This window comes from Pleurodeles waltl, chromosome 2_2 (assembly GCF_031143425.1).
Source record: "Pleurodeles waltl isolate 20211129_DDA chromosome 2_2, aPleWal1.hap1.20221129, whole genome shotgun sequence".
Lineage (NCBI taxonomy): Eukaryota > Metazoa > Chordata > Amphibia > Caudata > Salamandridae > Pleurodeles > Pleurodeles waltl.
In genome coordinates, this window is record NC_090439.1 from 118,737,482 (window position 1) to 118,809,570 (window position 72,089).

Consider the following 72,089-nt stretch of genomic DNA (forward strand, 5'->3'; position numbering starts at 1 on the left):
CTGGAGGGTTCCCAGGACATCTTAAAGTGTTTCCTGGCTAATGGTTGTCAGCTTGTCATCCATGTCATCAGGGTAGTCCAGGACAGGCATATCCACAGGAGGGCCTTCATTCTCTGCAATGAGATATTGTACAATTAGTGTGTCTGTGTTGTGGCAGTTGTAATGTGACATCACTGACTTCCTATTAGTGGAACATTGTAATCTGGGTTCCTGTTCATTGTTCCTGTCATTGATATTAGCATTCTCACAGGCCTATGCCCCACCTGCATGTCACATGTTGTGTGGGCAGTTTGGGGAATTGTCTGTGTCACATCCTCTAGGTATAGGTTCTGTCCAAATTGTGTCTTGCCACCTTCTTGTCCTACTCAACCCTCCCTCTACTTCCATTAGCATGGTGAGGTCTTACAATGCTTGTTGGTGTTCTGATGCCACTTGCACCACACATAACAAAATGGGACTGACCAGTCTATGATATTTCACATAAACCTATACGTTGCTGAGACCTAGCACATACCATGTATTGCATTGGCATGACACAATACAGGTGTCAGCATTGGTAGTGTGACATGTTGATGTTTGCCAATGTGTGCTACATTGGATTGCACTGATGGACCTGGAAATGTTCTATTTCCTCTTATGACTGTGCGGGTGTGTTTCACTAGCTAGACATGGGTATGACATTACTGCTGCATACTTCATAATATAAGTAACAATACCTGATGTTTATTGCGCCTATAGACATGAGCATTTGACAGGATTTACACTTGGTTAGGAGTTGAAGGGGATTGATCACATTGTCATTCTGTACCCTCATTTTGGGTGTGTTTGTTCCATGGGCACCTAACTGCCATTTCCTAATTGACCAGCACACACAGCACAGGTGGTAGTGGCAACTATTGTCAATGGTAAATGCCACTTGAGGAAATGGCCTGAGAGTGGGCATTGCCCCTAGTTCACGTTCTGACAATATCAGCTGCCCTGTGAAAGCAGCCCAGTTTCACATTCTACCCTACCCTCCTGGTCTGCTACAGAATTTCCAGCAGCCTTGGCATGGCAGAGCACCCCCATGCAAAGGGTGTTGGTGTTGTGCTGTGCCCCTGGATGCCCCTGAACAGCCCATACACCCGTGCCTCTTTCCCCTTTCCACTGCCTGATTTAAATTGGCTTACATGCATTGTGTAGTAGGTATTTACCCCTCCTCTGCTTGCAATTAACATTTAGGCATTTTTGTCCCCCATGCAACTTACCCTGCATCTGTGTTGTTTCCTGGTAATCTGCGCTGTCCTGCAATTCCTGCGACGATCTCCTCTGGGATGACGGCTGCAACCATCTCCTCCATCTCGTCCAGGGCCTCCTGCGATGCTGAACTCCCACCTCCAGTCTGCAGTGCTGCCTTCCTGTTCCTTGCCATTTTTTCCTTTGTCCTGCACTTGCAGTCATGCCAGTGTTTCTTGCACTCCATGACAGTTCTCCGGACCTCTGCCACACTGTTTATCTTGTCGACAATTAGTTGCCAAATTGCCTCTCTCCTGCCAATTGACATTTTTGAGGTAATGAAAAATTGATGCAGGTGCTTGGTGACCTCTCTGGCCAGTATTTCCTGCTCCTCTGCACTGAAACAACACTTCCTTTTCTTCTCATCTCTCCCCTGGGTCTTGTCTGTGTTCTCCTGGCTGGTTCCTGATAGACTGAGGTCACCCTGGGGTCTCTCTTGGCTTCTGGGATCCATTTTGGGGCTCCTTAGCACTGTTTGCTGCATTTGCGCCGCTTTTTTGACGCTATCATGGTGGAAAATGGTGCATATCCTGTTTGCGATGTCGCAAACAGGATTCTAACCAATTTCCCAGCGTTAAAGTCATTTTGCTTTACGACACGGCGCAATGGTTAGCGTAATTTTTTTTTACTCTTAATCCATGCTTAGCGTCACAGTGCATCAAAGTATAAATTTGACGCACAGATGGCGCAAAGAAATGGAGTTAGCCCGCGTAAACATTTTTGACGCAAAACTGCGTTAGCGCAATTTTGCGTCAAAAAGTATAAATATGCCCCTACATGCTAAAACGCATGAGGGAATGTGTCAGCCAGTAAACAATGGTAACACACTGCTGTCTGGCACAACATGAAATGTAGCCCCATTGTAAATGTCCTATTCCACACATAGGTTGCCATGCACATGTATGTCAGAGAATACAGACCATCCCATTAACATAGGGAGACCTTGCATGAAACAGCAGCTTAAAAATCTTTCTCAAAAGAGAAAGGGACACAGGCTGACATGTAGGCACAAAGAATGTTTGAAACAGTGATGGCTCATAAGTCAGGTCAATGGACATACCCCACTTACCATGGTAAAGTATTGACATATAAATACACTCAAAGTACAATGTAGGCTCCGTCACATGGGTGATGGCCATCTTCACATCACAGACTGCAGTGCAGTACCAGCACCCATTATTCGCTGAAGACAACTAGCCTCTGGGTAGAAGATGCCAATATACTCATGTACTCAGACACATGGGTGAAGACAGTAATCCATCACCTCCTTACATTTGTCCTGTAACAGTGAGGAGTAGTGGTATGTTTCAAAGAATTTACATACACTACAGCAACAAACACTACTAGATTGATCAATGTACACAGCCAAGTGTCGTCCCTCGAGAACAAGCGGTTTGTGGATTGTACACAGTTGTGTCCTAAGTACCCTGGGCCAATAGCCAAGGCACATCAGTATACAACACATGGCATGTCTACACAAACAATCACTCATCTACTGTGTGACACATGGCTCAGCCCTAATTGTCAGGAGGAGCTGTCAGAACCTAACACATTCACTTGGCAATGGGATAGGCAGGAAAATGCCCTGTACTCACTCCCAAGTGGCTGTTGTGCTGCCCTCAAATGCCCATCAAGCTCTGGATAGGCCAACGCCAGAATGTGGGCCCTTAGGGTGGGTCGTGGTCTAACAGGCACCCCGTCCACATTCGGAGGACATCCCTAGATGGACCTCAGTGGTTTTCCTGGCCCAGCATCTTAGGTACTCCCTTTTCCTGCAGTGGGCAATCCGCTGTGGTGAGCCATAGAGCTGTCCTTACAGGAGTAGGACCTCAGTTACTAGCCTCTCCAGGTCCTCTGGATAGAAAGTAGGGGCCCTATCACATGCCTGACGTGGCTTGATTGCTCCCAGAGGTGGCACACAGCAGTCCAGGTAATGGAGGTGTTGCTGGTGGCAGTGTCAGGTGAGTGAATCTGCAGAACATGGTAGTCATGTTCCCCAAGTACACAGTCGTCACGGCCAGCAGACACAGCCATTGGCCCGCAACCGCCACTGGCAGCAATGTTAGCCTATGGCTGTGTCAGCCGCAATTGCAACTGCTTACCGCCATGACGATTTCTCCCGGTGATCGCAGGTGGTTCCAAGTGTCCAGTGAAAAATTCAGGCATCAGTCATTTTGGTGGCCTGAAATGCTGTATTGGGCTGTGGAAACTGCATCACACCTGCAAAAATGTATTTTTGAGGTCACAAACATGCTTATCCTTTCTTGTCATGTAGGTCCTACTACTCAAACTCCATTATAGTATGTTGCAGGGCATAGATGGCATTTAACACTGTGGCACAGTCCACCACTGCAGATGGTCATTTTGGTGGTAGGGATATCCAGTAACATTTGGAGGGGCAATCATGTTGCCCATCTCTGAGTTTGGTCCTTATACATGTTGTGACCACATGTGTGTCTGTATAAAACCATGCTGGCCAGATGTGACCCTTGTGTAATATACAGCTGTGATGTGTACTGCTTGCTATATCTATCCATACCTATTCCATTCCTCCAATTCCTTTTCTACCTTTATGTTGTTCCTCAGTGACTTGTGTTGTCTGCCTACTGTTGTGTTTGTTTCCACCTGCTTGCTGCTCCATTTGCTTTTGTTTGCAGTATCTCACTTTCTGGGCAGTGTTGGTGTCCCTCAAGACAAGGTCATATGTTGAGTGTAAAAGCAATGGTGGTTTCATGGCATTGTGTATTTGTTATGTTAAGTATTTAATCTTGTGTTGTCCAATGTGAGCATGGATGAGGTTAGACTTGTCTCCGTGATATGGATTCATCTGATGTATGGGAGCAACAGTTTTGATTGTGCAGACATGGAGTGTGTTCCATTGTGCTACATCTCTTTGCATTTGCCTGTGCATGTTTCTATTTAGCTGTGTGTACCTTGCAGCTTCTGCATGTATAGGTATGCCCAATGCAGTTGGAGTTGCATGTGGTTTGTTGACTTGCACTTCCACTTGCAGATAGGCATGTCATATGGGCAGTTGCAAAGTGATATGTGTCCCAGAGCGGCCTCCTTCCCTGCATGTTCCTGCTGGTCCCATTCAAATTGTGCAAGAATGTTTGCTTAGTGTGCTTTGTAGATTTGCCTCTCTATTGTTCGTCTCATTGCCCTTCCGTTGTGTTGCAATGTGTGCAGTGTGTGTGTCCATTTCAGGGCTGCTAATTGGGAATGTTGTTTTTGTTCCATGAAACATCTAAACATATGTGTGTTACATGTGACAACAGCCTCTAGCATGTGTGCAATGTGAGTGTGTGAGTTGTATTAGTACATGTGATCTTGGTGTGTTGTTGGTGTTGTAGGAGACAATGTTGAGTATACTTCACTGTCCCTGTGTGCCAGATAATCAGACTTGTGATTTTGTGGAATTTTGTGGAGTAGTGTGAGTGCCCTGCCCAAAGGGGTAGTTTTGTGACTGTGCATGTGTCCTTTGGTATGATTCCGGCCTGGGACACAATGAGACGTCTACTTGGTACCTGTAGAGTGACCCCCATATCAAGTGGATGAGGGTGCAACGAACTGTTGGTACGATTAATAACACAGGTAGTTGTGTGTGCTTATGGTCAGTTGCATCCACAACAGTGTGGATTTTGTGCTCCATCGATGATCATCAGCAGCTGCAGGACATGTGTGATGGGCTCCATGAGGCACTGGACATGTTATGCTGCCTGCAGGAGAGTGTCTGTTTCTGCCTGCTGTGACGTGGTGGTTGAACCATTACAGTTAATTAGGGACGTGCAACCTCATAATGTGTCTGGAGGAAACACAGACTCCGTTGGCCTCTTTGTGCAGCCTCGTGCCCATGGCGGTCTGTGCTGCCTGACAGTGCCAGCGGGACCGCAGCGGGCTTTGCTAGTATGCCCGCATGATTTGTAATCTGGTGGGCTGTTCTTCACCCCGACTGTGGTTGGACCGCTGCCACCGCCATGGCAGTCCACAGACCGCCAAACTCAGAATGAGGCACTTTGTCTGCATTGTGGATGTTCATGGCAAATATAACGTAGTACAGAGGTTTTGTTTTAGTACATTCCCTTCACCATACTTCCCCTTAAAAGCCAGAATGCAGAATAAGGGCCTAATTATAATCTTGGTGGATGGGATACCCCATCACAAATGTGATGGATATCCTGTCTGCCAAATTACAAGTTCCATTATATCCTATGGAACTTGTAAAACAGTGAGCGGGATATCTGTTACGTTTGTGACAGAGTATCTCATCCGCCAAGGTCCAAGTGTGATGTAAACAATATTTCACTCTTCTGAAATGGAAAGTGTGATATATAGTTTAGGCCTTGTTTAGTGTCCATTATGGATTGAAAGTGGAAATATAGTGTAGTACAGTGTTTTTAACATTTTTTACATATTTAATTTTCAAATTTTTTTTTAATACTGTACAACAGTGTCATTGCATTAAATACCCGAAGGCAAACTAAGTATAAAATAAAAATATATAAATATGTAAAAATTTAAAAACAACACTGTAATACACTATGGCCCTCATTATGATATTGGCAGTAAATCCTGCTCACTGCCACGCTGACAGCCGCCAATTTACTGCTGTAGTGGTGAATATCAGACTCACACACCACTTACACCCATACAACCCTCATGCACTCCACATCACACACCCGACCACATTACCCAACACACCCTCACCAACACACATCACACAAACTTAATGGCACCACAAAGGCACCCACGTTTCACTGAGGAGGAGTTAAGGGTCATGGTGGAGTAAATTGTCAGGGTAGAGCCACAGCTCTTTGGAGCACAGGTAAAGCAGATTTCCATTGCAAGGAAGATGGAACTATGGTGGAGAATTTTGGACAGGGTGAATGCTGTGGGACAGAATCCAAGAAAAAGGGATGACATCAGGAAGAGGTGGAACGACCTACGGGGGAAGGTACGTTCCATAGCAGCAAGACACCAGCTCGCCATCCAGAGGACTGGCGGTGGATCCCCACCTCCTCCCCCACACTTCACAGCATGGGAGGAGCAGGCACTGGCAACACTGCATCCTGAGGGACTCGCTGGAGTAGCCGGAGGACTGGACACTGGTAAGTCAACATTTCACACTTATCACCCCAATACCTGCATGCCATCTCACACCCTCACCCTCACTCCCATCACTCCACTCCATCCCACACACTGTACCCACACATCTCACTAATCCCAATGCCAAGCCCTGCATGCCATACCAATGCATGGACACCCATCACTAAAGCATGCACAGCATAGGGAAACTAACAATCCCACAATACATCACCATACACAAGCAAAAGCTGGCAGGATAACACCAACCATAGAGGGGAAGCTACGGAAGTTCAAATGTCATACACTTAAAGCATAATTCATCATTTACATCCCCACAGGTACCCCAGCCAATGCCAGTGGAGAGGAGGTGCCACCACTATCCAGTCCCCCATTAGAAGAGGCCCCCAGTGATGACAGTAACTCTGGACTTCAGGATCTGGAGGACCTACCTGGCCATCAGGGACCACTGGACAGTCGGTGACCCAAAGCCACTCACAGACCACCACAGAGCCTCCCCCACACCTCTGTACCCGGGGCACATCAATCAGCAATATGAGTACCTGTACATGGACCCAGGCCACATCTCACAGCCAAGGCAATCAGGGACCTGGGGTCAGTTTGCACACTGTTCAGGGGACAGAGGCACAGGCCAACAGGGACACTGGGAGGACTGCTGTGCACCAGCGGAAGGACAGGACCAGGAAACCAACTCTCCAGGAGGCACTCTCTGAGATACTGAGAGCCTACCAACATTCCCAGGACACGATGAACATACAAGAGAACAGGCGGCTGCAGGAGGGACAGTATCAGGCGATCAGGTAGGACTTGCAGGCCATCAACACCACACTGATCTCCAAAGCAGGGGTACTGGCAGACATGGTCAAGATCATGAGGGAGGCTACAGCACAGCAGCGGGCCCCTACCACTAGCCAGTCCATCGACCAGCCCTACACTTCCGCTGCCGCTAGTGGGAAGGAGGCCCTACCACAGGACCCACAGGCCACCAGCATCCCTCCCCCTGCAGAAGGTGAACCACTCCACAAACATTCCCTGTGAACCAGACAGAAGCCAGAGACAATTGCCAAGACCACCGCCAGGAAATTAGACTCTCCTGATTGTCCCCCTTGTGTCCCACTCTGTCACCTTGTCCACCTTGAACTGCCATTGCTCCCCTTCCTATGCCCCCCTTGGACACTGCACCTGTGCTGCAAACAGACCGGAACAAAACCCTGGACTTTCCTCCATCATCACCCCATTCCATTGCACTTCCCATCTATTTTTTAGCACTACAATAAACATCCTTGAATAAAACTCGACTACTAGTATTTCATGTATTGCAAATTTGTATTGATTGAAACAGCTACAACCACTGCAAATGAACTGCACATAGTGAGAGTATAGAATGAATGACCTGTTGCTGGCTGTTGTGATCACATCAGGACATTGTTGTCATATCACCAAAATCTGTAAAATGACAATCCATAGGTAACAGTAAGTAGGGGAAACAAGTGGGTAAGGCCAATGCCACACAGAATACAATAGTCATAGAAATGTGAAGTTGCACTGCCTCACCTGCGTGTCATTGGAAGTACTGACGGATCACTAATGTTCTGTTGTCCACATCCTCATCCTCTGCATCCTCATCCTCACTGTCCTCAGGGTCCACTGCTGCCACAGGGGCATCTCCAGTCTACTGCAGAAAAGGTACATGGTGTCTGAGGGCCAGGTTGTGCAACATGTCGCATGCCACGACTATCTGGCAGACCTTCTTGGGTGAGTAGCACAGGGATCCACCTGTCAGATGGGGGCACCTGAACCTGGCCTTCAGGAGGCCGAAGGTTCTCTCAATTATCCTTCTGGTTCGCCCATGTGCCTCATTATAACATTCTTCTGCCCTTGTCCTGACATTCCTCACAGGGGTCAGCAGCCACAATAGGTTTGGGTAACCAGAGTCACCTGAAAATATTGAGGGACAACATTTAGATACACACTATCCTATGTGTCCAACAGCATAGGCATACACCGACATACACTGGGTGGGGACCAAGGCTCACCTATAGGCCACACCCTGTGCCTTTGTAGTTGGGCCATCACATTTGGGTTGCTGCTATTCCTCAGGACAAAGGGATTATGCACCGACCTAGGGTACTTAGCATTGACGTGGGAGATGTACTGGTCTGCCAGGCAGAACATCTGCACATTCATGGAGTGGAAACTCTTACGATTCCTGTACACGTGTTCATTTTGCCAGGGGGACAAACACTATGGGGGTCATTACGACCCCGGTAGTCGGCGATAATGTGGCGGAAAGTACCGCCAACAGGCTAGCGGTACTTACCACCACATTATGATATTGGGGGTTTGCTGAAGCCAACCTGCCAATGTTCCACTCTGACCGCCACAGAGGTAACAGCCGCCAGGCTGGAGATATGGCTGGAGATGGTGCCATTGTGCCACCTGCATGATTATGACTCCGCCTACCACCATGGTTTTCGTGGCGTTCGTAATGCCATGAAAACCATGGGGGTAGGTCATATCAGTAACAGGGAATTCCTTCCATGTCACTGTTAGGGGTCTCCCCCCACCTCTCCAGGAATCCCCCAGCCCCTCACCTCTCCCGATACCCCCCACCCCACCTAGATCCACACCCATTCACACACACATACACGCATACACACACTCATTCACACATACATACACGCATGCATACATGCAATCACAGATACATCCGCACACACATCCAAACATACACACAGAAACGCATTCACATTTCACAACATACATGCACTCACAGGTCCGTACATGCACACATGCATTGAACACTCAACACACACCCGCATTCACGCACACACATACATTCATACAACCTCACACACACACAACACCCCCCATCCCCTCCCCTGTTGGAGACCCGACTTACCTCGATCCAGTGGGTCCTCCGACAGGAGACTGGACGGGGTGCTGCTTCCGCCAGCAGCGCCCCTCAGCAGAACACCGCCAGGCCGTGTTTTTTTAGATAATATGGCTGGCGGCGGTCTACAGGTGTGGCACTGCTGGTGGTAACAGCGCCACCTTACCGCCATCTGCCGGTATGGCCACAGCCAGATTTCTGCCATTGTTGTGGCTGAAATCTGGCTGTGGTCATAATATGGCAGACAACAGGTAGCTGTGGTGACGGTCTTTTGGCGGACGTCGCCGCGGTGGTAGATGGTTTTTGCCACCAATGTTATAATGAAGGCCTTCATGTGTTCTGTCAATCACTCCAATTATATTGGGGATATGCCCCATTGCATAAAACCAAGCCGTCACAGTGGCCAAATCTTTCACCTGGGGGAAAGCACTTTAGCTGCACATGTGTTTTATTAGGGCAGACAAGACTCTTGCCAGCACTATTGAGAACATTGGTCGTGACATTCCTGCTGCCAAGCCCCCTGTCACTTGGAAAGAACAAGTTGCCAGGAAATGGAGCACTGATAGAACTTGCACAAGAGGGGGGATCTCAGTCAGATGACGGATAACTGATATCAGGTCAGGATCCAACTGGGCACACTGCTCTGTGATTGTTGCCCTGTCCAGTCTATAGGTGAGTATTATGTGCCTTTCCTCAAGTGTAGCTAAGTCCACCAGGGGTCTGTACAAAAATGGTATGTCTCCATCTCCTACTCATCTGCAGAGGTAGGGATCTAGGGGACACAAGAGTGAGTAGGCTGCCACAATTGGTACAACTATACCACAACAGCAGTCCACATCGTGAAATCATGTTTTGGGACAGGGGAATTTAAAAGTATGTGCTTTTTAGCCTGTGACGCAGCAATTATCGATAGGCCTGTTCATCCCCCCTGAAAATGGTGGCCGCATGTCCTGTGTGGAGGGACAGGTGGAAGTGAGGTAATGACGCTCACGCTGTGTGCCATGGCGGTAGGCGGTTGTGAACCGCCGTGCAATTCCTCTTTGTATAATATTGGGCCCTGTGGGGTACAGTGGCCAATGGGGATCTATGCCGGCGGTGACGGTATGCACCACCGTGGACGTGACTGCCATTTTCTATCTCAATCCTCCCTTGTTTCCTGACCTTCCACAGGAGAGGACATACACTGCATGTGCTGCTGTGACCTGTGTCTGTAACCTACCATAGCCCGTGTGACTGGGGAAAGGGCCCCAGCCTTCACTTCGGAGGAGCTGGAGCGACTGGTGGATGGGGTCCTACCCCAACACGGACAGCTGTATTGGACTCCAGGCCAACAGGTGAGTACACTGCGGGCACGATGCATGTGGCATCAATGCTTGGAGTTGTGTGTGAAGGCATCGTGTAATGGTGGGTGGGGGTGGGTGGATTTCCTCTTGGCGGTGTACATGTTGTGAGCTGGCCTATGTGTTTTGCAATGTTAATGGGATCGGGTATGGTCGGCCATGTGTGTGACAGGCTAGACTGTTTGTTTAATAGAGTTCTTCTGTATGTATTACCTCTGCAGGTCAGCGCCCATCAAAAGAAGGCATTGTGGTATGCCATCGCCAAGGAAGTGTGGACCCTGAGGGTCTATGGCAAGCGGAGCACCCACTGTCGCAAACGGTGGGAGGACCTGAGACGCTGGGCACGGAAAACCATGGAGGCCCAGCTGGGGATGGCCTCCCAACGAGGAAGGGGTACCTGTCGGACCCTGACCCCCCTGATGGCCCGCATACTGGCGGTGGCCTACCCTGAGATGGACGGACGCTTGAGGGCATCACAGCAGCCACAAGGGGATGAGTACAGTGGATATCATTACAACTTATGGCTGGTGGGGTGGTATACGGCTGGTGGTTGTGTGTTAGTGGGTGCCCCTAAGGCCAGGCCAGATATAGCAGCGTAGGTCCTCTGAAGGGTAAGGGTTGCATGGCAAATACAGGTATCCTAGCTTGTTAGTGTTCACTTCTAGGTAGGGCTGCGTGGGACCCAGGTGTGCTGCAGTTGGCGGTGTGTGCTCCTCCTCATGCCTTGGTGACTAGCCATATCACTGGTAGTGCACTGCATAGTGCGTAGGCCTGTTCCCTGTGTGTGAGGGTGCTGTATACGCCAACAGTGGTGTTGGTGGAGTCATTGATTCAGTGTTCCCTTTGTCTCTCTCCTACCTTTCTTGTTTTGTCATCCTCTCCTTATGTGCATTAGCACCATCTGGCAGAGGAGCAGAGGCACCAGCGACAGAGGGAGCTACATCCCACAGACCCTGCAGGCAGAGTCCATTGATGCAGAGGGAACCAGTGGGACAGAGGGCAAGGGGAGCACCACGGCGGAGACTGGAGGGGACAACACAGACTCTGATACCTCCTCCGAAGGGAGCTCTCTGGTTGTGGCGGACACCTCTGTGACCACCCCAGCTGCAGGTACAGCCGCCACCCCGTAACAGCACTGCCCTCACAGTAGCCCCTCAGCGAGTTGCCCGTGCCCCCTCACACAGGAGGGTGGGCATCTCCTTCACCTCAGGCACCTCAAGCCCTGCCCCAGTCAGCCCTGCTGCCCTGAGTGAGGAGGCTATCGAACTCCATCTCTGTAGGGCAGTCAATCATTGTGAATGCCATCCAGGGGCTAGCATCCGAGATGCAGCAATGCAATGGATTCCTGGATGGCCTTCATGGTGGATTGGCGGCCCAACAGAGATCGATTCAGGCTCTGGCCTCCTCTCTGATGGCAGCCATTGTCCCTTTTTTAACCGTCCCCCCTCCAACTTCCACTTCTCAGTCCCATTCTTCTCAACCCCAACCCATCCCAAGCACACAAACAGACGAGCATGCACACAAGGCAACACCCAAGAGTGTCACAGGTAAACACAAGCACCACACTTCATCCCACAGGCACTCACACAAACACCATACCGTTGTAGACATGACAACATCCACTGTCTCCCCCTTCTTCTCCTCCTCCACCTCCCTACCAGTTACGTCCACACTCACACCTGCAAGCACTACATCAATATCGACTACCAGCATCACCACACCAAACAGAACACACACCTCTCTGGCATTCAACTCCACAACATCCATGCACGTGTCCCCTGTGTCCTCTCCCACTGTGTCTGTCCCCCCTCCTAAAGGACACAAACGCAAGCCCTTAGACACCCAACAGCCATCCACATCACAACAGCATACAGCCCATGCATCTGCACCCAAATCCAGAAGACATACTCGTCCGAAAGCCCCAACATCCCTAAAAAGCTTTTCCTTTCCCAGCTAGACTTCTTCCCTCCACCTCCTTCCTCCTGCACGTATGGGCAGGGTACCAAAGACACAGCCCAGCACCTTAGCCAAACAGTCCACGGGGACAGTGGTAGCACCACCTACTCATGGTGGTAAGGATGCAAGACCTACAACACTGAAGGGGAAGGAGCGTGCACCAGCTGTGAAGACGGAGAAGGAGCCTGCACCAGCTCTGAGGAAGGGGAAGGACTCTGCACCAGCTGTGAGGAAGGGGAAGGAGCCTGCACCAGCTGTGAGGAAGGGGAAAAAGCCTGCACCAGCTGTGAGGAAGGGGAAGGAGCCTGCACCACCAGGCAGCGAGGAGAAGAGCCCATCCACCCCTGCTAGGAAGGGTAAGGGATCCCCGACCCATGAACAGGAGGGCAAGAGGCACTCTATGCCAGCGGAAGCTGTCAGACTAACACCGTCACCACCACCAGCTGTCACGGGGCCCCCACCGCCAGCCGTGGATGTGAAGCCATCAGTGAGTGCAGGGGCTTCCCAGGAGCCTCCCCAAGAACCACCACCATGCAGCCATCGGTGAGTGCCGGGGCTGCCCAGGAGTCTCCCCCAACCACCACCACCATGCAGCTATCACCGCCTGCGGATGCTATGTAGTCCACCCTGCGGGGCTACTGTGCAGGCTGCCCCCTCCAGAATCAGTGGCCAAGACACCCACAGGAGAGACTGTTACTTTGCACTCCCCAGGACAAAGCAATGGGTATATTGCCCCCTCCAGAACCAGTGGGAAAGACACCCTCTCAAGAGACTGTGGCCTTGCCCTCGCCAGGACAAAGCAGTGGGCATGTTGCCCCCTCCAGAATCAGAGGGCAAGAACCCCACTTGAGAGACTGTGGCTTTGAACTCCCCAGGACAAAGCAATGGGAATGTTGCCCCCTCCAGAACCAGTGGGCAAGACACCCACTTGAGAGACTGGTGCCTTGCACTCCCCAGGACAAAGCAATGGGCATGTTGCCCCCTCCAGAACCCGTGGGCTTGTTCCCGCATCCGGCTGAGGTGCCCCCCGTCCCTGAGATGCCTGCCTATTTGCAAACTAATGCCCCTACAGTGTTCTCTCTGGATGTGCTCAGGATTTGAGTTGGGCCTTAGACTGTGCCATGTGGCCATGTAGTCCCTTTGAACTTTGGACTGGGCAGTGTCCCTTTTTTGTACATGTGTACATATCTGTTTCATTGCCAAATCAACTTATTGATTTTGATACTGATCTGATTACAATCACTCTCATCAATTCCTGTTGTCCTTGCATCATTCTGCCAATTTTCGGGGACAAATTGTTTTTGTAGTGCAGCTGGTTGTGTGTATGGTATGTGTGTGTCGGGTGTGTGTTGTGCATGTGTGTGCCACTCTCTTTTTCTTCCCACCCTTCCTTGTGTACTAGGCAGCTGTACTCACCGTCATCGTCTTCGTCGGCGTTGGTGTTCCAGGTGGAGCATAACATAGAAGATCATCAGGAAAACTTGCAGTTCAGGTTCCATGGCGGTATGGTTCTTCCCTGTGTCTCCAATGGTAAGTCCTTTCACTTCCGAGCTCTGTTTCCACCAGACTTTTGTTTGCATTAGTACGGCCCTGGAAAAGTTGGCGGTTTCCTGTGTCAAAATATGGTGTGCGAAACTTTGTCTTCCGCCTGGCTGTTGGCGGCTACTGTCGTGGTGACTCTTGGGTCCACACTGGCGGTTGGTGTAGTACATTGGCTGTCTATGGGAGATGTCACCGCCATAGTCATAATTTGGCGGTAATTACCGCCAGCCTATTGGTGGTATTACCACCACTTTATCACCCACCGGCAGGGTGGTAATTAAGGCATACATTTCCTCTTAAATATAACATAGAAGTGTTGTTTTGTAATTTTTTTACATACTTAATTTTGTTTCGTGCAGTATTTTCAAGGTAGTATTACGGTAGTCCATAAACTTAAAACAAAAACTAAACATGCAAAAAATTGAAAATAGACTGAGGTACACTATATTTGTGAAATATAGTGTAGTATACAGAATATTTTACAATATTCAATTTGCTTTTTAAATTTTGCAGTACTCCCAGTCAGTACCGTGGTACTCCGTAAATTAAAAAAAATAATATTTAGAAACATATGAATAGCTTTCCCTACCGCTTTACTAAATTGACAATAGCTAGGGAAAAATAAAAAAAACTTACTAAGGCCCTAACCCAGAACACAGCCAAACTGTGGTAAAAACAACATGGCTGCCTTTTACTTCCTCCAGGAAATGATTCTACCACCTGCTTACTGAATGTTTTTTTTCTAAAAGTAACACATTCATGTCACATGATGAGGTTCCATTGACTTTTACTGAGAGAAAACTTATATATATATATATATATATATATACTGTAATACCTTTTGTGTATTTTAGCATTAGGGTCCAACTGACACTTTTCTAGCGAGCTTTTATCTGTAAAAAGAACTTTTTTTGTTTAATTTCTGTGCTTATTGCTATTTTTATATCAAATGCATGTGAGACTGGAGGGTTTCCTGACATGTTGCATTTTATTTTTAACACTATCCATCCACTACCAAAGTTAGACCTCACTTGATTCCAAGTGCATGGGTAGGTTATTCTCTTTCTTCCTGTTCGAACTCTTCGCTATCTACCTTATTTCCCTGCTTTCCCACTCACAGTCAATTTCAGTTTATCCCCATAGAAGTACTAACATGGATTTTGTGTTATGTTAACTATGACACGAAAATCGAAGGTGACAGAAAATGAGTTACAGAAATAAAATGTGTCAGAGTAGACAAGATGCGTGGAATTGAAAGTGAATGCTATGCGTTATCTGTGCATGTCATTATTCTCTGCAACACTTGCTTTCATCTGTTTTGATAATCTTCCGTTAATTGTTGGTTAATGTAATTTTAGTTTGTCAACAACAAGGAAAAATATAAATTGAAAGGGGAAGTCTCTTAAGGAGAAAGAAGAATTCTTGCTCTGCCATATGCTGCTTCTAAATTAATGAACTTCATTCGACTGGCAAGTTATACACTCTTGATGTTCGAAGTTGAGACTGTCAATCTTGGGGTACAGGGTGGGCCTTGCTAGGAGAGCACCAGTGCTGAGTCTTCAATTCAGTTTCTCTTTAACTAACGCTACAGGAGTGCGGATTATAGTTGAACCCTGAGAATCTCTTTGGAAAGGGTAATCCTAGGTCTGATTCTCCTGGTAATTCTTTCACCGGTCTTCATTTAGACATGTCTGTTGCTTTGCACAGCCAAAATCTCTAGGTAAATGAAGACAAGCCCATAGGGGCTGTAACCGACCACAAAGGGACTCTGGGGCCCTCATAACAAAGCTCTGTGTTTTTATTACTGCAGGCTTATTATATAAGGTATCACCGCAATTTAGATGACGAGAGGCTAAGGTTGCATTCTTGAGTACAATAAAGCTGTGTAAATTGTTATGGGCCTCATTATGAGTTTGGCAGTTGGATGAGCCTACCTCCAAACTCGCGGGGGCACCACCGTCAGATTGGTGGAGTCCCCCTCGAGCTTATTACAATGTTCCCGCCGAGCTGACCTGCGGAAACATTGTATTACGCGTTCTCGCAGGGCAGACCAGCGGAACAGTGCTAATATATTGGATTGGGCTCCCTTAACGGAGCCAAGGCCAATACAGTAGCACACCAGCACCATCACAATGTGCACTGTCTGCAAAACAAACAGCGTGTATTCTGATCTTGCTGGGCAGGGGGGCCCCTGGCACTGTCTTTCCACCAGCCTTTCCATGGTACGGTGACCGCCATGGAAAGGTTGGTGGAAAGCTGAGTTGTAATCAGCAGAGCGACGCTGAGTTCATCACAGCTGTGACTGAATACAACTCAGACCGATGTCATCCCATCGGGGACGATGTTCCTGGTGGGGATGGCAACTCCTGGGGGTCCACCCACCAGGGTTGTAATATGGCGGACGGACTGTCACCGCAAGTGTGGTGGTCTTCGGACTGCCACACTTGTAAAGAGGCCCATATGTCTGCCAGATGACCAACTGGAACTTAACCCATTCTCAAAAAGTAAATACCAAAAAGATATATCCCAGTTTGTGCATGCAGTTTGCTGAAAGGTGAAAATTCCCTGATTTTCCAAGCACATTTGAATGGGCACAATGTATGTCACTAATATGCAGGAGCTGTGTAGTTCTGAATCCACTTCAGCTCTTTTTAATCAATTGCTAGTCACTCCCTGCCCCTGTAACTGTGGGGTCCCGCTTTCTCCCTTTGGGGCACATTTTCCATCTTTCTCTTGATACTTCTTTTGCAGTTGCTTGTTTTTCTCTCTTTTGCTCTCGTGAAATGTATGATGAGGAAAAATAAGTACTGGTCCCCTAAAATGACTGCTCGTATCCCCTACCCGCAAACAAGAGGTCAAATTAAGCACTGCCCAATATTCAGGTGCAGTTTGCAACTGGTTCATCAGTATACCTAGTGGATAAACAAGTTGGCACTCATATCCACTCTCCTAGAGCCTGTAAACAAATACACCTGATCTAAACAAGCTCATATCAGGCAGAGTGAGAGGTGAGCCATGTCTCCTTTGCAGTGGGGGAGCCAGTATGCCATGAGCCCTAGTGCACAGAAGCAGTGACATAACTAAACTTGAGCACCCCATGAAAGTACATGGTGGGCTCCCCTCAACCCCAGGAACCCAGTCAGAGTATTGCTCTGAGGGGGCCCCCTGGAGCACCATGAGGGATGCAGGGGCTAATGTTATGCCACTTCAAGGAAGGAAATGGGATCAGTGGACCAAGTTTAAACTGTGAAATACAGCTATAAATAGGGTTCAGTAGGCCCCTGGTTGACTCAGTGCTACTGCCCCTGCTGCACCAGTTGAAGCTAGACCCCGGCTCCTTTGCAGGTCCCAAACTTTAAAGTACTGCCTTTCATTTATTGTCTTTTACTAAGGGTTTTAGCAAAAAAATAACAAATATTTTAGACATATTCTACATGGCCTGCCGACTGAAATGTGCCTTGGATACCTAGGCTGGTGGAAGATCAGAAGATTGTCTATGTCAGGTGGCCAGCATCCCTCACCTTTTATATATGTATTAATTTATTTATTATTATCTTATTCCTTTAATTCTAAAGCTCAAAAGTATCACCCAAAAGGTCTGAAAATCAACAAGAGAAGGTAGAGGGGAAAAAAGAAAAGAAACCAAAAGTTGAGTGTTAACTGAAAAGGTGAATTTTCAGAGGCTTCTAGAAATTATATCGGTCATCGATTTGACAAAGCTGAACTGGCAGCGCATTGCAGTCAGAGACCCAAAATCAAAGAAAGCCCTGCTCTGCCCACAGAAGTGCTCTTGAAGGGTGGTATCTTCATCAGGTAGGGTGACCAAGATCTAAGGGCTGTCACCAACATGTAATGGATCACAAGGTCAAATAAAAAGACTGCCTACTCTATTGTAGGTCCACTGAACAAAGCAGACACTTTAAGTCAGAAGGTGCTGCTCTACAGGCAGACCGTTTAGCATGCAGTGAGCAGAAGAAATGTGGTTGAACTTACACTGCCCATAGAGGCCTTTTCAGCTTCCCAGTCAATTCATTTGATTTCTTGATCTAGAGAGCATTACCGTAATCCTGTTCTGAGGGGATGGTTGCCATGACAAAACGGTATGACTTTCTTGGGGGTGAACAAAAGGCTCTTTTGCAACAGGGACAGCTGGAAGAAACTGGATGACAATACTTTGTTGAACCTGACTATCAAAAGAGAACTCCCAATTGGCATGTTCCCGTTTTTGGTCTTGAGATTGGGTGTGTTAGTATATCCAAGAGTGCTTATCAAAGCCTGTGTAACTGATCTGAGAGATTGCTCACAAAAATCAGGATGTCATTCTTATTCCATGTCAGACTTAAGTAGTGAGGCATTCCCCCACCATCCAATGTATTCAGAGGACTGTTGACCAATGGAGGAACTTACAAGTTAAAGAGAATGGAGGAGAGAGTCAAGCTTTTCAGTTGTTTCTTTCCTGGATCTTAAATGCTATGTTTAATAAATGTTACTGGTTTAGATATGATACTTATATCTTGTGAACACAAAACCTCCCTGACAACACCTTAATATGTCCTGGTACCCATTTTTTCCCAGATTGAGATTAATAATCTCTTCCTGTTATACCAGTCATAAAATGAGTCAAGTTCTCCTGTGTAGCAAGACAGCACATACAAATTGTTACTGTGTTGATTCCCATATTTAAATACTAACTAGCAATATAGGCCAGTAGGGGCAACTTGCCTAATCTTGGACAAATTAGGACCTCTTGGTCAGTCCCAGAGGGAGTCTAAGTGCCAACATATAAAACTATATGCAATTTATTGTCGTATATGGGATATAATTGATCACTGACTGCTAGAGCTAATCTTTAAATTTCACCTACTGAAGTGGCATAACAAAACTTGAGGACCCCCCGGAAAAGTACATGGAGGGGCCCCCCTCCGAATTCACTCAGGGGCTCTCAGGCCAGGGTACTGTGATGAGGGGGCCCCCTGGGGCTCAGACTCAGGCCCCCCCTTGCACTGCAAGGGCTGAGGGGATCTTTGTTAAGCCACTGGCCTACTGTAAACATCAGCTGAAATGTATTTAAGAGGAACAGAGCGCATTTAGGAATGATGGCATAGTTATCAAATCAGTTTCTAGTCTTAAGTTGATCAACATATGTTTCAATGCACTAAATCATGAGTTGCTGGTCAGTTGATAGCACATCCTTAGTTTGGAAATCATTTATTGTGTTAAGTTACCTGAGGCTTTTGTCAACGTTATTTTTTTTTTACAGAGTACAAAACTGTTTGTATTTGGAGTATTTTTGAGAATGTGGTCTATGGTTCCTTGCTGATGTGGGAGTGTTGAAGGACCAGTGTAGCTTTAGCCATACCATGCAGAGATGTAATGACTGTGCTATCAGAATGCTTCCGAGGTTGGACATGGTGAGAAATTTCTTTCAGTAACAAACACTGCATGGCCTTTCCAGATATCCTTCATGTACAACTTAAAAGTAAGCATTTTGATCATAGACATGGTGTACAAATGTACTCCTGAAGTCTGCTTACTTTTATCATGGTATTGATTTAGATATTTGTATCAATATAGCTGGACTATTGAAACACCTTTAATCAAGGCGTTCATTTGGCCTGGTGATGACAACCTAATGGAATCAGAATATGTGTAGTACCTTTGACATATTGTCCCCATTCTCTATGATCTGTGGTGGAGCAATACTGGTATTTCTTCAAACATGGAACACTTGGTTCACTTTGAAGAGAGGCCAAGGCTCTCTTGCATCTTCTGAATGGGGGAGGAGGGAATTACGATCTGTGACATGATTTTGTTATTAGAAGTACATGCTGTCCTTTTTTTTTAACTTACTGCAATGATTTAGGATACTTTATGAGCATATGTGGAATCTTCATGCATTTAGGTTGCTATGGAATTCGTAACCATAGCTGTGTAAGAATCTAAGAACAACAGTTGCTACTGGGTATTTGACCTGTCCAGTCGGCTGGTAGCTGTAAAGAACCAAATTAAAGGATTTTCACTACCTTTACTCTTGGAGTTTTACCTTAAGACATAGCACCTACCTGTAAGGCAATACACATGCTAGTATCCTAGAATGAAAGAGTGCATGCTACATAACCGTGGTGGGATGGACAGTCAAACGTCAGGATGAAACAAAATTGCCTAGCTTCCTCAATGACATCATAGGACCAGTGGTCAAAGAGCATTAAAAAAAGTATGAGAACTGTAGTGCGCACATTGTGGGTGGGCTGAGTGACCATGGGGGCGTAGTCAAAGGTGAAAACATTCTGTGACTTTTTTCTGTCTTTCACCTTTCTGCAATGTGGTATCCTGGTTACCTGTGTTTAGGTAACAGAATGCCACAGGTTTTATAATTCTCAAATGGATGAGGTAGAAGGGAGCAGGAAGGTGACAGTTTGAGGTGTTACTCGTGATGAGAGGTTGTCACTAGCTTGCTGTCTATTAAAGCTTCAACCTACCTTCATTGCACTTGTCTTCCTTACAAATTGGCCATGAGCGGGACTTAAAAGAATCCAGTAGAACCACTACTGCTTTCAGACATCGTTGTGCTGGTTTCCCATGGTGGAAAGCAAGCAGTGGAAGGAGCCTCTCAGGGATGTAGGAGGAATTATTCACGTTAGAACCAGTGTCCATTGTGGTGAGGAAGGATGTATCCCCCTGACAGCTTCAAAGGCACTGAGGGCCACTTCAATGGAAGGAGAAGATAGGAGTGTGACCACTGCTCAACTAGAGGAGAGAAACGGTTGTGAGTGCGCGTAACTGAGAGCGGGGAGCGCAAGCATTGTGAGAAGCTGAGTGCATGGAGTGCGAGCATCACCAGGGAACTAGAGGCCACATGTACGTCACATTTTGCATGTCACAAACAGCAAATCGGGCCATTTGCGACGTGCAAAATGCACTTTGGGATGTTCAGACCCATTTTTGCGATTCGGTAAACTACTTACCGAATCGCAAAAAGGGTTTGCGAATCGCAGTTAGGAAGGGGTGTTCCCTTCCTAATTGCGAGTCGCAGTCCCATGTATGATTGTTTTGTGACCGCGAATGCAGTCGCAAAACAATTGCAGTTAGCACCAGTGTCACACTGGTGCTAAACCATTCGCAAACGGGAAGGGGTCCCCATAGGACACCTTTCCCTTTGTGAATGGCAGTAAAAACATTGTTTCAGAGCACGAAGTGGTCCTACGGACCACTTACTGCTCTGAAAAAATTTAAATAAAAGTTTTACTTTTTTTGTTTTTTAAATGCATCTTGTTTTCCTTAAAGGGAAACGGCAGCATAAAAAAAAAAAAAAAACTGCTTTATTTAAAAGCAGTCACAGGCATGGTGGTCTGCTGTCTCCAGCAGGCCACCATCCCTGTGAGGGTGGCCATTCCCAAGGGGATCGCAAATTGTGACCTACCTCATGAATATTCATGAAGTAGGGCATTAGTGACCCACTTGCGAATCGCAAACTGTGTCTTTGATACTGTTCAACATAAGGTTTTGCGACTCGCAAATTGCGAGTCGCAAATCCAATCTTTCGTACATGTAGCCCTAGGTCAATGAGTACAGTCACGTGGGGAATTTGGCACCACCCATGAACATGCAACCTCAACATTAGCTTGGGAGTGCTTAATCAGCACAGAAGAGGCGTTGACCAGCTTTGATCACATTTGGTGAGTGATGCGCATTTCGATGATGTGCACATCATATCTGAGCAGTGGGGGTTTTAGATTATGCTTTGATTTGCGGCTTCTGCTTCGGTGATGCCCACACCACATCGGTGACTACGTAGTCAATGTAACAAGGTCAAGTGAGTGGTTTCATTTTTATGTGCTGATCCAGTGATTCGTACACCTACTAATGTAATATACTGTAAATTGAACTTATGTGGGACATCAGAGTACAATATAATATTGGAGCATATCTCAGTCCAGTGTGATAGTACACACTCCAGTAATATGCACACACTGTTTCATCTCATGTTAAACAGTATTGACGCGCATCATTGAGATATGTACACCTTGTGACGAGTCAAAGTTAATTAATATATTCAGACTGAATTGTAAAATTTAATTTATTTCAGGATTATAACACTGAGACCCAGATTTCTACTTACTTTGCGACAAATTTGCTTCATTTTTTTTTAACGCAAATTCAGTGTAAACCTAACTCCAAATTTATACTTTGGTGCTAGACCCGTCTAGCGCCAAAGTTTTGGAGTGAAAGTCATTTTTTGCTAGCGGGAAACTACCTTGCATCAATGAGGTGCAAGGTAGGCGTACCTGGGCCAAAAATGACAATATGGCCTTAGCGCCATATTTATCCCCCTGTGCTAAAATCAAGCACAAGGGGAAAGGTGCTTTAAATAATGACGCTATGCTTGCTTAGCGCCATTATTTAACACCTGGGTCAGGGCAGGCATTAGGGGACCTGTGAGCCTATTTACATGGTCAGAGATCATGGAATGAGCCCACAGGTGCCCCTTTCCTAGCCCCAGGGACACCCCCACCCACACCAGAGGGACGCCAGAGGGTGGGGGGACCCCATGCCAGGTAAGTAAGGTAAGTATTGTTTTTTTTTTTTTAAAGTCCCATGGGGGGTCTAACATGGGTAGTGGGCATGACTCCTGTCTTTACTAAGACAGGAGTCATGTCCGTAGGGGTTTTATGTCAAAAAACTACACTAAGTCTGGTTAGAGGCATTTTTATGCCTCTGCCCATACTAGCATCACCCTTTGACGCACAACCTCCTGTTCCCCCTATGCCTCCCCCACCCGGCTAGCATCCTTTTTTATGACGCTAGCTGGGTCTTACTTCTGGCTACCGTTTTTCTATAAATATGACACCCGGCCGGTGTCTTGGAATGGAGCTAGCCGGCGGTATACTTTTTCACGTGAAACTGCATTAGTGCAGTTTTGCATGAAAAAGTATAACTATGCCCCTGAGTGTCTCATTTAAGTGAGGTGTCTACCAATGTTATCAGATAACATCTATCAGAGTATAAGTATCAATCCTTATTTTTTTTCATCTGTATTTCGTCATGAGTTTACAAAATTGTGGACTCGCACCACTAATGCCATTTCAAGTGTGATCCTTCACTAAAGTGTGCCTGACTGCATGGAGTATTTTTTAAACTGTGTATCAGCATTGGAGGAGGAGAGTAATGAAGAATTTACCTCTTCAAGGAAAAATAAAATCCTTTTACATAGCTTGGTGCCTGAAGGGTTACGTGTGTATGGCCAAATGGAGAAAAAAGTAAGGCCTACTGAAAGTGTAGATGTTTTCAAAAATGGTTTAGAAGACTTAGATAATCACCACCACCCAACGGTTTGCATGGCAATAGACAGCTATACATTTTTCCAGAGGAAGCAATGGAAGACTGAGTCTGTGGAGGATTATGTCACAGCATTAAAGAAACTATTGGCCACCTGTAAATAAATTTGGTTCTCTACATGAAGACCGTATAAGTGACCAACATGTGATGCATTCTCATAATATGGAGATTCAGGAAAAATTATGGGTGTGTGGGGATTGTCGTTTGAATTTAATGGTAGCTATTATAAAGAAAGCTGAAATGTCTAAAAGATGTGCAAAAGCAGCTTTGAAAAGCAATAGTGAGTGATTGGTGGTAGGTAAAATTTCCAACTCAATAGAGGAGGAGAAAAAGGAAATTGATAAACGCAGCAGCAAAAAGGGGGAAAGGATTGACCAAAAATAAAACAGAAGTAGAAGAGAAGCATCCTACATGTTTTAAGTATGGGAATAAGGGCCATATAGCCAGGGATAGATATTACCCAGTGATAAAATAGAAATGTGAATACTGCAGAATCTCAGGCCATTTTTCGAAGGTTTGTAGGAAGAAGTTAAGTAAGGGGAATAAGAAGACAATGAAGAGTTAAATGGAGATTGAAGAAGAGGATGAGAAGAATGAATCCCTGAGCGATGAAGAGGTTCTATTTATTGAAAAGGTTGCTTGTTTAGAAGAAGCTGTTCTGAATGCAAGAGAAAACTTGAAGAAAAAACCCTCATGACTTATAACCATTGGAGGGAAACAACTATATTTTGTGTGCTGAATCTTTACAGTGTTCATCACCCCTTTTGGATGCTAAAGATTTAGGGGCATATTTATGCTCAGTTTGCACTGAATCAGCGTCATTTTTTTAATGCTAATTCGGCGCAAACCCAATGCCATATTTATATTTTGACGTTAGACCCGTCTACCATCAAAATATTGGTGTTAACATCATTTTTCGGGTGCATGAAACCTCCTTGTGTCAATGAGATGCAAGGTAGGCACTCCCGTAGAAAAAATGACTCAAATGCCCTAACGCTGGATTTAACCACCCTTGCAAAAATGACGCACGGTGGGAGACAGACCCAAAAAATGACGTTAACTCTGCTTTGCATCAAAATTTAATGCCTGGGTCAGGGCAGGAATTAAAATGAGGCAAACACACCACTACTTAAGGAGAACATACAGAAGCAACATTACAACCCACAGGAGAAGAAGATGGAGGTGATACTGACACAGCTTGCTAGACGGTGCAGAGGACAGCAACAACTCCTGCACCCACCTCCACCACAACGCAGCCCACAAAGGCAACACAGAAAGCAGGAGAGGTTCTTCAAAACCAGCACATCCCTCCTTGGCCTCAGGGACCTGGACATTATGAGGACCTACAGACTCAACCGGCAAGCCATACTAAACCTGCTGCACCACATTGAGCCACAAATTGCAGCCAGCCTGCAGATCCCAAACAACATACCATCCATGAAAAAGCTGCTTGCTGTCCAGCACATGCTGGCAAGTGGTTCCTTCCAAACAAGGGGTGCACTGGTTGCTGGTGTCTCACAGCCATCGTTCTCTGCATTCCTGCCAAAGGTGTTAGAGGCTTTCATCTCCCTGACACCCAGCCACATCAGCTTCGCCAAAATCCAGCAAAAGCAGCAAGAGAACAAACAGGGGTTCTATCAAATTCAGGGCTTTCCGTATGTGCTAGGTGCAATTGACTGCACCCATGTCCGGCTCGTACCACCTGAATCAACAGAGCACTTATACCGGAATCACAAGAACATGCATTCCATTAATGTGCACGGCATATTGGACCACTAGGGAATATTCATAAACATTTTGGCCAAGTATCCTGGGAGTGTCCATGACGCCTACATATTCCGGCACAACAGAATCAATGAACAATTCCAGGATGGACCATTTGAAAATGGCCTACTTATGGGTAAGTCAACAAATCTAGTTATGTACACACAACGCACCAACCCTGTCGGACACACAATACATACATCACTACAGTATCATATGTCCAGGGCAACACACATATGCAGGTGATAACACATATGCACCATGCTGCAGTACAGCACAATCAGTGCACAACACTAATGCATACACCCACATGTACTTAACACACTCACAACTTGACAGGCACACCCCAGGAAGGACATGTGCAGACATGTACCCTTTGCTAACAGCAGAACTACACAGACCACTACAAGTGCCCTCAGGTTGCCCACTAAGTACACATCACACACACTACACCAAACAAGAATAGCAGAGACATGTCAAAGGCATACACCATGCCCATGTCATGTAACTTCCAAATAGGCACAGATGCCTCAATTCATGCCGTGCAAATCACTGCCAGAACAAATATCATACACCACACAACTTATGCCTATATCAACTGCATCTCATCAACACATACCTAACTTACCTGTAGTGTGCAGAGACACCTGCCTGACACATTGGCTCACACATAGGAATACAAGATCAATGCCCATCACATCCCATTTGCCAGATGTGTCAGAGGTGGTACCACACCTACTGTAGAGCAACCTCACATTGGCACATTGGCTCACACATAGGAATACAAGATCAATGCCCATCACATCCCATTTGCCAGATGTGTCAGAGGTGGTACCACACCTACTGTAGAGCAACCTCACATGCAACACTCACCGACTCACAACACCATCATGTCTGTGCCAGATACAATAAATGGCCTAACAGTGTAGATCATGGATGTCATAGTGGTACCCAGTAGGAGAAAACAGGACACCACTGACCTCACATGCACTGTGTCAGATGAATGTGGCACAAATGCATGCTGCACATATAGAAAGAGACAATTGGCCATCCAAAAAGCATATGTACAGGGTGGTGTACCGTCCAGCATAGATACATCCACATCCAAAAGGCAGATAGCCAAGTACCCTGCTGCAGGGTAGGTAGTGTTGATGCACGGCTGCACATGAGCAACTGGTGCAGGGGACAACAAAGGGTTGCCAAGTAACATGTCACACATGGGGCATTCTTGCATAGTTGAAATGTTGTAGGACAGTGCAGCCAATTTTGGAGACATGTAGTGCATTCTCACTAACCAATTACAAAGGCCCTAAGTGTCACACCTCATCGGCAATGACACATGTCAAAAGGGATGGGATGTCCAGGCTCTGTAGTGCTACCATGTTGACACCACATCTGACCCCACTGTGTTGTGAGGATGTGTCATGTCCCCTCTAGTGATAGCACACCTATACAAAGGTGCACTACACAACGCATGGTACATTCATAATGACTATCAGTGTGGAATCCAAATCATATGTTCTAGGTCCTTGAGCCAAACACAAGATTGTCATGTCCAACAACCTAGTGCAGAGGCAAAGGATAGGAACTCACACCAAACCACAAATAATATGAGCCACAACCAGCTCTTAATATCAACTGCCATGCTACATGACATACCTGCTGCATGCCGTAACAACAATTACTCCTTTATTCTTTTGCAGCGGGTCAGGGTTATGGCATGCAGCCATGGGTAATGACCCCATTTCCCAACCCAAGCACAGCAGCAGAGCGTGCATATAATGAGGGACATCAGACGAAATGGACTATTGTGGGGAGGACATTTAGCATCCTGAAGTCCAGACTCAGGTGCCTGGAAATCACAGGAGGTAGCCTCCTATATGCCCCAAACATCATCTGCAAGATAATCGTGACATGTGCCATCCTGCACAACATCAGCAGGTAGACGACCTGCCTGAAGAAAAGGAGGAGGATAGTGGAGAAGAAAATGAGGGGGAACAGCACAACACAGCTGCTGGGATACACCGCAGACTGCACATTGTTGATAACTTCTTCACTCAATAATCACATAACTCACCATGTAGATTTTTTCGATAAACACCTCACTTATTCACACAATCCGGCTTTGGTGTCTTCAATCTCTTAAACATATATTTTAGAATTATGAGTAACCTCAGGGAGCATGTCACAAACACTAATCTGAAGAGTGCTGTAACAACATTACATGTGAAGCATAAGAGTGAACTGCTACCATCACACATATCACAATTAGCCTCATCACTTGAATGTGATAACTGAAGGACACAGTCTGTGGACCACAACATATTAATTACATCCACGTTGCCAACTTGTACAACAATAGCTCATCACACACAACAACAACATGTCCAAATAGGAGGTAAACAAGGGGGCCACACACAAGACAGTGGATGTCAAAATATGGTGAGACTGTAATGTTTGAACAGACCACTAACACAGCTCAGTGTGAGAGTTGCAATGCCTGCATGGAGCATGTGTGACAAGGGACACACACCTTTGGTGACAATGCTGAACACGACTAGCCCAGGTATGACAAGCAATGTGAGAATTGGAGCCTGCGCAGTACATCCATAGAAATCACTCCTGCCACTATCATGGGGCCCAATCACAGGGTACTCATGACCTCACACTTTGGATGGACACGTCTGTGGAATGCACAATCAAAATGGATGAAAACATATACAGCTAGGGCTGCAGGTCCACCAAAAATAATTTTGATTTCAATGCAAAATGTTATGATTTTCAACTGTCTATTGTGTTCAATAAATTATATTTTTGGAATGTAGGCAGAGTGTGTCAATCACAGTATGTAACAAATATGTATACATGTCCGACATATGTGTAGTCCACACATAATTCATCCGTATACTCAAGAGCAACACATGGAGACATTCTTCGGTAACATTTGCCAGATTGCATTCATCAGCCATCATCAACAATGCCTGAGCTGTGAATGTCATCTGAAATGTGATGCTCTGCAAGACAACTACACACAGCACATAAGTGAACACGATTCATAACCACATAACATGACTCTTTCATAGTACTGACTGCCATACATATGTGAATACACTGTTGTCACACATTCATACATATGAATGACGTGTATACATTTTCATGCTGTTGATTCTGTAACACACACATTGGTGTAACAGACCAATCACACACAAATCACATTGTTCAATGGACTACCACATGTGGCCATACACAAAATACTAAACTGCAGCCCAGCCCATTCAAATATTATGTTGAAAGTAGGTGCATCCATTAACAATTGACAAAATCACGCGATCAGGAATGGAGTAATAAAAAATGACACAAATGCATCAAAAACATCCGCAAACGCAAAGTACATGACCCATGATTCCTTAGCATGATTTCCACCTTCTCATGCATCGCAATACTGATTTACTGTAAAATCGACGCATTAAGGGAATGCGTCAATACAAGTAGACGCATGTAAGTAATGCATCAGAAATACTCATGCAAATATTAGATGCGCCAATTCTTTTTCGCATAACAAAAAATGTGACGCAAGGGCAAAGGAAGTGATTAATAGGATATCCTGTTTACAGACATGGTACAGTGTACTTTCACTTTCTCTTTACAGTCTGTGCCTCTTTTGACTATGTGGTTGTGTCTTGGAGTTGGTGGTGTCTGGGTTAGTTGTGTAGGTGGTTTAGTTGGGTTATTTATTTTTTAGGTGTTAATTTTCCTTTCCTTACTTCTGTCTATTTCTACTACTTTTTTCTTTTTCAACCTGCACCCCAGTGCAATGTCTGGCAGGGAGACCAGAATGGGGGAGGAGGAGCTGGGAGGCTTTGTGTGGCTGGTAGCGCACTACCTCCCAAAAATGTTGGAGATGGGTGGCCGTGTGATCCAGGGCTACCGGACGGAGGCGAGGTGGCTGCGGTGGAGCAAGGTGCACCACCACCTGAAGAGGGTGTACCACAGCAGTCGCAACAACCACCAGCTCAAGCATCACTGGGCTGATCTGGTGGCCAGAGAGCAGGACCTTCTGGACCATCTTGGTGTGGTGATTGGTGGCCCTGTTGGTGAGTCTCCCATTGGCAAACTAATTACTGTTCACTGCACTTGAATGACAGTAGCAGATGTGTTGGTGTGCTGCATGCAATGTTTATGGACAGGTTGCATGCAACCAGAATTAAGTGTCACTGTGTCAGTATAGACATGGGCTTCACATATCCTACCATTTTACCAATGCAAGTCAGATATTAGGTGAGTCATGCACATCCATCACTACGTCACACATTTCAGGGGCCATTGCAACAGCATTGTGTCATGTATGATAAGCCAAGACACTGCCAGCATACCATATGTAAGTGGATTGTGATAACAAAGTAGGACAATCCATGTATGGTGCAACATTGTCAGAGTTTCACATACATCATCCCTTCCATTATGTTTACAAAGTAGGCACACCCGCCCTAGGGGGCACTGGCAATGGGGCATTTGTTGCCATCAGCCAACTGTGACACCTCAGTGATGGATTACTAAATGCATGAAAATTGCAGACTAACAATTTTGCTGCTTGTCCTCCACAAAGTGCCTCTGTGTGCCTTGCAGGACAAGCCAGAATACCTGAGTCAGTTGTCTTGCAGAGCACAAGGGTACTGTCATGTATCTGTCACCCATCTCCCCCTCATTCCATGGAGTTCCATCTTCTACAGATTGGCAACAAATTGTTCTTGCAGGGTGTAGCACTACATGAGCCTCAGGCCCAGTGTAAGCGTGCAGGTGTGCAGCTCTCACTCACCTGAGTGTCAGTCTCATTGTGAGTTTCCAGTGGTGTGTCTGTTGCACTGTCCACAACCTGGATAATTACCTCACTCCTCTGAAATAGTACACACTGCTATATGTTGTCCACTAGTAGTGACAGTGATATGGTACTAACCATGGTTTTCCATCTATATCTTTCAGATGGACCTGCCCTCTACACGATAGGCAAAGTGACAAGATTTGGGGACTCAGATGTATCCAGTAAGTGTGATTTTGTCTGTCCTGTGTAGGGTTGAAGTGTTTTGTGTGAGTGAGTCATGACTGTTGCCCCTGATGCTAGAAGTGATTGACCAGTAAAATGATCAGAAATCAAAGTAGGCTGGATGGTGACACTGTGTCACATTTAAGTGGTTACCCATGCACATGCAGAGATTCATATCTTGTGATGCTTGTGGTGCTCAATGGGCAGCATTGTGTAAACAAGGTGATGACAAGCCACATGTAGACCCTTATGTGACTTAGATGTGCACTGTTGTGAAAATAATGGCACTGGAACACACCGTCAATCTCACAACACAGTGATTCACCATTTTGTAGACAAATTGGTGCATCCCTGTATTGTAATGTACATGTAGGACTAGGTGGGCAATTATCTCCCAACATGGTGCCACTAAATTTGTACTCACTTACGTGACACTTATATGGAATGTAATAGGCTTGCATGCAGGTCAAGTTCAATCGTGTGCTGGTATGGTTATGGGTTTGTGAGGAATGGTACTGGCTGATCAGGTATTGATGGGTGTCTACACCTGGACACATGAATGTAGATGTGATAGACCTATGGATACCAGATTAACTTTTGTCATCATCTAACATCTGGTCCACTCCCAGACTCCATGTATGAATGGACATGCATTGGTGGATGACCTGGACAGTTGAGATGATGACCTGCATGGCCATACCCCCTGAGGTACAAGGGGTGGGAACAACAAATTTGTAGGTAGATGTGATGCTCACAGTGTAGGTGACAGTCATTTTGATTAGGCGTGCATGTGCACCTATCAACACTGAACCCTTATGATTACCAACTGCATCCCATACTCTCAATAACAGATGCAAGTTTCTGGTGATGTATTTTTGAAATTTTGACACAGATGATAAGGAATAGTGGCCCTGATCAATGTGAAGTTGACGCTGCCTTTGCATGGTCACACATGGTACAAAATCTATGCAGATCTAATTTGGTTTGTTTCATAATCTTGTTGTGGGTGGCCATGGCGTCAAGGAAATGGTGCTAAGGCAGCGCTGTCATTTCATCCATCGGGGCCATTGTATCATCCAGAATGTGAGTAGGAGTGCATGTGCAAATCAATGTAGATAGTAAGCTAATTTTCCGTACATACTCCACACAATGCTGACACTGATGGTTGCCTGTCTCATTTTAACAGCTGCCAACATGAATAACGACCAACTCCGTGCTTTTCAGAAGAGGGCAGTGCGCTATCGGCACATATTGGCAGTGGAATCTGGGTTCAGGAGGATGGCACGCCACTATCGCTTGGAGTGATCCAGTGGTGAGCGGTGGGCATTCGGCCAAGGGGGACCCACACTGCCGACACAGGGTGGACAAAATACCACAGCTGTGCAGGGTACCTCCATCCCATAACCAACCACACCTTCTGCCATGGACATGTGTGCCATCACAGACTTACAGAGGGATGTGACACAGGTTCTAAAAAAGTTGGACTCCATAGAAAAGGAAGTGGCAAAGAATACAAAGACCCTCAAGAACATTAAGAGGAAACTGAAAAGGGCCAACCTCTGAATGGCATGATGTCTCTCCTTCCAGGTTCACGCTCATTTCGCCTCTTTTTTCTAGTTTTTTTGCGGGTATTAGGGGATTAGTTGTAGGTTAGTGGGTTAGTTAGGATAAGTAGGTTTGGGGGAAGGGTTTTCTACTTTTTATGGTTTTACTATGTGGGTCAGGAATGATGTTGGGTCTTTTATGTGTTTATTTAAAAAAAATACCAAAAAATATATATTTGTTTAGTTATAGTTAGTAAATGTGTGGTTCAGTGTATGTTGTCCTGCATGTGTCCTGTGATATGAGGAAGGGTGGGGGGCGCGAATGTTTAGAGTGTGTCGTTTCATGGGTTAGGTAAGTGTAGCATAGAGTAGTTAGGGTCTGTTGTGGGTTATGTATAGTTAGGATAGGTTAGGTTAGGATAGGTGTTAATATTTTTTTTTAGTATTTTTATTATCAGAATAAATAATTTTGGGTACTCCTTTACTTCATGTGTCATATGCTTGGGTCTCATGGTCTGCCCAGGGGTGTACATTGGAAATTGTATGTTGTCCTAGGGACTCCGTCCTGCATCCAGATCCCTCTCTTGTGAATGAGCTGTCACATTGGCAGCTATAACACATCTACTTATCTGTGCATCTGCCATCCAGTGTACCCACCACTCAAGGTGACTATGTTGACCATGTATAGGACAGATAGGTGTGGCAATTCAGCTGTCATCGTATGGGTTTTGTTTTGGAACGTTGGGCACTGTGGAATATTTGACAACAGCCTACATATCATTCCGATCCTGCTAAGCTGACCAGTGGCAATGATAGATGAGGTTGAGTCCCTCTGTTTCACACCAATGTGTTCTACTGGTACTCCCTAGTTGAGGATATTGCCCGAGAACTGTTTCAGAGCCATTCCTGCAGTATTTAGTGGGTGTAGCATACATATGTTCAACATGTTTCACATATTCTGTTAAATGCTTGTAAGGGATGAGACCAGCATCAACGTACATCATGTAGGTACCATGTGCATAGCTATGTGCCCACATATTCATGCACTCTTGTACTGACATTCTGTGACTTGAGACATGTTACACACATCACAAATCCTAGGCATAGTAGATTTGTCACAACACACAAAATCATGCTGGTTGTGTAGGTGGTGTTTAATAAGAAGTGTAATAGTGCAATATTTACAATGTCCAGGTCTGTGACCTCATTTGGGGAATCCATCCAATTGTGACACAATACAAGTCCACTGTTGAGGGACATGTCATGGGACATGTTTCGGTAGCATGTCTTTCAGTGCAGGGGAACATACATTGCCAATTGAAAAGTAAGAGACAATTGCAGTCCATAGCAGAAAGGTCAAATCAACAGTGTGTTGAGGAACAGTGCATATCTGCAACAGTGCTAACACTGGCATCATGTGAAGCACATGACAAAGGAAAACACTGCCCAGGTGGCATGTGCTGGTGCTACTGATGACGCAGAAAAGGAATAACCAACATATATTCATATATCATGTAACCAAAATCGTATAAGGTAGTGTGATTTTAGCAAAGAAAATAATGTACGTTGGAAATTGTGCCCACGGAGTAGTTCGCCATTATTATAAACAAGCTTAATTAATCATGAAGAATTGACAAATGTAGCAATCCGTCATAATTGCAAATGTGCTCTATGATTTTCTTGTTGAAACTTTTATATGCTTAGCTTAAATTTAGCAGAGGCTTTGGCCTAGTCGCCTGGCCTCAAATTTAACTGCGTGGTTTTCATTTTGATTAACAAAAAGACATTATTCTGTATTTTTCTAGTAGAGATGACTAATACACTTATTTCCAAGGTTTCGTGCTAGGCCGGTTTCATCCCCTTTGATACAAGGTCAGCTACTGCAGGTGCGGACAATTAAGGCTTTAAAATAAAATTAATTGCCAAACTTTGTTGCAACTTGTGTTCCAAGGCTCCAGGGACAATGTATGCAAAAATGAGTACTAGGAGAAAGACACTATTCATTGGTCAAATTGAAGCCACCCTATGAACCCTCCAATGGAAGACCCTGAAGAATTTGGAATGTTTCTTACTTAAACCCACCGGGCAAAGAGAAGTCAGCCATTTTTTTTCCTTGATGCCATTTTTGAAGCCAAATGTCAGATGTCATCTTAGATGACATCTTGATGCCCTTTTCTCTATTCCGGAGAAAGAGACTTTAAGAATTCTCACCCTAGAGACTTTAACTTTAATTTGCCCCATCTTGCCCATGCAGTAACTTTGCCCCACTCACCTTGCTGCCGCAAGGAAACTTGCCCTTAACTCTGCCCCTTTGAAATCTGCGCCATGCTGATCGAACCGGTACCCGAAGGAAGAAGACTTTCTTGAATGCTGATTGTATTTAGTAATTATGAAAGGATAACTGTATTATACATTGTGTTTTCCTTCTTAGGTACCAACTGCTATTTTGATAGAGCCCAAGCTAGAAGTTTTCCAAATTTGTGTTGACTAAATTAGTTTTGCATGAAGCCCCACATGCCAATGCTAATTAGAGGTTAGTCGAGGTATTCACTTGACGCACCATGTTGAATTGAAATCTTGTTATGCTGACCGATGTATGCAATTAGTCAAATTCAATTACTCATATTAGTAATTTGCATTGCCGTAACCGAGTGTATTATAATTCAGATTTTGCGTAGATTGCGTTTCTTCCGCCGTTATGGACAGCTAGTAATGTTCGTATACATATATCATTTGATTTTGAGACTTATATATATTGTTTTAGCTTTGTTAATATAGGGAAATAAACTCATTAACTTTTAATAAACTGGTGTGGTATTCATGACTGAAAGTTCATGTTGCGTCAAATACCAACTGTTATTGATTCCTAATGTGTTATTTCGATCTAGTAATAGAGTGTTGGGTATCGATTAGAATAGTTATTGATTATTGGTTTAAGCGATTAGACTATTCTAGGATGAGGAGAGCCCAACTCGGTTAAAAGGTTCACCGACCTCCAGCGTGTCCAGGTACAAGTAATTTATAAGGACTGGACACGTTATCAGTAGATGGTAGCAGAGATTGATGGTTTCGCCCTTTGGGACCTCATCCGAACAATAGACGGAGTCAAGTTAGAAATTTTCTTTGATAAAACAAGTTGGAGAGATGATGATGCCCTAAATCCCCAATGACTTTCCCGGAATCTCAGAGCTTGCGAATGGAGGAAATGGAGGTGTGAGAATGTTTCTGCCGTTTCTAGTGATGGTATGAGAGAAGTTAGGGTTTTGCGCTTGCACAGCTTATTGCCGCAGGTTAATTGAGAAGTTTGTGAGGATTTTAGGGGGTTACGAACTCCAATTAAAAGATTTTAGAGGAGTGTTACTCCAAAGTATGAGAGTAGGGAAGTCGTCGAACTTCACATGTGTGTAGCGCTTTGTGCAGGAAAAATTGTCCACGTGGTTGTTGATGTTGAGACGGGCCCTGCGAGGTCAAGAGACTCCGGAGTATGTTGAAAAGTGTATGAGACACTTGATTGATGTTGTAATCTGTTCGGTTTAATAGGTTGATCAGGCGTGGTCAACGAGTCAGTATGAATATTGAGGAATGAAAGAGAATTTTCGACTTTGAGACTTGACGAATTCTAAGGTGCACTAGAATAGTTCATTGATCAGTTGAGAGTAAAATTTGCGGGTAAAATTTTGCTTGCGAAAGTGGGAAACCGAGAAAGATGGAATAAATGCAGAGGCTAGTGAAAAATCCCTAAGGTTTCTGAAGCGATTGTATTACCCTTTCTGAGGTAAACCGACAGAATTGTTTTCGTCTTTTGGTCAGTGCTTGCGATATATTGTGGAAATTAGTTTGAGTGAAGCTGAATGAAGGAGGACAAGCCGTGGGATTTTGTCAGCTGCAGTGTGTGAGTGTGACATCACTAGGAGCCGCGCTGGGATAGGTTGGTTGGTGAGAAGGGTCGCGCACAGATTGGACGCAGTCCGTGAAGCGCAATTGGTGAGGAAAGGCAAACGAAGAGTATTCCTGGAATCAAAGTCACTTATTGATTACATATTTTAGAAAAATAAAAGACGGAAAGATTACATTTTTCAAAGCATTTAAGAGTGCCCTGAGGGGAGACATATATATTAAAGCAAATGTAGGAGAAGAAACACCGCCTGAGGGTACACCAGTTCACATCATGATTGAAGAAAAGGGTGTCGGACCATGTCTTTGGCTAAAGCAATGGTGCAAATTAACAGAAAAGCATGGAAGTGTAGCGTTCCCTATCCATGGGTCATTTAATCTAAGAGTCTTGGAGAATTTAAGATTTGCGCTATACGACATGAAAGTACCTCCAAGACCAGCACAGTTTGAGGCATTAGCAATGTGGGAGCTAAAAGCTAGAAACCAACAACAAAAGAAATTTGAGACAAGAGTGAGAAAAGTAGAAAAGACACTACGGATGCTAGATGGGATAGCACACAAAAGGTTTGGAGATCAGACGTATTGCAGGGAATTAAATTGTTTCCAGCAATTACTGACGAAGCAGAGATGGAAGGAAGGAAAGCTACCTATAAAACAAACAGGAGTCAGTCCAGAGATAGAGAAAACAACAGAAATTCGAAAAGGTCAGACGAGTCAGACGATGAGGAGTTCATTATGCAATTGCTAAACGATCGCCCGCCACCATATGTGGAAAGCGAAAATGGCTCAAGCACTGGTACTGCCCCTCCAGAACCAATACAAGGTAATGTGACACCGAATTTGAGAATATCACAGAGGCAGAGCAGTTCCGATATGCCCTTTGCACCACAAATACCACAAATTCAGAGAATATATCCTGACGTGCCCAAATTGAAACCTGTCGATAATTATCAGCCGCAGGTTCAAAGGCCCTGCTGTGATGAGCACAATCTGGGAATGACTTCTGATTTAATGGCGCAGGGAGGACAGAATTATCAAAGACCGACATTGATTCAAGCCGAATCAACACAAATTTTGATGCCCCAAAAGCAGGTACAAGAAGTGCCGAGGTACACACGAGTAACAGAGAGCCAGTTAGGTATGCCAGCAATGATGAACCATAATGTGGGGCTTAACATGCCACAGAATTCAGGGAACAGACAGAATCCAGATGCAATATCTCTGCCTATCACTGTAGGTCCACCAGTGCCATTGTAAATGCAGGCAAACCCAAACGTATACGATCAAGGGGTAATGACACAAAATGAGACAGGGAGAAGATGCATAGAAAACACTCCAGAACCGACTCCGGTAGGAACACTGCCAAATGGATCTGGGTCTTTGTCGGAATTTAGTCCAATTCCAATTTGTGCTCCGTCAACTGTGGTAAGGTCAAATCCACCACTAATAGTACTGCCAACTTCAAAAACTGAAGTGTTACAGCAACCATCAGTAGCAGTTGATGTAAGTGCTACATTGATGGGACTGAACGCACAACAGTTAACACAATGGTTCAACAGTCTGAACTCCCCACAGAGTACACCCAGCGGGAAGGGAGAAGAATACCTGAATAAAATAAGATTGGGCATGGAAGCAGATGAACTAGTGGAGGGAACGATGAGTCTGAACAGGTTAGAATCATACACAGAAGAAGAGCTGAGATACATGTGCCCTAGGATTACAAGAGAAGTAAGCAGGGTACATAAGAAGTTACAAGAAATTGCAGATAGAAACGAGATCGATATAGGTAAGACTAAACACTTGAGCAGAAGTTACAGGCTAGACTTTGAGGCAAAAGACTTTGAACACATGAGATCTGCAGGGATGAAAACACACCTTAAGGAGATACTGCAGAGCGCACAGGTCTGGAGATGCTTAGACAAATGGGAAAGTAGATGGGTTAAGAAAAAGGACAAAAAGAAAGAAAGTACCCCAGATCGGAATGAAAAGCACAACAGAATGACGACCTGATAACCATGTTGCCAATGAGAGAAACAGGAGGGGGAAAACTTGTACATGTACCGTGGCACAGGTGTGATATTCAATCCTTTACGGATGATTTCCCTAAATTAAGAGAGAAACCGATTGAATGGTATCAACAAACAGATAGATTTGTGAAACTCGCAAAATGTCTTTGGGAAGACCTGAACACCTTATTCGAAATTGTGGTTCCAGCAGATTTGTGGAAAGATTGTAAGAGGGCTGTAGGTTGGCCGACAAGAGTACCAGAAAGAGATAGGGACACTGGTACACAATCGCCTATGGTAATGAGTTTATACCATAAGGTGATTGAGCACTTGAAAACAAAGGTTGCGTCGAAAAATGTGGATTGGCAGAGGATTGACAGAACGACACAAGAAGTTAAAGAGTCAATACATGCGTACTATGAGAGATTGTTGAAAGCGTTTAAAAATTACAGTGGCACGGAAACGATTGAGGCAAAGGACATGCTCCATTTTGTGTTCAGATTTGTGGAAGGGTTGAGACCCGAGATCAGTCAAATGATTAAAATGCATTTGATTTGTTGGCAGTCAAAATCGATCGACGAAGTGTTGAACTATGCAAAATACTGCAGTGATGAGATTGAGACAAAGCAGAAAAGGTTGAAAGAAAAAGTGATGGTGATGCAGCTTAGAGCAGCTCAGACAGGTTTGCAAGGTTTACAAGGTTTTCAACAACAGTTGCTGCAGCAGCAACAGCAGGGAAATGCTATGTTTCACCCACAAATGAGAGGCATAGGCCGAGGAGGTTTTGTGAATAATGGTCCTGATTTAAATACTGTTATGATTCCAAATAGTATACAGCCAATGAAGAAGGTGATGCCATGTCACACGTGCGAAATCGTCGGGCATTGGAAACGGGAGTGCCCAATGATGGTGCAGGAAAGTGTAGGTCAGCAAAACAATGATGTCAATGCATTTCAGAATATGGAAGGACCGGAATTGAGAGGTCCAAATCCAAATTTTCAAAATAATGTAAATCAGATGCAAGGTTTACAACCCATACAACCGCAGCAGGTGCAAATGCCCCGTGCACAAATGGCACAGTTGCAGCCAATGCAACAGCAGTTTCCTATGGTACCTAATCAGCAAATGCAAATACCCTTAGCACCAATGAATCAGCAACAAGTAATGCTTCCTCAGCAGGTCGCGGGTCAAGGGATGAACCAAAATGACACAGTACGCCAATTCCCGTTACACAGTGAGAATGGAATAAACGATGCGTGGGAGAGTGAAAGTTCAGATGAGGATGGAAATTGTATGCTTGCAGCATCCTTGGAAGTTGATAAAAAGGGTCCGTATGTGGAAGGAAGAGTTATGGGTCACCGTGTTTCGTTTTTGGTTGACACTGGAGCTACACGCTCTACAGTTAGAAGCATCGAAGTACCAAATTTGCCACTTTCAGGGAGAACAGTTCAAGTAGTGGGAGTAGCAAATAGGTACCTGACAAACCCAATCACAGATCCAGTGCAAGTCAGAATTGGTAACTATCAAAGGTCACATAAATTTGTGGTGTGTGACTCAAGCCCGATATCACTATTAGGGAGATATTTATTGTGTAAATTGGGAGGCTCGATTATGTGTTCAAATGATGGAATTAAAATTCAGACAAACAGTGATGAGGAAGAAGAGGACAGTTTAGGAGGGGACGAAGTGGAAACTGTCGATGAAGAGTTTCCCCTGATTACTCTTTATCCAATGCTCACTGAAGCAGATATTCCCGCTGAGTTACAGGAAACAGTTGAAAGGGAAGTGTGGGATGTGACAGGGAAAGAAGTAGGATTGGTAAAAGGAGTAGAACCAGTGAAAGTGACCGTAAAACCCAATGTAAATTTTCGCCAGACACCACAATACCATATGCCACAAGACACCCTCATGAACGTCGCCCAACTCATTGATGAGTTTGTGAAACAGGGAGTACTGAAAGAAGTGCTAAGTAGTCCATGTAATTCACCAGTCATGGGACTAATAAAACCAAGTGGAAAGGTCCGGATTGTTCAGGATTTGAGGAAAATAAATGACATAATAGTCAAATGTTGTCCCGTAGTACCAAATCCAGCTGTGATAATGTTTCAAATTCCCTGTGATGCTGAGTGGTTCTCAGTCATCGACTTGTCACAAGCATTCTTTTCTGTGCCTCTTCATGAGGACAGCCAATTTCTCTTTTGTTTCAAATTTCTAGACAGAGTCTACAGTTGGTGTCGAATTCCTCAAGGGTTTTCGGAGTCACCATCAATTTTCAATCAGATTCTAAAGAAAGATTTTGAATCATTGGAATTACCATTTGAATCAACCTTGGTATAGTATATGGACGATTTGCTGATCGCATCCAAGACAGAAAATGATTGTACAGCTGACACCATTGCCCTATTGAACCATTTGGGAAGGAACAGACACAAAGGGCCTCATTATGATCCTGGCGGGCGGCGGAGGCCGCCCGCCAGGATGCCGCCGTCCAAAATACCGCGCCGCGGTCAAAAGACCGCGGCGGGTATTACAAGTTTTCCCCTGGGCTGGCGGGCGGTTGCTGAAAAACCGCCCGCCAGCCCAGGGGAAAACGACCTTCCCACGAGGATGCCGGCTCGTAATCGAGCCGGCGGAGTGGGAAGGTGCGACGGGTGCAGTGGCACCCGTCGCGTATTTCAGTGTCTGCAAGGCAGACACTGAAATACTTTGCGGGGCCTTCTTACGGGGGCCCCTGCCGTGCCCATGCCATTGGCATGGGCACGGCAGGGGCCCCCAGGGGCCCCGCGACCCCCCCTACCGCCATCCTGTTCATGGCGGCTTTCCCGCCATGAACAGGATGGCGGTAGGGGGGGTCAGAATCCTCATGGCTGCGGAGCGCGCTCCGCAGCCATGGAGGATTCAAACGAGCAGCGGAAAGTCAGCGGGAGACCGCTGACTTTCCGCTTCTGACCGCGGCTGAACCGCCGCGGTCAGAATGCTCGTTGGAGCACCGCCAGCCTGTTGGCGGTGCTCCCGTTGTCGGTGGCCCTGGCGGCCACCGGCCGCCAGGGTCAGAATGAGGCCCAAAGTGTCCCCTTCAAAATTACAGTTCTGCCAGAAGAAAGTGAAATATTTGGGTCACCAAATAGAGAAAGGGTCAAGAAGAATTATGAAAGAGAGAATAACAAGCGTACTTCAAATGAGTCCAGCGAAGACGAGAAGAGAGGTGAGAAAGTTTTTGGGAATGGTGAGCTACTGTCGCCAATGGATTCCCAGTTTCTCAACTCTAGCAAAACCTTTACTGAAACTGACCCAGAAAGATGCGCTGGATGAAATAGTGCTGAAAAGAGATGAGATGGATGCTTTCATTGAATTAAAGGAATGCACGTGCAGGGCTCCAGCTTTAGGTATGCATGATTACACAAAGCCTTTTACACTGTTTTGTCATGAACGTGATGGATGTTCCCTGTCTGTCTTGACTCAAGCCCATGGTGGCATATACAGACCAGTAGCATATTTTTCAGCTACTTTGGATCCGGTTGTAGCAGCACTGCCAGGGTGCTTGCGTGCCGTAGCAGCAGTTGGTATCAGCCTAAATCAGAGTGAAGGAATAGTGATGGGGCATCCTTTGACAGTCATGGTCCCTCACTCAGTTGAGATACTTTTGACATGTTCCCGAACACAGCACATGACCGGTGCTAGGCTTACAAGGTACGAGACAATAATTTTGGGTTCACCTAATGTGCAGATGAAAAGGTGCACTACATTGAATCCAGCAACCTTGTTTCCCAGTGAAAATGTTGTAATTGAGAACGTTAGTTGAAGACATCGAGCACGACTGTCTTCAGGTGACTGAATTTTGCACAAAACCAAGACCTGACATCAAAGACACCCGATTGGAAGAAAACGATCAAGTTATTTTTGTTGATGGTTCATGTTTAAGAGATGCACTAGGAATATTGAAAGCAGGATATGCTGTATGTACAATAACAGGTGTTCTGGAAGCATCTTGGCTTCAAGGAGTTTACTCTGCACAAGTAGCGGAACTGGTAGCACTTACTAGAGCTTGACAACTTTCTGCATTAATGAAAGTCACCATTTATACTGACAGTCAGTATGGATTTGGAATAGTACATGACTTTGGACAGTTGTGGTCACAAAGAGGCTTCATGACCTTTTCAGGATCACCAGTGAAAAATGGTGAGAGAATAAGAGAATTGTTACATGCCATCCAGTTACCAGGAGAAGTAGCAGTGGTAAAATGCAGTGCACACTCAAAATCACAAGACTATGTTTCTTTGGGAAATGGGTATGCAGATCAAGTCTCAAGGTTTTGCGCATTGAACTGTATATTGCTCAGAGACTAATGGAACTTGATAAATGAGCCAGAACTTGAACCAAGTGAAGCTTTTGCTCTAAAGGTTGTAGATACAAACAAAGAATTGAAATCCCTACAGAATGATGTCAGTGAAGATGAGAAACTCTCATGGAGCAAGTTACAGTGCGTAAAGAAACCAGATGATTTGTGGGTTTCAAGTGAAGGGAGATTGGTTCTGCCAAACAGTCTTTTGACGCAGTTAGCCAGACTGTATCATGGACAAGCCCATCTTGGAAGGGATGCCATGATTAGACTATTTAAAATTGATTGGTTTAATCCCAAATTCCGTCAAGTTGCTGAAGCAGTTTGCCATCGTTGCGTCATTTGCCAACAAATGAACGCAGGGAAAGGAACAGTAGTAAATTTGAGCCACATTGGAAGAGCAGGTGGTCCATTCAGTAGGATGCAAATGGATTTTATTGAGATGCCTGTGCATGGAGGTTTGAAATACGTGTTGGTGATTGTGTGTATTTTTAGTCACTGGATTGAAGCATACCCTACACGTAGAAATGACAGTCTCACAGTTGCAAAACTACTCTTGAGAGAACTAATACCGCGTTTCAGATTCCCGATCTCCTTAGAATCAGATAGGGGAAGTCACTTCAATAACGAAGTAATAAAATTACTGTGTGCAGCGCTGAACATTAAGCAAAAATTGCATTGTAGCTACCGCCCTGAAGCATCAGGACTAGTGGAGCAAATGAATGGCACATTGAAATCGAGGATGGCGAAAATATGTGCATCAACAAACTTGAAATGGCCTGACGCATTGCCCTTGGTGTTAATGTCAATGAGAAACACCCCTGATAGAAAGACTGGACTGTCACCGCAGGAGATTCTCATGGGTAGAGCCATGAGGCTTCCAGCAGTTCCTGCAAATGCTCTTTTGAATATTACAGATGATATGGTGTTGGACCACTGCAAAGGTCTAGCTGATGTGGTGCGCTCTTGTTCTTACCAGGTGGAGGCAACCACCTTGCAACCGATCCAAGGTCCAGGACACGCCCTGAAAGCAGGTGACTGGGTCGTGATAAAGAAGCACGTGAGGAAGTCGTGTCTGGAACCCCGTTGGAAAGGACCTTTCCAAGTGATTCTGACAACTACCACCGCTGTGAAGTGTGTGGGAGTTCCCAACTGGATTCACGCCAGTCACACGAAAAGGGTGACGTGCCCCACAGAAGAGGAAGTTGAAGCGTTGAAATCGCCAGTGACTGACAAGAGAGTACCAGGCACTGAGACAGAACAAAGAGAACCTGGAGGCGAACAAGCAGAAATAGAGGAGGGAGAGATATTTTCTGAGGAAGAAACAACTGATTTGTTTGAGGAGGACCAAGGAGAAGCCTCAGGAAGTGACAAAAGTCCTGAAGGTGACAAAGAGCCTGAGGCAGGTAAAGGAGCAGGAGAGCCTGATCAGAGGAGGGCTTTCCCAGAAGCAGACGATACAGGAAAAGAAAAGGAAAACCTGATTGACCTCCTAGGGGGAGAAGACAAGACAGGACAGAGTGAAACTGTTCAAAGTCTTTCAGAACCGGTTGCAGGTCCATCAGGTGAAAACAGTGCGAAACGGAGACAAAGCATATCGCCAGTGAAATTAAGGACTAGAGAAATATTAAACGAAAGTGAAGGGCCAAAGTTGAAAGAGAAAAGAAAAGAAGTGTCTGTCGATATAACAACACCAAGTGAAGAGAAAGACCCGGCAAAGGAAGAAAGTACCAGCAAGAGAGAATCGAAAGGAGAGGCAAAATTGAAAAGGAAAAGAATACCAAGCAGAAGATATTCTGGTCCGGAGTGGGCATACATAGCCACTAACGATTGGTCAGATGAATTCCTATCTCTCAATCTTGAGAACGAAGAAGCAGAACGTCACTTTGGCACTTGAGGAGTGAAATTCCATGAACATTAACTAATAAGACATTGATAACATGATTGACTTTTTGAACCGGATGAGACATTGCTAACCTGATTGACTTTGAAACCGATCTTGAGACAAAGCTGCTAAACCGATAAAAGACTAATGCTGCTAAAAAGAATCGTGTGAACATTGAACTCGTTCAGCTTTATATATATATCTGCAAATCTGATTTGATAAAGTGTCTTCAACTTTCTGATTCTATATAGATCATGACAGGCTACACTACACAGGGACATAAAATGAAGTATTGTAAATACATGTGAATAGGTCTAATAACTGCATGTGTACTAACAGTTATGGCAATAATTCTTGGAATGCATGGAGGGAATGAATGAGACACGAATGATGCTTCTACTTCTAAACCTATTACTGAACTAACTCCTTTGAAGAAACTCGAACAAGACGAAAGATATTTGCACGATAAGAAGGAACTTTCGTCCAACGTTTTCTATCGCTTGTTGAGTGAGTATGTTGAGACAATGGATGCGAAAGATTGTTATGTATGCACACAAATAGCTACCTCAGTAATGGAAGGGGTGACATATCATAGCATGCCTCTTACGTATGGAATTACATGTAGTTTAATGATGACCAGATTTTATGGTCAGGAGTATATTCACTACTTTTATTCCAATCAAGATGTTGTATTCGCATATATCCCTATAATAGAGTACCTGAGTAAAGTAGCAAGAGATTATTATATATCAAATTAATGAGGGGTTTATTTGAGCCATTGTCACCTTTTCACACAGCTTATGCTCACAGAGAAAACCTTACATGCTTGCTTTCACCGATGGAGAAAAGCTTTTTAGATCACACTAATGATAGGAGGAAAGTGGGGAAGGAGAAATTAGAAAGGGAATTACACAAGAGGACATCTGTAGATAATTATGCTTTTGCCGCAATAAAGACACAAGGGAAAAAAGCTTTAGATGCATTACACTTAGGGAGGTTCTGTGTACATAGATATAAATCATATTATGACACAGTCTTTGTGGGAACGAGTGAATGTTTCAACTCAAATGGACGTTCATGCTGAATGGACAAGACCCAGTTATTCCAGGGGTATATTATATTTGTGGACTTAACGCCTATTATCGTCTTCCTAAAGGATGGTATGGTAGATGTTATTTGGGAATAGTGTTCCCAAAGGTTTATCAATTGGACGACTTAAAGAAATTCCCAAAGCTGTCTGAATCACATCATGTTCAGAAAAGGGAGACAGCTTCTGGTGTAGTAGGAGATATATTTGGAGCAATGATTCCTTCAGTGGGAGTCATATTGAATTCAATTAAAATACGAAAGTTGTCTACTATTCTGGATAACATGCTGACAAAATTCTCAGGAGCTATAATCCTGATTGATGCTGAACTTCCTCAAGAGAGAGCTATGACTCTTCAAAATCGGCTTACCTTAGACATTCTTTTAGCAAAGGATGGTGGCGTTTCCAAAATGCTTGGTACACGTCACTGTTGTACTTATATTCTGGACAACAGCGCGCAAATTAGAAAAATGCTTACAAATTTAACTAACAAGAGTGCAGATTTGAAAGAACTGAAAGAACCAGGAGTATGGGAAAAGTTTGGAAAAGGATTTGCTTCCGTGGGAAATTGGCTCAGCAACATTTGGAATGCATTGTTACTGAAATAGTAAAAGGAATATTAATAGTATTAATTTGTTTATTAGGTATTTTGGGAATATGGAAAGCTGTTAAAATATTGAAAACAAGAAACAAAAGGAAAAGAGAAGAGAAAGAACAAAATAAAATGATAGAAATATACAGAGAGAAATCAAAGGGAACCAAAAGAAAGAGGGAGTTGACTGAAGTGCCAAATTACTAAAACAGAATTTTAATGGAATATCATTTGTGGGAAGATTTGATGTGATGACATAATTAGTCATCAGAGGAGGGATTGATGACGCAGAAAAGGAAGGACCAACATATATTCACATATCATGTAACCAAAATCGCATAAGGTAGTGTGATTTTAGCAAAGAAAATAATGTACGTGGGAAATTGTGCCCACGGAGTAGTTCACCATTATTATAAACAAGATTAATTAATCATGAAGAATTGACAAATGTAATAATCCGTCATAATTGCAAATGTGCTCTATGATTTTCTTGTTGAAACTGTTATATGCTTAGCTTAAATTTAGCAGAGGCTTTGGCCTAGTCGCCTGGCCTCAAATTTAACTGCGTGGTTTTCATTTTGATTAACAAAAAGACATTATTCTGTATTTTTCCAGTAGAGATGACTAATACACTTATCTCCAAGGTTTCGTGCTAGGCCGGTTTCATCCCCTTTGAGACAAGGTCAGCTCCTGCAGGTGCGGACAATAAAGGCTTTAAGATAAAATTAATTGGCAAACTTTGTTGCAACTTGTGTTCCAAGGCTCCAAGGACAATGTATGCAAAAATGAGTACTAGGAGAAAGACACTATTCATTGGTCAAATTGAAGCCACCCTATGAACCCTCCAATGGAAGACCCTGAAGAATTTGGAATGTTTCTTACTTAAACCCACTGGACAAAGAGAAGTCAGCCATTTTTTTCCTTGATGCCATTTTTGAAGCCAAATGCCAGGCATCATCTTAGACGACATCTTGATGCCCTTTTCTCTATTCCAGAAAAAGAGACTTTAAGAATTCTCACCCTAGAGACTTTGGGCCATATTTATACTTTTTGAAGAAAAACTGCGCTAACGCAGTTTTGCGTCAAAAAAATTAGCGCCGGCTAACGCCATTCTGAAGCGCTATGCGGGCGCCGTATTTATTCAATGACGTTAGCCGCCGGCGCTGTCTGGTGTGCGTTAAAAAAAACGACGTACACCAGGCAGCGCCGGCGTAGGGGGAAAATGGCGTATGGGCGTCCACAAATGGTGCAAGTCAGGCTGAGGCAAAAAAATCGCCACAACCCGATTTGCGCCATTTTTTTACGACGCCCATCCCCCATTGAAATGACTCCTGTCTTAGCAAAGACAGGAGTCATGCCCCCTTGCCCAATGGCCATGCCCAGGGGACTTCTGTCCCCTGGGCATGGTCATTGGGCATATTGGCATGTAGGGGGGCACAAATCAGGCCCCCCTATGCCACAAAAAAAAAAATACTTACCTGGACTTACCTTAATGTCCCTGGGGTGGGTCCCTCCATCCTTGGGTGTCCTCCTGGGGTGGGCAAGGGTGGCAGGGGGTGTCCCTGGGGGAAGGGGAGGGCACCTCTGGGATCATTCTGAGCCCACAGGTCCCTTAACGCCTGCCCTGACCCAGGCGCTAAAATCCGGCGCTAATGCGGGTTTTTTAGACCCGCCCACTCCCGGGCGTCATTTTTGCCCGGGAGTATAAATACGACGCATATGCATCGGAGTAATTTTTTAAGACGGGAACGACTACCTTGCATTTCATTAACGCAAGGAAGGTGTTCACGCAAAAAAATGACGCTAACTCCATGAACTTTGGCGCTAGACGCGTCTAACGCCAGAGTATAAATATGGAGTTAGTTTTGCGTCTAATTTGCGTCGAAAAAAACTACGCAAATTCAGCGCAAACGGAGTATAAATATGCCCCTTTAACTTTAATTTGCCCCGTCTTGCCCATGCAGTAACTTTGCCCCACTCACCTTGCTGCCGCAAGGAAACTTGCCCTTAACTCTGCCCCTTTGAAATCTGCCCCATGCTGATCGAACCGGTACCTGAAGGACGAAGACTTTCTTGAATGCTGATTGTATTTGGTAATTATGAAAGGATAACTGTATTATGCATTGTGTTTTCCTTCTTAGGTACCAACTGCTATTTTGATAGGGCCCAAGCTAGAAGTTTTCCAAATTTGTGTTGATTAAATTAGTTTTGCATGAAGCCCCACATGCCAATGCTAATTAGAGGTTAGTCGAGGTATTCACTTGACGCACCATGTTGAATTGAAATCTTGTTATGCTGACCGATGTATGCAATTAGTCAAATTCAATTACTCATATTAGTAATTTGCATTGCCGTAACCGAGTGTATTATAATTCAGATTTTGCGTAGATTGCGTTTCTTCCGCCGTTATGGACAGCTAGTAATGTTCGTATACATAAATCATTTGATTTTGAGACTTATATATATTGTTTTAGCTTTGTTAATATAGGGAAATAAACTCATTAACTTTTAATAAACTGGTGTGGTTATTCATGACTGAAAGGTCATGTTGCGTCAAATACCAACTGTTATTGATTCCTAATGTGTTACTTCGATCTAGTAATAGAGTATTGGGTATCGATTAGAATAGTTATTGATTATTGGTTTAAGCGATTCGACTATTCTAGGATGAGGAGAGCCCAACTCGGTTAAAAGGTTCACCGACCTCCAGCGTGTCCAGGTACAAGTAATTTATAAGGACTGGACACGTTTTCACTACCGGGAACTCCTACGGGTGAAGATGATCTGTTCCACATCTTCATTCTCCAATGTGTGTAGTGCCTTCTCTACCCTTAATGGTGGTAGTGGGTGGTAGAGGGGGCCACACACACCAGTGGTTGGAGATGTGGACTGCCAATTCCTGGCAGATGCCATCTGTGGCACTACATATGGCATCACTGCAGCAAGGAGGAGCTGCTGATTTTTTAGTATAGCTGCAACATCCCTGTGGTAGGCAGCCATGTCTGCTCTAAGGGAGACAATTTCCCGGCGCATGGAGTCCATTTTGACCACAAGCACGCTGATGCCAGTTTGGGAGGGCAGTTTGTGTGGCCTCTCCCTCATGGCAGCAGCTATGTCCTTCAGACATTCCTGGACTCCACACATTGGGAAGTGTGTTCCTCAGTTGGCTGCAGTCTGTTCTGTTATGTTGACCATGCACGTCCGCATCCCCTCAAGGCTGGCTCCATAGTTGGCATCCCCATCCGCACCTCCTTGGCCAGCTCCCGCTGGACTCCTACCACTGTCCTTTCAAAGCTGGTGCCTGGGTCCTCAGAGTCCTCTGCTGTGTTGGTGCTGGCAGGTCGTATTATTGGGGTGCTAAGTGGGGCCTGTGGGATTCTGCTACTTCAATACTCCTCCTTGCGACTGGAGGCGGTGTCTGCAGATTTACAAGGACTTCTTGGAGAGTCTCTTGGCTGATAGTTGTCAGCTGGTCATCCAGGTCATCAGTTTACTCCAGTACAGGCAGATCCACAGGAGAGCTATCTTCCTCTACAAAGAGATGGTGTAAAATCATTCTATCCTTGTGGTGACAGTTGAAAAGTCATGTCACTGACTTGATGTTTGAGGCCCATTGTCATATTAGGGCCATATTTATGTCAAAGTGGTGCAGCTCGGTGCTGTGCAAAAATAGTCAGCATTGCGCTGTGTCACTTTGGTAACACAAGAATGCGCCGTATGTAAGTGAATACGGGGCACCACTATGTTGTTCTGGTGCAAGATTCATCTGCCAGCGTTAATGCAGTCATCCTTGCACCATCGTGCAAGGATGTGTGCGTTGAGGGGTGTGACTGTTTATGGGCATGAAGGTGTCCCTTCCTGCACATTAACAATCACTAATGGTGCTTTGGCACTTCTATGTGAGCTGTAGAATGCAGCAAACACAGAAGAGCCAAATCGTCATGTACATATGATTGTTTATGTGCAGGCAGGAACACCTTCATGCTTATAAACAATCATTTCAGGCATTTTTCTCCTGCAGAATGCAGCACACATTGCAAAAGCTGAAAAGGAGGAGGTATAAATGTATTCCTCCTTGTTGCACCCTGCTAATGCCACCCCTGGAATTGGTGTTAGAGTTTTGACCCTATCTCAAGTTGACAATATTCCATTTATCTGAGGCAGCATCAAAATTTAATGGGTTTTGCTCTGGCACGCCCACAGCATTACCAATTGCACCACCTTCCACGCACAGTGATGATCAGGAGGGTCCGTATTTACAAGGTGACATTAAGCCACAAAAAGTGGCTTTACACTACCTTGTCAATATGGCGCAGTGGTTAGCCCCACAGGAGCATCACTGAAAGTGATGCTCCTGTGGCATTAGGGGCCTATGATGCGTCTGTTAGTTCAAAAGGATTGTTCCAGTACATCATAGTTGCAGTCTACAACCCTATGACCCACCCGCATGTCACATGAATGGAAGCCCAGTTTAAGTGTGTTGTCTATCCTAATTGTGGCTTGACGCCCTCTTTTCATGTTCTACCCTCCCTTTGCATCCATTTGCATGGTGAAGCCTCCATTGGCATGATGTGGAGCTGTGGCTCATGCCACAGCACCACACATGGCATTTTACACCTGCCACAGTCTTACATGTTTCACATACACCCATGCTGTGCTGATGCCTTGCACCACCCCAGGGATGGCATTGCCGGGACACTGTGATCTTGTTGCCATTGATGGCTCCTCATGTTGTCGTTTGTGCTTGTGTTTATACATTGCATAGCACTCATGGACCTGGCAGAGTTCATTTTCAACTCCTGTATGTGTAGGTTGTTTGCCTTGCTAAACACCTATATCCTCCCCCTCAATGCAGCCCTCCTTGCACTATGATACATGAGTGCAGCATGGTGACAGTACAGCTCACGTGACACAAGCACATGGTTGAACCCAAGGATGGGCAGAATGGGTAGGACATTTCTGTTGTGTGAATCATTTTGTATGTGACAGTGCCTAATGGTAAATGTGTCTATGGACATAGCCATTTCTCAGGAGTTGTACTTAGGCCAGGAAGTGAAGCGAGTTCTAATTTCATGTCCATCAGTCCAAGGGGCACCTGACAGCCACTGTGTAATTGACCACCCCCAACAGCACAGGTGGTAGTGGCAACTGTTGTCTATGTGGAATGCCCCACGGGCCAATTTTCTGGACATGGCAGGTTACCAGCAGCTTACAGACTGGCTGTGGCATCTGTCCTGTGACACCAGACCAGTGATACGTTCAACACTACCCTCCAGGTCTGTCTCTGTGTTTCCACCTGCCATTGCATGGCAGTGTAACCCTCATGGCAGTGTAACCCTCATGAAATGGTTGTTGGTGTTGTGGTGTGGAGTGTCCCTTGGCGCCCCTGCACAGCCCATGCACTTGTCATGGGCAGTGCAGGGGTCCCATACCTTGCCCCTTTGCCCTTTCCACTGTCTGATTTGCAGGGCTGAGTGAAGCATTTCCTGTTACACCCAATGCAGGCCAAAACTGGCACTGACTCTATTTGATTCATCAAAAATGTTTACTAAGTGCCCCGCTAGAGCTACCATGTTCAGACAGATTTCCAGCCGCCACCCGAAAGTGTGACTCATACTGCCAAGTGCAAAGGATACACTGCACTGGCAGTCTTACCAACACCAGGCTTGCCCATGCACCATCCCCCACCCGTGGAATTATCCGCCATTATGTTCACAGCCATACCCCATGTGTTGTATTTGTGTGTTTATTTCCCCATTCCCATGTGTCTGAAATGGTTGTGTCAGCCTGTGACTGTTGTGACCTACTGTTTGTTATCTGTGGTAGTTATTTTCTGTAGTGGCACATTTTAGTTCAGCATAAATATGTGTGGTTCAACACAACTTAAGTTTGGTTGGTGTGGGTAGTGGCATGTTACCAATGATACCAGTCTAGCCTGCTATTCCCCCAATGCCTGTTGAGTTAATTCTTCCATACACCCAGGGGACACCCTGGCTAGATGGTGTAGGGATGGTTGCCTCATGTGAATGTGTTGTCTATGTGTGGTGTGGTGGTGCTACCGGCACATGCCTGAGTACTGTTGGGACAGCTGGAATGAAATGTGTGCTGTGAGATGCAGCACACATGTGTTTGGGCACTGAGGCCAGGTAGTTGCACGGTGTTACTGCAAGGGACACCACTATGAAGTAACCCCAGGGACTGTGTTGACTGACTATCTGGTCTCTGAGGTCTTGGTTGCGTTAGTAGTGTTGATGTGACTACATGCAAGGGATACAACCACTGGTAAAGTGATTATACATGTCATCCATCCCATGTGCTGCATTTGTACTTGTAGGTATTTAGGCGTGGGGTTCTGAATATGTCCAGGTTGTGTATGTGTCAATGGTGCATGGCACTACCAAAGTGTAGAAACATGTGTAGCTGGCATGGTGCAACTTGTTTAATGTGCATTGTGGCCCTCTGCGCTCCTATTACATGCATTGTGTGAGTTCTATGTGCCTCCCCCTTCTTGCACTTGATATTTAAGCATATGTTTACAGCACGCAAATTACCCTGCATTTGTGGTGTTTCCTGGTATTTTGCACTGTCCTGTCCTTGTATTCCTGTAACGATTTCCTCCAGGATGACCGCTGCAACTATCTCCACCATCTCGTCCAAGTCCTCTTGCGGTGCTGGATTCCCACCTCCAGTTTGCAGTGCTACCTTCCTGTATCATGTCATTTTTTCCTTCTCTTGTAGTCATGCCAGCGTTTCTTGCTCTCAATCACAGTTCTCCTGCCTCTGCTACACTGTTGATCTTATCCACAATCTTCTACCAGATTGCCTCTCTCCTTCCAATTGGCAATTTAGAGGTTTAAGAGTTGATGTTGGTGCTCCATCCCCTCTCTCGGCAGTATTTGATGCTCCTCCGTGCTGAAACAGCACTTCCTCTTTTTCTTCTCCCTCCCTTGGGTCTTGTCTGTGTCCTCCTGGCTGGTTCCTGGTTGGATGGGGTCTTCCTTGGGTCTCTCCTGGCTTCCTAGATCCATTTTGGGGATCCTTTGCACTGTTCTCTCTGTTAGCATCTGTTTTTGATGCCATTGCTAGCAAAAATGGTGCATTTCTGTTTTGCGACGTGTTAGAGTCATTTTTTCTCCGTTAACGTCATTTTGCCTTATGACAAGGTGCAAAGATTAATGTCGGAAAAAATGACTCTAAACATTTTTTGCCCCACCCAGCATCATAGTATAAATTTGACGCCCGAGTGTCATTAAAAAATTACGCTAGTCAGCGCTAACCTTTTTTACGTTAGTGCAGTTTTACCTCAAAAAGTATAAATCAGGACCTTATATGCATGCCTTTTGGCCTTTCATTAGCAGCTGCAGTTTTCCAATGTTTGATGCACACAATCTTTAAAGGTGTTAAATCGGTGATGTATTTCCAGGACAACATCCTGGTGATAGGCAGAGACAAATCAGAACATGGTTTGAAATTGAAATCAGTTCTGGAAAAAGTAGCAGAGTTGTGCGGTGAATTCACTTACGTATTTAGGCCATGAGGTGGGTGGTAATGGTATATCACTCAGAAGAGAAATAATTGAGGCAGCAAGTAACGCTCCAGCACCAACCTTCAAACAGGAACTTAGGTCCTTTCTAGGGCGTGGAGAATTTCATTTTCAATTTGTACAGAATTTTGCAGTGAAACCATATAGCCTTAGGCAGTTATTGAAATTGAGACAGGAACTTATATGGAATGATGAATCACAGAAAGATTTTGAAAAGATTAAGCACAACTCTTCCCTTGCAAGGCTTTGATGCAGAAGCAAACAACACAAAAAGAACAGATGCAAGTGGGAAGAGGTTAGGAGAAGTTTTACCACAAATGGCAGACACAGGTGAAGGCATACCCTTCCCACTTAGGGCAACTTTAGCAACACAAAAGGATGGAGTGCTGAAACTTTTCAACCACGCATCCCCAGTCACAGATCTGGGTTTAATCCATCGTTCTTTTGCTCACCATGGCACCCCAGCTTGGACCAATCCATATGCCAATCAGTCTTGACCCAGTTACGCATGGGAACAGCCCAGCCCAAACTGCCAGGCCAGGTCCTCCCTGGACTGGAAACAAGCATCATGGGACAGTTTCAGGGTATCACCCTTCATCAGCCAGGCTAGCTTTAATCCAGTGGCACAGTGAGCAAGAGACCCACTTGTGGGCATACCCTTTCCACTTAGAGCAACTTTACCAACACAAAAGGATGATGGACGGAGTGCTGAAACTTTTCAGACACTCACCCCCAGTCACAGATCTGGGTTCAATCCATTGTTCTTTTGCTCACCATGCCACCCCAATTTGGACTAATCCATTTGCAAATCAATCTTGACCCTGTTCCTCATGGGAACAGTCTAGCCTGAATTGCCAGGCCAGGTCCTGCATGGACTGGAAACAATCAATCTGCGACCAGTTTCAGGGTATCACCCTTCATCAACCAGGCTAGCTTGAATCCAGTGGCACAGTAAGCAATGGACGCACGTCTGGGCATACCCTTCCCACTTGAGGCAACTTTAGCAACACAAAATGATGATGGACAGAGTACTGAAACTTTTCAGACACTCACCCCTAGTCACAGATCTGGGTTTAATCCATCATACTCACCAAGCCACCCCAGTTTGAACCAAGCCATATGCAAATCAGTTTTGACCATGTCAACCCATGGAAACAGTCCAGCCCAAACTACCAGGCCAGGTGTTCCCTGGACTGAAACCAAGCATCATGGGACTGGTTTCAGAGTATTACCCTTCATCAGGCAGGCTAATTTGAATCCAGTAGCACAGTGAGCAAGAGACCCACGTCTGGGCATACCCTTCCCACTTAGGGCAACTTTAGCAACACAAAGGGATGATGGACAGAGTGCTGAAACTTTTCAGACACTCACCCGAGTCACAGATCTGGGTTTAATCCATTGTTTTGTGTACTCACCATGCCACCCCAGTTTGAACCAAGTGATATGTAAATCAGTTTTGACCCTGTTCCCCATGGGAAGAGTCCAGCCCAAACTACCAGACCAGGTTTTCACTGGACTGAAAAGAGGCATCGTGGGACTGGTTTCAGAGTATTACCTTTCATCATCCAGGCTAGCTTGAATCCAGTGGCACAGAGAACAAGAGACTCACATTTGGCCATACCCTTCCCACTTAGAGTTACTTTAGCAACACAAAGAGGTGGTGGACAGAGTGCTGAAACTTTTCAGACACGCACCCCAGTCACAGATCTAGGTTTAATTCATCATCCTTTTGCTCACCATGCCACCCCAAGTTGGACCAAGCCATGTGCAAACCAGTCTTGACCCTGTTCCCAATGGAAACAGTCCAGCCCAATGTGCCTGGCACAGTGAGCAAGGGATCCATGTTTGGGCATACCCTACCCACTTAGGGCAACTTTATCAACACAAAAGGTGGTCCCTGATGATGAAAGGCTGAACCCAGAAACATGTGTCCAGAGATTTACAGCACTTGCTGCACCTACTAAGGTGAAAAACTACAGTTGACTTTATGGATAGAAAACAAACTTATACTGCATTTACCATGGTGCATTGGGGCTGGCTGCATGCTGAAGGGTGAAGCAGAGTGCTCCCTTTCTGTTTTTCCTGTTTAAGAAGGTTCCCCTGAGCCAACAAACTGACGAGCTCTGGTTGAGCACCTGCATGCCAGTGAGTGGTACATAAATCTGAGAGGACTTTTGGCAGCATTTCCAGCAGCCCCCCAGATGAATCTGCTCTCTGCAGATGAAGGGCTGAGCCCAGAAACACGTGTCCAGACATTTACAGCACTTGCTGCACCTAGTAAGGTGAAAAACTACAGTTTACGTTATGGATAGAAAACAAATTTGTACTGCCTTTACCATGATGCATTGGGGCTGACTGTATGCTGAAGTGTGAGGCAGAGTGCTCCCTTTCTGGTTTTCCTGTTTAAAAAGACTCCCTTGAGCCAACAAACTGATGAGCTCTGGTTGAGCACCTGTGAGCCAGTGAGTGGTACATAACCCTGAGAGGACTTTTGGCAGCATTTCCAACAACTCTACAGGCAAAGCTGCTCTCTGCTGATGAAGGGCTGAACCCAGAAACACATGTCCAGAGATTTACAGCACTAGCTCCACCTACTAAGGTGAAAAACTACAGTTTACTTTATGAATAGAAAACAAACTTGTAATGCATTTACCATAATGCATTGGGGCTGACTGCATGCTGAAGTGTGAGGCAGAGTGCTCGCTTTCTGGTTTTCCTGTTAAAGAATATATTTAGGTGACAAATAGAAACCTAGATAAATACCTGGCCTAATCCTTTTCTTGGCCACGTTTTCTCTCTGTCTCAAAATTTCCATACGCCCATTTTCCACCAAAGGTTTAAATAAAAAATGAAGAGAATCCTCCATAAATATTTTGTGAAAAAATGTGCAATCTGACTTGCACTCGCCTTACAAATTCCTTTCAAAGTCTTACAAATTATTTCTCCTAGCTGAAGTCATGTTCTTGCCTGTTAGTTTATATGTGTCCCTCACAGCTTTAGCTTTTTTCATGGGATTCCACCAGTGAAATTGTAGAAACTGTACGAGATAATAATTTCCCAGGTGTACCTGGATGAAATTCATAATTTTGCAATTTTATAAGTGTGGGACATTTTATATTTTTCTCTCAACTATTCATGGGTCTGGAGATGCCTTTTGTTCCACTGGGCATTTCCCTGGTGGTCTTGAGACCGTGGAGGTGGGTTTTAGTATCCCAGGACCACTCCTGGTGCCTCTGTTACTTTCTCCAGCTCTGTCACTGTTAATTGCAGCAGGCACAGGGCGGCTGCAAGACAGAGAGAAAGAGACGAGGGAGAGTTAAAGAGAAAGTGATCAGATGGAGAGAGGGGGGGGAGTGAATGGATAAATGAAAGGAGTGAAAAGAGAGAGATTGGTCAAGAAGATGAAGGGAGCCTGGCTGGTTTAAGAAATTTTGCCAGGGTGTCTTTTTGCTCCCCAGCTGGCCCCAACTATGCATCTTGTAAATTTCTGATGAAGCACCTCCTGTAAAACATATAATTGTAAATCTTTTCTCCTGCAATTTAATGCAAAAATAAACTTTGCAATGATTTTCTACTCAAACTAGTCAAAATGCCTCTAATGTGCAAGATATCACCTGAGTTGAATCTAGGAGAAAATTACATCTATTCACATTTACTCTAATTCATTTCCTGGTGTGACATCAGCGGGGTGACAAATTACAAAGAATTTAAGAAAAAAAGTATATTTATCTAACACAAAAAAAACAATTTTAGTAAATAACATATTTACGAAGTTTCTTTCAGGGTCTACCAGGGCTACAACTGTCACATGCCCTCGTGAGCTTTCTATTCCTAATTACAGTCTCAAATGCGCAGTTACAACGTGAAATGCCCTAGCACAGCTTCACGCGCCTAGGTCCAGTCTCAAAAAAATCGCAGACGAAGCCACAAAGGCAAACATGGCCACATCCTGTCAGGCCACAATCATTTTATCTCCAAGCACACAGCGGCAGCTGCCGCAAATATCAGGGGGAGGAGCAGGGGAGGTGACCAGTATTAAATGGTAGCCACCCCATCCTCTTCTACCACCTTGCTCGTCCTCCTTTCCTGTTCTGGTGTCCTAGCACTAGCTGCACAAAAACAATCATCCCCACAAAGCAGCCATCCTGCGCCACGGGCCTTGTAAATATGGCTCCCTGATGTTGGTGGACATGATTTTCTTGAGGAGACTAGACCATTTGTTTTAATGGCTATGTTTGATATCGCAGAGCACGGTGTTGCCAAATACAATAATTCCTAAGCAAAGCAATGTTTTCCCCAAGGTTCTGTCACAGTTTAATGTATGATAGGAAGAGGTTTATCCTAGCATTTGTAAAGGTAACTAGAAAAGAAGGCGTCAAAGAACAGGTGTGGAACATACAATGCTAGTGCATTAATTGTGTTGCACAGTGTTCATCAATTTAGGCCAAGCTTATTTTGAATTTATACAGATGGCAGAGGACGTTTATCTTATACACCTATAAGCAGGTGGATGTCATTTCATCCCAAAATAGTCCAGGGACTTTCTTAAAGGCAAGTACAATTATCTTTGGCACTAGAATCATGGGTGCTACTGCTGGACCTTTATAGAGAGGCCAACAGGGCATCCTTGTCTATCTTTGTTGAGTATGCTTAAGATGAGAAATTCTGGATCACATAGAAAGATTGCATTAATGTCCATAAAGGGAATAGGTGTTTTATGCAGTTTCATGCATGCTATGTTTATTTTCTGACATTACAAGCATTCTTCCTTCATTGCTTGGGTACATCCTCCTATGACATATGGACGATGAACTGTTGTGATGAGAGAATGTCTAGATCACTTTTAAGTAATTCTCTTTACAATGGATTTACATTTATTCACATCTTACCTAATTATTCTCCTTCCCAACTCAGGTGACGGCATGAGTTTTTGTGGCACATTTAAGGGAATGCCAGCTTAAATGTTTGTAGAAAACTGGAGTATTAGTTGATGGGGCTGACAGTCCACCTCAAAGAATGATCACAATCCTTGTCAGGGTGAACCATAAAGTCTCTAACTAAACCTGTGCTTAAGCCTCTGGTAGCTTAGTACAAAAGCTGCTAAGACTTAAAGGCAATAAGTAAAGTATTTATGCAGCACGTAAATAGTAATAAAGTAAACACACAACACAAGAGAAATCTCAAACCAATTTAGGAAAATAGCGTACATTTTAATAAATTAAATTACAAAAATCCAATCGGTAGAACTGGATTCATGACTTTTTAAAGTTTAAGGTTGAAAAAAGGCTCCAAAAAGCGTTAATCCCCAACAGCAGTCATCTTGTTGCCTTTGACTGGGACAAAGTCAAAAGTTAAGGCCAACAATGATGGAGCACGAGTCGGATACATGGACCAGGTTTGTCCAGCAGAAAAGTTTTACCTTTGGACTTTGAAAGTCAAAAATCTTCAGTGGAGCACAGCAGAAGTCTGTCACCAAAGAGCGCTCTACAGCCTTGGATAGCCACTGGATGAGGTCTTGGACAAGAAACTGTTTCTTTGCAGGAAAGCTGAGAACAGGAGGAAATTTGAATTTCATGCCCAGAGAAGATCCCTCACCGGGTGGATACTTTTTACTCCTTCACATGGTGAATATTTCTGTCTTTGGACTTGGGCCTGATTTAGATCTTGGCAGTAATAGTCTCACCGGCAATTTTCTGTTGGATTTCCCCTCTACCTACTAGGCTGTCCGCCTGCTCTATTTTATCAACCAAGGAATTTGTAAAGCGCACTACTCACCTGTGAGAGTCTCAAGGTGCTAAGGTGAAGGGGGAATGGAGGGGAGGGGGAAGGTGCTGCTACTGCTCGAACAGACAGGCCTTGAGAAGTCTCCTGAAGGTAAGGACGCCGGTGGGTGGGAAGAGTGTTCCACGTCTTGGCGGTGAGGTGCGAGAATGATCTGCTGCCGGTTGTAGTTCTGCAGATGCGTGGGATGGTTACGAGGCCGGCGGAGCGGAGTTGCTGGGTCAGGGTATAGAAGGACAGCCGTCTATTGAGGTATTCTGATCCGGTGTTGTGCAGTGCTTTGAGAGCCTGGGTGAGGAGTTTAAAGATGATTCTCTTGTTGATGGGGAGCCAGTGCAGGTCTCTCAGATGGCCTGTGATGTGGCAGTGGCGGGGGATGGCCAAGATAAGGAGTGTAGAGGAGTTCTAGATGGGTTCTAGCCTCTTCTGGAGTTTGGCTGTGGTTCCTGCGCAGGGGCATTGCCGTAGTCCAGTTTGCTGCTTATGAGGGCTTGGGTGACTGTTCTTCTGGTATTGGTGTGGATCCATTTGTAGATCTTTCGGAGCATGCGGAGGGTGTTGAATCAGGAGGAGGAGATGGTGTTGACTTGCTGGGTCATGGACAATGAGGAATCCAAGATGAATCCTAGGTTGCATGCGTGGTCCCTGGGAGTCAGGGAGTATCTGAGAGTGGCAGGCCACCAGGAGTCATCCCATGCAGAGGGGGCCGAGCCGAAGATGAGGCTTCTGTCTTGTCGGAATTGAGTTTGAGGCAGCTGTTCTTCATCAATTCGGCGATGGCCTTCATTGCTTCATGGAGGCTGGTCTTGGTGGAGCCCTTGGTGAGGGAGAGGATCAGCTGGGTGTCATCTGTGTATGAGATGATGCTGAAGTTGTGGGATCAGGCGATGTTAGTGAGCAGGGCCATGTAGATGTTGAAGAGGGTCGGGCTGAGGGACGATCCCTGGGGTATGCCGCAGATGATTTTGCTTTGGAGCGGAATGAGGGGAGGCGGACTCACTGGGTTCTGCTGGTGAGAAAGGAGGTGACCCAGTCCATTGCTCTGTCATGGATTCCTACATTGCTGAGGCGTGTGCATAGGGTGTGGTGGCAGACGGTGTCGGACATGGCTGAGAGGTCTAGGTGATGAGGCCCACGTTTCGCTGTTTTCCAGTATGGTTCTGATGTCGGTGGCGGCGATGTGGGCAGTTTCGGTACTGTGGATGCTGCAGAATCTGGATTGGGAGGGGTCGAGGGTGAAGTGGGTTAGATGTCTGTTGACAGCCTTCTCCATGACTTTTGCTGGGAAGGGGAGCAGGGAGATAGGCCGGAAGTTCTTTAGCTTCTTTGGGCCCGCCTTGTTTTTTTTTAGGAGGGCATTGATCTCGGTGTTTCCAACTTTCTGGCAAGGTGGCGGACTTGAAGGAGCTGTTGATGACCTTCCGTAGTTGGGGTGTGATGACGGAGCTTGCTTTGTTGAGGATGTGGTGAGGGCAGGGGTCAGATGAAGAGCCGGAGTGGATGGTGTTCATGATTTTAATGGTGTTATTGTCGTTGACAAGGGTCCAGGAGAGCAGGAGGTTAGTCGGAGGTGAGTCTGTGGTGCTGGTGGTTGCCGGAGGGGTCTGAGTGCTGAAGCTGTTGTGGATGTCTGCAATCTTGCGGTTGAAGTAGGAGGCTAGGGAGTCGCAGAGGTCTTGAGATGGTGGGATGTTGTTGGAGCTGGGATTGGAGAGTTCCTTCACAATGTTGAAGTGCTCTTTGTGGCTGTGTGCGTTATTGTTGATTCGGTCTTTGAAGTGGTTCTCTTGGTGGTTCGGATGAGTTGTTGGTGTCTGCAGATGGCGTTTTAGAAGGCTGTGGGTTGTCCAGTGTCTGATCTTGGTGCCACTTCTTTTCGAGTCTTCAGGCAGGTTTGCTTAGATCTGTGGAGGTCGGCGGTAAACCAGAAGGCCTTTCTGTCGGTGCGTCTGTTAGAGGGATTATTGATCGGGGAAAGAGTATTGGCACAGGTGTTGATTGATTGCCTGAAGTTGCGGGCAGCTATGTCAGTGTCGGTGGTGTTGATGGGCGGATTCCAGGAGAGGGTCGCAATATGTTGGTCTTCGGTGACCTTGTACCAACTGCGTTGGGGGATCCGTTGTGGCTGGTGGTGTGTTGTGGGTTTCTTGAAGGAGAAGTGGATGCAGCTGTGATCTGTCCAGTGGAGTTCGTTGGTGTGGCTGAAGGAGACGTGGTTGCTGGTGGAGAAAATAGGGTTGAGTGTGTGTCCTGTGGAGTGGGTCGGTGTTGTGACGAGCTGTTTGAGGCAGCGGTTGGAGAGGTTGTCGAGCATGGTGGGGGTGTTGTTGTCGATGGTGTTCTCAAGGTGGAAGCTGAAGTCCCCAAGGAGTATGTAGTAAGTGGATGCAAGAGTGTGCGTGCTCATGACGTCGGTGATGGAGTCGCTGAACTGCTGTCGGGGGCCGGGGTTGTCCTGTAGACGAGGGTTCCTTCGAGGGTGGTGTTTGGGTCAGTGTGGATCTGGAAGTGTAGGTGTTCGGTAGTGCTGAGGGTGTCTTTGGTGCTGGTCGTGATCCTAAGTGTGTTCTCATGGATGATGATGATGCCTCCTCCTAATTTGCTGGAGCAGTCCCTCCGGGTGATCTTGTAGCCATCAGGGATGACAAAGGTGATGTCAGGCGCTGATGAGGGGTTCATCAAGGTCTTGGTCAGGAAGGTGACGACAGGGGAAGCTGAGTCGAGTTGATTCCATGGCCCATATTTATACTTTTTGACGCTAAACTGCGCTAACGCAGTTTAGCGTCAAAAAATGTAGCGCCGTCTAACGCCATTCTGAAGCGCCATGCGGGCGCCGTATTTATGGAATGGCGCTAGCCGGCGCTAGCAGACCGGCGCTGCCTGGTGTGCGTGGAAAAAAACCACGTAGACCAGGCAGCGCCGGCGTAGGGGGAAAATGGCGTTAGGGCGTCTTAAAATGGGGCAAGTCAGGTTGAGGCAAAAAAATCGCCTCAACCCGATTTGCGCCATTTTTTTCGATGCCCAGACGCCATTTAAATGACTCCTGTCTTAGTAAAGACAGGAGTCATGCCCCCTTGCCCAATGGCCATGCCCAGGGGACTTATGTCCCCTGGGCATGGTCATTGGGCATAGTGGCATGTAGGGGGGCACAAATAAGGCCCCCCTATGCCACCCAAAAAAATTAAAAAATATAAAAAATGATACTTACCTGAACTTACCTGAATGTCCCTGGAGTGGGTCCCTCCATCCTTGGGTGTCCTCCTGGGGTGGCAGGGGGGGTCCCTGGGGGCAGGGGAGGGCACCTGTGGGCTCATTTTGAGCCCACAGGCCCCTTAACGCCTACCCTGACCCAGTCGTTAAAAAGTGGCGCAAATGCGGGGTTTTTTGACCCGACTACTCCCGGGCGTGATTTTTGCCCGGGAGTATAAATACGACGCATTTGCGTCGCCGTCATTTTTTTAGACGGGAACGCCTTCCTTGCATCTCATTAACGCAAGGAAGGCGTTCACGCAAAAAAATGACGCTATTTGCCCATACTTTGGCACTAGACGCGTCTAACGCCAAAGTATAAATATGGCGTTAGTTTTGCGCCGAATTTGCGTCGAAAAAAACGACGCTAATTCGGCGCAAACGGAGTATAAATACGGGCCCATATCTCTACTGCGTGTTTGTGGACAGAGCGGTTGTTGAGGAGGATACATCTGAGATGACTAAGTCCTGCCTTGGTGGGTGGGTCGTTGGCGTGGAGGCTGGTGAAGGTGCAGTTCCGACAGGAGAAGCGTCTTTGGGTGATCTGCGGGGAGGCTTGAAGGCAGGCAGGAAAGTGGCTGGTGTTATGGGCAGTGACAGTGGCAGTGTCGTAATGAAGACGTGCGTGGCGGCGGTGGGAGGGATGAGAGCCAGGGGTTTCAGCACTGGGAGCGATCCAGGTGCAGAAGGGCTCAGACGGGCTTGCCTTTGGCAGGCCTTTGGCGCACTAGCAGTGTGGCTGTGCAGTGGCCGCCATTAAGTAGGGAGGAGGGGCGAGGAGAAGACACCTGGGAGGCGGGAGTGGGGGCCATAAACAGTGTGAAAGAAGGGGGCGGGCCATGGGGGCAGCAGCAGTGGGCATGCAGCGTGAGAGACAGAAGGGGCGGGCCACAAGGGCAGCAGCGGCTGGGGAGAGAGAGAGAGGGGGAGAACGAGATCGAGAGAGAGAGAGCGGAGTGGAGGGAAAAAGCAGAGAGTGTAAGCAAAGTCGGAAAGTCAAGAAGGAGCACTTTGAAAAGCGACCGGCAAAAGGGGCACAGAGGGGGCAGACACAGAAGAGAGAACACATGGGGAGTGAAGCAGAGAAAAGGAGGAGAGAGGCAGCCTAGTAGGAAAGCAGATCTCTCCAGTTAGACACCAGGGATGAGGTGCAAGCAGAAGCCTGTGGGTGGAGGAGAGCCTCGAACTCCAGACAGGGGTCAGGAGTTCAGAGGAGCGAAGGATGAAGGCTCTACTTACCAGGTGGAGCCACGCGAGGCAGAGAAGTGCACTGACCAGGTCAGTGATATTGCTTGACCTACCACACAGCAGCTGCCATTAAGTAGGGCGGTGGGGGAGGAGAGGACAGCTGGGAGGTGGGAGCGTGGGAGAAAAACAGTGTGAAAAAAGGGGCGGGCCATGGGGGTAGCAGAGGTGGGAGTGCAGCGCGAGAGATAGGAGGGGGCGGGGGAAGAAGCAGCAGAGGAGAGAGAGGGGGAGAGAGAGATTTAGAGAGAGAGCGGAGTGGAGGAAAAGAGGAGAGAGAGTGTAGGCAAAGTTGGAAAGTCAAGAAGGAGCACTGTGAAGAGAGAACGGCAAAAGGGGCACAGAGGGGGCAGACATGGAAGAGAGAGCACACAGGGAGTGAAGCAGAGAAAAGGAGGAGAGAGGCAGCCTAATAGGAAAGAAGAGCTCTCCCACTAGACACTAGGGATGAGGTGCAGGCAGAAGCCTGCAGGTGGAGATGTTCAGAGGAGCGAGGGATGAGAGCTCTACTTACCTGCTGGAGCCACAGGAGACATTTAGATGTTGGCAGGTCCATAGACGAAAGACTGCCCATTAATTACTGTCACTGCCATGAATCACCACCTGCGTCTACTGTGCCATAGGCAGAAGCAGCTGGCGGTGGGACTCCATTTTTCCACCTAACCTATCAAGTTGTGCCTTCCTGCCGATGCAACTGTGGCGACTAAACCTTCACACCTGAGTTGGTGGACTGGGAGGAACAAAGGGACTAAACTCACCTTTTTCTGAGTTTTCTCATTGCCGCCATGGACCCATTCCTTTCATACAAGTCCAGCCCTTGCTGCTGCTCTTGGACCTAGATGAAAATCAATTCCGTTGTCGCCAGTGCAGAAGGTAAGTCACTGTATGACCTGTCATCCTCAGAATTGTCGATGTACAGTAACACATGACCTGTGCATGTTTAACAAATACTTGCAAGTAATAGTACAATGATGTGCAATGCAAATGTCTGCAATGTCGTAGTTAGAAAAATGTTTAAAAACACACCTCGATATATTAGAAACACACATCATTCTGGTAATAGCTGCCTTCATGGCAATGGACACCTACACAAAAAGACACATCAGTTGCGACTCGAAATGTGTCCATACAGGTGTGTTCAATCATTTTCCCTAAACTATCATATCATATGCATAAGCAGTATACCCGATAGGAACTATATAAATCCTTCACAATGTGCTACAAAATGCTGCAAGTGGGTGTACACATAACGTACAACCAATGTTACCTCTAAATTGCAAACATGTGAGAGATGTATGAAGCTCACATGCTCCCTTGGTTTGTGCAACTTATGGCAAACATTAGATGTAATTTAACTTTAAAGTGTCAGGCTCCCTGTGTAATGCACATGTATATATTATAGACACATTGGGGGTCATTCTGACCCTGGCGGTCATGGACCGCCAGGGCCAACGACCGCGGAAGCACCGGCAACAGGCTGGTGGTGCTTCCTGGCCAATTCTGACCGCGGCGGTAAAGCCGCGGTCAGAAAAGGGAAACCGGCGGTTTCCCGCCGGTTTTCCCCTGGCCATAGGAATCCTCCATGGCGGCGCTGCAAGCAGCGCCACCATGGGGATTCTGACCCCCTTCCCGCCATCCTGTTCCTGGCAGTTCTTACCGCCAGGAACAGGATTGCGGGAACGGGTGTCGTGGGGCCCCTGGGGGCCCCTGCACTGCCCATGCCACTGGCATGGGCAGTGCAGGGGCCCCCTAACAGGGCCCCATAAAGATTTTCAGTGTCTGCTTTGCAGACAATGAAAATCGCGACGGGTGCCACTGCACCCGTCGCACCCCTTCAACTCCGCCGGCTCTATTCGGAGCCGGCTTCATTGTTGAAGGGGCTTTCCCGCTGGGCCGGTGGGCGGCCTTCTGGCAGTCGCCTGCCGGCCCAGCGGGAAAGTCAGAATGACCGCAGCGGTCATTTGACCGCGGTACGGTCTTCTGGCGGTTCTCGCCAGGCGGGCGGCTTCCGCCACCCGCGGGAGTCAGAATGACCCCCATTATGTTGAAATAAACAAATATGCATTCTACAGTCATAAAAACAGAAACACATCTAATTTTGGTGTAAGTGTCCAGTAACATGATGAATGGTTGCACCACAATTAACATGTCCATTACAAATGTACAATACTAATGTACTAATGTATGCATTCCAAAAATATGTAAAAAATAAAACCTGTGCTTGTCATTTTCAGAAATTATAGCAAGTGCATGGCACATGCAGAAATAACATCATCACCAAACAATTAGTAACAATGGAAAAATAAGGCCAGGACAAAGGTATTCAAAATTATATACAGTTTAATACTGCATGAGATACTTCTCACAGTGTATTATATTTTTCTTATCAATAACAAAAGTCCAAATTGTCCACAGTTGGACATGTGGTCATCAGGCCCTGAACCTGCCTCCTAATTTCACTGCCAGGTAAAACCTCCTCAGGAAGGGGCATCTACTTGGCAGAGAGCAGGCACCTCAATTATCTTATTTTTGGGGGGTAGGTAATTGGATTTGGGAGGGGTGGGTTTGGTTTTGGGAGGGATGAGTATGGATTTGGGATGGGTGTGTTTGGGTTTGGATGTAGTGGGGGTGGGGGTGGTATGTGGAAGGAGTGGAATGATATTTGGGACGGGTGGATTTACATTTGGGAGGGGTGGTTTGGGATGTGGAAGGTTGTGGGTTAGGGTATGGAAAGAGTCAGGGACATGGCAAAAAGAAGGTCTTCCATGGGAAAAACAAGGAGTTCAGGTTGGGAGGTAAAGGGAGTGGTAGTGTCTGATGAGCATGTGTCTGTTGATGTTGACAGTGTGCGTGATTCTGGTGTATGTGGTGTACATGTTGGTTTGTGTCTTTTACTGGGTGTCTGTTGTATGGGTGAGTGTGGGCTTTTCTGTAAAGTGTGTGTAATGTGCAATGTATGTGTGGGTGTGTGTGAATGGGTGTGCTGTGGAGGTGCTGTGTGTGGTTGTGGTGCCTGTGGATGTGCTGGTGTACGTGAGTATGGTGGTGGGTGTGTATGTTTGTGCCATTGTGGGTGTTGTATCTGCAGGTGTGATGGTGGGTGTGTATGTTTATGTCATGGTGTGTGTCGTGTCTGCAGGTGTGGTGGTGGTAGGTGTGGATGTTTGTGTCATGGTAAGTGTGGTGTCTGATGGTATATTTTTTATGGTGGTGATGGGTAGGGTGTGATGTCAGCATGTTAGTGTGTGTATCTGTGTTACTTGCTGTGTTTGTGTGTGGATGTGCTGCTTGTTTTTGATTGAGTGGGTGTGTGCAAATGTGTGAGTGTGCTTAGGATAGGGCTGGAAAGAGAGATTTTGGATGGGAAAGGAGTGGGAGTTGGGGCAGGCGGTTGGGATAGGTGGGAGTCTGGGGTCAATGAGGAGGCCAGACCCTGGAATGACCTCTCTAGGCCAGACATGCCACTGTGAGTGCCATCCAGGTAAGCTAGCAACCGTGTCATCTACCCACTAAGCTCCTGGATGACATTTAGTAGTGGAGTCTGGCCTTCAGAGATAGTCGGTCAATAGCCTCCTCATTGGGTGCAGCATAAGAGACAGGGGCAGGGGAGAGGTGCCTGCAGCAAAGGTGATGTCACCCATTTTAGGGGGGCAGCTACAGCCAACTGGGAGGGAGCAAGAGGGAGGGTGAAGTTGGAACATGAGTGGCAGACAACAATGCAGGTGAAATTGCCACATTAGGGTCTGCCACACTAGGGACTGGTCTTCTGTGGAGGCCTCCAAAGAAGATGTTGAGTCAATGGTGACCTCAGTGTTAGTCCCCTCACCTTCTTTGGCACTGGGTCCCTTGATGTCGTCTGCACCACTACCACAGTACCCAGCTTCTTTCCTGCTGATGTGGTCGCTGTCACCTTCGCCTTGCCCAGATGATGTTAAAAACACAGATACAACAATTTGAGTGTATCTGTGTAAATAGAATGGAACATGAACTATGTTCACAAAACATTTGCCAAGTATACATATCAAATCAGTTTCAAGGCCCTCAAACTTGGCTTCTTTATTATCAGTATCTCATGCATGTAGGGAAGAATTCCACAAACCATTTGCTCTAGAAATTCCCCAAGGTAGCTTCCATACCATGTATGCCTTTTGTCTCTCATCCACTTTTATTTCTTTGCATGACAAATGGCTTTGACTGCATGAGTAAATACTTAGGCCTGGATACATTCCTAACCCACTTCAGTACTGAGCAAAAACATGTCCACATTTCCAACAGAGTCATGTTTTGGGTTTGATATTGACTTATCAAGGTGGAATTCTACAACATCTATGTGATGTAACCGTGCATCTGCAAATGTCCTTTTACGTATCACTTATCTCACCATCATCACCCTGGGGTGGTGATGGACAGGGGAGTGGTCACTCTCATTTGCTTTGTCCAGTTTCATGTCAGAGCGGGGGAGAAGGGGTCCCTGAACCAGTGTAGACTGGTTTATGCAAAGAGGGCTATCCCTCCGCAGCCTGTAACACCTATTTCCAAAGGGAGAGGATGTAACACCCTGCTCTCAGAGGAAATGCTTTGTTCTGCCTTCCTGAGACTGGGCTGCCCAGACCCCAGGAGGGCACAACCCTGTCTAAGAGGTGGCAGCAGCTGTAGCTGCAGTTCAAGCCTCAGAGAGCTGGTTTGGCAATACTGGGGGTCCATGGTGAAGCCCCAAGGATGCATGGTATTGGCTCCCCAATACCATATTTGGAATGGGGGGACAATTCCATGATCTTAGACATGTTACATGGCCATATTCGGAGTTACCTTTGTGAAGCTACATATATGTATTGAGCTATATGTAGTGCAAGCGTGTAATTGCGTCCCCGCACTCACAAAGTCCAAGGAAATGGCCCTGAACTATGTGGGGGCACCTCCGCTAGTGCAAGGGTGCCCTCACACTTAGTAACTTTGCACCTAACCTTCAGCAAGTGAAGGATAGACATGTCGGCGACTTATAAGTTACTTAAGTGCAGTGAAAATGGCTGTGAAATAGTATGTGCACTTTTCACGCAGGCTGCAGTGGCAGTCCTGTGTAAGGGTTTGTCTGAGCTCCTTATGGGTGGCAAAAGAAATGCTGCAGCCCATATGGTTCTCCCGGAACCTCAATGCCCTGGGCACCTAGATACCACATACTAGGGACTTATAAGGGGGGTCCAGTATGCCAATTAAAATTGGTAAATTAAGTCACTGGCATACAGTGACAAATTTTAAAGCAGAGAGAGCATAAGCACTGAGGTTCTGGTTAGCAGAGCCTCAGTGACACAGTTAGGTAATACACAGGCATACACATTAGGCCACAAACTATGAGCACTGGGGTCCTGGCTGGCAGGATCCCAGTGAGACAGGTAAAACACACTGACATACACTCACAAACAGGCCAAAGGTTGGGGTAACCATGCTAGAAAGAGGCTAAATTCTCACAGGAAGCTTAAAGATAAGTACCACAACCCAACCCAGTGACCAGGAAAAACAGGACTCAGGGCCAGATGTAGCAAAGGTTTTTACCCATTCTGTGTCTATGGGAAAAAGTGTTTGTACATATGGCCCTAAATCACAGTAAATTTCCCAGAACACACACAGAGAAGTAAAGAAGAATATTGCAAAACCCAGAAAAGACTGCAAGACACTAACAGTAGATTCCTGGACCAGAAGACCGGTGGGAGAAGGGGGCCAAGTCCAAAAAGCACAGAATAGTCCAGGAATGGCAGGAGTCCCTCCCCACCAGGATGAAGGTGCAAAAGGTGAACCACTGGTGAAGAAGAAAAGTCAGCACTGCACCCAAGAAGATCGAGTCCTGCTCCTAGAGCGTGCAGGTGATGTCCCACTCTGGGTGGAGGAGTGCAGTTGGGTTTGCGTCGTCGGAGTCCACCAACAAGCCTTGGCACATGCAAAGCTTGCAGTTAGTGGAAAGTGGTGCTGCTAGGGTCCAGGAAAGACCAGGTGGACTCTACCCAGGAAGGGGAGACAGAAGGGGCCCTCAGCGACACAGAGAGCCCACAGAAGACCAGGCTGCGCACACAGGGGTCCCATAGGATGGGGACACGAAAGTTGCAGAAGAGGCCCAAGCAGCACTACGAGAAAGGCTCCCATGTCGCCGGAGAACCACCCAGGGAGCTGTGCATCACAGGATAGAGTGCTAGGACTGGAGCTTCAAGATGCACAAAGATCTTGGAGGAAGAATGCCAACAAGGCTTGGCAGCTGCAAAGGGCGCATGTACGGGGGTACTGTCTTGCGTGGGAATGCAAGGTCTTACCTCGACCAAAGTTGGACAGTTGGAAGAGAGGACCATTGTGACCACTTCAGTTCACCACCCGTGATGCAGGATCCATGCAGCTCAGCAGGAGAGGGGATCCACACAGCCGGTCGTCGTCACAGTTGGTCCCTGCAGAAGCAGGGGAGTAACTCCTTCACTCCAAGGGAGATTCCTTCTTTCTTCTGATGCAGGCTGAAAACAGAATGTTCTCAGAGGATGCACGACCGGGGAAATATTGCAGTTGCTAGAAGGAGCCGGAGATACAATATTGCAGAAGGCGTCTTGCTTATTTATTGCAGCTTGTAGGGCCCTGAAGAGTACAGATGAAGTTTCTTCAATCAGAAGTCGAAGTGGAGGGTGCAGAGGATTCCTGCTGGAGTCTTGCAATCCAAATCTGAGGAACCACCCAAGGGAGAGACCCTAAATAGCCCTGAAAGGGGGATTGGTCACCTAACTGAGATGAGTGACCACCTAGCAGGAGGGGGCTCTGATGTCACCTGCTGGCTCTGGGGCACTGAGATGCTCCCAGAGTTTCCTGCCAACCTTGAATCCAAGATGGCAAATCCCAGGGACCCTCTGGAGGAGCTCTGAACACCACCCCTGGGGTGGTGATGGACACGGGAGTGGTCATTCCCTTTTCCTTTGTCCACTTTAACGCCAGAGCAGGGACTTGGGGTCCCTGAACATGTGTAGACTGGTTTATGCAAGGAGGGCACGAAATGTGCCCTTCAAAGCATTTCCAGTGGCTTGGGTAGGCTACCCCTCCCATGCCTGTAACATCTATTTCCAAAGGGAGAGGGTGTAACACCCCTCTCCCAAAGGAAATCCTTTGTTCTGCATTGCTGGGCTCAAGCTTTTCAAGCAACAGGAGTGAAGAAACAACCTTTCTGGGAGGTGGCAGCAGCTTGGGCAGTGTGGAAACCCTCAGAAGGCTGAAATAGCAATACTAGGGGTCCTCTAAGGAGCCCCCAAAGTGCATGGAATCATACAACCAATGCTTAAAAAAGCCTTGGGGTATGATTCCAACATTTTTGATACCAAACATGCCTATGTTCGGAGTTACCATTAGGTAGCTGGACATAGGTAGCGATCTATGTCCCATACACATGTAAAATGCCTTCCCCCATTCACGAAGTCCAGGAAAATGGGCCTGGAGTTCGTGGGGGCACCTCTGCTAGTGCAGAGGTGCCCTCACCCCCAGGTACTTTGCACACTGCCCTCTGTGCTAGAAGGCCTGCAATAGGGGGTCTTATAAGTAACGTGGTGTAGTGAAAAATTGCAGTGAAAGGGTGCTTGAACCTTTTCATTCAGGCTGCAAGGGCAGTCATGCAGAAGCCTTTGTATGGGCTCCATATGGATGGCAAAATATGCTGCAGTCCATAGGGATCCCTTGGAACACAAATGCTCTGGGTACCTAGGTACCATATACTAGGGAATTATAATGGGGCACCCGTGTGGGTGAAATACAGATTTTAGGGAGAGAGAGCAAAATCACTGGGGTCCTGGTTAGCAGGATCCCAGTGAACACAGTCAAACACACTGACATTAGGCAGAAAAAAGGGGTAACATGACAAAAAAGAGGGTACTTTCCTACAGCTGCCTAAGTTCCTCTAACCACATATGGATGTCAAGCCATAGAATACTGGTCTCCCTTCATATTGGCTAAATATTAAGGGCCATATTTATACTTTTTGACGCAAAACTGCGCTAACGCAGTTTTGCGTAAAAATAAATTCGCGCCGGCTAACGCCATTCTGAAGCGCCATGCGGGCGCCGTATTTATTCAATGACGTTAGCCGGCGTTAGCCGCCGGCGCTGCCTGGTGGGCGTGAAAAAAAATGACGTACACCAGGCAGCGCCGGCGTAGGGGGATATGGAGCTTGGGCGCCAAAAAATGGGGCAAGTCAGGCTGAGGCAAATCTTTCGCCTCAACCCAATTTGCGCCATTTTTTTCGACTCCCAACCCCCATTGAAATGACTCCTGTCTTAGCAAAGACAGGAGTCATGCCCCCTTGCCCAATGGCCATGCCCAGGGGACTTCTGTCCCCTGGGCATGGTCATTGGGCATAGTGGCATGTAGGGGGGCACAAATCAGCCCCCCATATGCTACAAAAAATAATAATAATAATACTTACCTGAACTTACCTTAATGTCCCTGGGATGGGTCCCTCCAGCCTTGGGTGTCCTCCTGGGGTGGGCAAGGGTTACAGGGGGGGTCCCTGGGGGCATGGGAGGGCACCTCTGGGCTCCTTCCGAGCCCACAGGTCCCTTAACGCCTGCCCTGACCAGGCGCTAAAAAACGGCGCAAAAGCAGCTGGACGTCATTTTTTTGGACCCGCCCACTCCTGGGCGTGAATTTTGCCGGGGAGTGTAAA